This window comes from Aegilops tauschii, chromosome 5 (assembly GCF_002575655.3).
Source record: "Aegilops tauschii subsp. strangulata cultivar AL8/78 chromosome 5, Aet v6.0, whole genome shotgun sequence".
Classification (NCBI taxonomy): Eukaryota; Viridiplantae; Streptophyta; class Magnoliopsida; order Poales; family Poaceae; genus Aegilops; species Aegilops tauschii.
In genome coordinates, this window is record NC_053039.3 from 69,246,016 (window position 1) to 69,317,529 (window position 71,514).

The 71,514-nt window shown below is 50.2% G+C and overlaps 2 protein-coding genes across 3 annotated transcripts; one reads left to right on the top strand and one right to left on the bottom strand.

The window, feature by feature from the left end:
- The first annotated feature begins 34,014 nt into the window (after nucleotides 1–34,014).
- LOC109768882 (CBL-interacting protein kinase 4) lies at nucleotides 34,015–35,533 on the top strand. The gene has a single exon (XM_020327620.4). It carries the CDS (start codon nucleotides 34,128–34,130, stop codon nucleotides 35,427–35,429), a length of 1,302 nt encoding a protein of 433 aa, XP_020183209.1. The 5' UTR covers nucleotides 34,015–34,127; the 3' UTR covers nucleotides 35,430–35,533.
- A 3,942-nt stretch (nucleotides 35,534–39,475) lies between these two features.
- On the bottom strand, nucleotides 39,476–44,434 carry LOC109768881 (light-inducible protein CPRF2). 2 transcript variants are annotated; one of them, XR_005756259.3, is made up of 7 exons: nucleotides 44,080–44,434; nucleotides 43,013–43,100; nucleotides 42,253–42,373; nucleotides 41,608–41,683; nucleotides 41,404–41,529; nucleotides 39,871–40,334; nucleotides 39,476–39,794 (listed from the first exon to the last, which is right to left on the bottom strand). XR_005756259.3 is itself a non-coding variant. In XM_020327618.4 (6 exons), the coding sequence occupies exons 1-6, from the start codon at nucleotides 44,203–44,205 to the stop codon at nucleotides 39,975–39,977; spliced, it is 897 nt and encodes a 298-aa protein (XP_020183207.1). In that variant the 5' UTR covers nucleotides 44,206–44,434; the 3' UTR covers nucleotides 39,845–39,974. The 2 variants fall into 2 exon arrangements, 1 of the variants encoding a protein (XP_020183207.1); XM_020327618.4 differs by lacking the exon at nucleotides 39,476–39,794 and having other exon boundaries at nucleotides 39,845–40,334.
- Between the last annotated feature and the right edge of the window lie 27,080 nt (nucleotides 44,435–71,514).

The window sequence follows — 71,514 nt, forward strand, 5'->3', positions numbered from 1 at the left end:
TTGTATAGTCTAGGTTTATTCTTTGGTCGGTATGTTGTAATTTGGGCAGGAAGGTTCAGTGGATCTCAGTGTTGTCGGTCTTCAGGCCGGCGCATTACTCATATGGGCCAAAACGTGGGCCTATAATAATCTTGGGCCATTAGCAGGTCTAAACCTATAGTAGTTTCCCGCCTTTAACAGGCCGAGTAAAGTTCTAGCCAGCTGGGCCAGAGAATACCATGGGCTTTTAACAGGCTAAAACCTAGATTGGGCCAGCGTTGGGCTGAAAAATTCACGGGCCAATACAGGCCGAAGCTTCCTAAGGCCCATGTTTGGCCCAAATAGGACGAGCTCAGGCCAAAATATATCTCGGGCCAGTTTGGCCCAACAAAATTATGGGCTTTAAGCAGGCCGGTATCCACGCGGGCCATAGGCCCAAAAGAGTCATGGGCCATTATCAGATGGGTTGTAAGCAGGCCTGATTCAACACGGGTTGTAATTAGGCCCAACTGTTCCACGGGCCATTAACAGGCTGATAGGCCTGTTGGGCTGAAATTTATCCACGAAGACTACGGGCCATTAAGAGGCCTAAAGTTACTTTGGGCAAGAAATAGCCTAGTTTCTGCATGGGTCGTTAAAGGGTCTAAAGTTAAACTGGGCCGACAGCGTCCTAGATGCACCACGGGCCGCTAACAGGCCGAAACTATTATCGGGCCGAACTGGTTAACGGGCATTTAACAGGCTGAAATACAAACCTGTCTTAGAATGGGCCCAAAAGAACAGTGACCTGTTAACGGGCCTGATCCGATATGGGCCGTAATTTGGCCCAAAACACGACAGGATGTGAACGGGCTTGATCTGCTATGGGCCTCAATTTGGCCCAAAAGATGGCAGGCTGTTAACGGGCCAGCCCACTAGTGTCTGAAAAAACATGGTGGGCCTTTAGCTGGGCCGGCCTTTTCACCGGAATGGGCCTCTGTTGGGCCGTGCCACGTGTCGATGTATCATAGGCGCCTCCTGTCCAATGAGTGGATGACATCTGTCCGAACGTTGAGCCAACACGTGTTTCCTCCAGCCAATGAGAATTTTACACGTGGAAAATCCCCGTTGGTCCGGGCTGTTAACGGGTTATCGAATCCAAAACCGGACCCAATAGCTTAACGGCGACCCGTTACGGTCGATGCCACGTGTCGGTCACCCTTGACGAAAGCACTTCTATGACGCGCGATTTATCGTCATGGAAGTGGACACTTCCGTGATGATAATTTTGGTAATGTCATGGAACACTTCTACGACAGCACAGGTATGAATATCTTGATTCTGTCATAAAATTGTCATGGATGTACATGCATGACAGAAAACGTGACCTACTGTGACAAACACGTATCATCACAGAAGTGACTTTTTTTTGTAGTGAGAATTTGAACGCGTTGCTAAAATGTTAAGGCCAGTCTTTCTGCGTACTCGCTTGACTGATATCTTGAAAATGCCTCCTTATGCAAAGTACATGAAAGACATCATCACTAATAAGATAAAAATACCGGAAGTTGAAATCTCCACTATGCTTGCTAATTATACTTTTAAAGACGGAGTACCTAAAAAACATGGAGATACGGGAATACCAACTATACCTTGCTCCATCAAAAGAAACTATGTGAAAACTGCTTTATGTGATTTAGGAGTTGATGTTAGTGTTATGCCTTTCCCTTTATATAAAAGACTTGATTTGAATAAACTCACACCTACTGAAATATCTTTGCAAATGTGTCAGTGTACAAAAGTAGGGGCCTTTCTATACCCCTTTACTTGTGCACGGGCGGTCGTAGCCTCACCTGCGACCATGCTTGGCGGGGCAGAGGAAGGAAAGGTACGAGACTGCCAAGGTAGCACTCAAGCCAGAGGCATGGAAAGCGAAGGGGAAAGATGGGCATCCCCTGGCAAGACCCTTGCCGGGGCGGCCTACAAAGCCCCAGCAAGAGCCTTGCCGTGGTGACTTGCCCCACACCAGCAAGGCCGCCACCCTTGAGCCTGAGAACTCTGACACCATCGACAACGCCAAGACCAAGACTCAGGGACGCCCACGTGGTGGCATGCAGATCTTTGTGAAGACCAAAGGCCTGCGAATCTAAATAAGAACCAGAAGACGAAGACCCCCGGCAAGATCCTTGCCGGGGACAGCTGAAGACCCCCGGCAGGATCCTTGCCAGGGACGCCTTCAAGACCCCGGCAAGACCCTTGCCGGGTCCATCTGCGGGGCCACGGCTAGCCCCGCACCCACCAACGTTTCGCTGCCCCATGACCATTCCGACACGGCAACCAGCCCGCCAACTAGGCAAGCGCCTGCATGGCAGCATGCAGCTTCTAGGCCAACTAGTCAAGCACCTGCGTGGTGGCATGCAGATCTTCGTGAAGACCCTGTCACCGCAACAGCACAGCAACCAGCCAGCCAGCATGGTGTTGCATGCCTTGGCAGCTTGGACGCGCGTCGAAGCAAGGCGAGGCGGCGACGGATGGGACGAGCTCTGTTGCCGCCCCCGATAAAGCAAGAGGGCACGTAGGCAGCGCATTTGTCCTACGGTGTCAGGCGATAAACTTGTACTCTGTAGATACTTTCCACCTCCTGTGTGCCACTGTGGCGACCCCTTTGACATATAAAAGGAGGCTCGAGGTGTACTGTGGAAGGATTCGGACTTTTTTGGACTGGGCATGCACCGCAGCTAGTTCAAGAGCTCAAGAACACCAAATATACACAAAAGCAGGACTAGGGTTTTACGCATCATTTGCGGCTCGAACCTGTGTAATAATCCCCTCGCGCTGCTCGATAGACTTGCTCTTTGCACACCCCCACACCCTGCCAACCGTAGAAGGGATCCCGTGGGATCCCATAGGTGTCGTTTCCCCGACATCTTCGGTGCGCCAGGTAGGGGCAGAGCTGAGGCTGTGAAAATATGGTCTCAAAGTCAGCGCATCGACTCCTTCATCGTGATGGCTCCAAAGAAGAGGGCAACATCAACCAGCCACACTCCGGTGCCATCAGCCAGGCGAGCGGTGTCGTCTGCGGTCACAACAACCATCCGCGTGGTGACGGAAAAGCTAAGTCACGCAAACCCTTGAGCAATTTCCCTGTCTTTTATATAGGGTTATTTTCCTCGAAGGATTTTGCTCCTTGTATGGAAAACCTGCACGCAAGGGAACCCTTCCGCTATTTGCAACGCCCTTGTTCTGTTTTGAGTCCGCTCAATAGTTCAAGAGGCTGCGCCGAGAATGGCAAGGTGGCTTGCCCGGCAGCAAGCGCCCCCGACAGGCTGCTAAGGATCCGTTCCTCAAAGCTCCACAGCACGGGTTTACGTGCCGGCAAACCTATCCAACTAAGCGTAGGGTGTGTACATACAAAGAAAGATCAAACAGGGAGATAGCATGTGCCATTTCAAAATACTGCAAAGTTATATTACATCAGCGGTTGCCGCAGTTCTAACTTAAGATAAAATTGTCTTGGTCATGAACTTGCAACAGCAATGAGAAACGGGGTGGCTAGTCCCGGCGCTGGCCCTCCAACCTCTTGACCCCGTCAATACTACTGATGATGGGCTCGATACGCTCTTCGAGTGCCTCGAGGTCTGCATCCTCCGGCAAACTCTCAAGCGCGTTGGCGAAGTCGACACTGGGGTTCCAGAACGCCACCTTGGTGAGCACCTTGGTCAGGGCGCCCCGACAAAGCTTCCGAGCTTCATTGGCCAGATAAGTCGCTCGACTGGAGCGGAGCTGTTCCAGGGCCTCGAGGTCGCCCTAGAAAAACAGGGTCAGCCTGGCGCTGGGGCTTATGTTCGCCTCCTGGGAGTACCTGAAGTTCGGCATGTCCATGACGGCTAGCTGCGTGGTGAGCCTCTCTGCAACATCAATGAGGCGGCTGGTCCAGAGATTTATGCTGTCCACATAGCCCTTGTGGGTGGCGGCTTCATCCTGCCGCAGCAGCCTCTCCCCCTCAAGGGCCTTGTTCAGGGTCTCCTCACGGGCCCTGACCTCCGAAAGTGTCCCTTCCAAGGTGTCCAGTTTCAGCTTCAGATCGTCGATGGAGTTGTTGGCCTCGGAGAGCAGCTTGGTCTTGTCGGAGATGGCAACCCACAAATCCGCCAGAGTGCGGTTAGCCGTGTCCCTGTCCTCTGTCTGCTTTGAGATCTCCTTCTTTAGCTCCTCCTGCTCCAGCTCCAGCTTCTCCACCTTGCCGGCTTGGTCCAGGGCCAGAGCATCAAGTGCATCCTTGTGCTTCTGCTCTAGCTCCTGGGTCTGCTGGGTGACGATCTTCTTGATTTCCCCGTCCTTGCCACGGAGCGTGGCGGCAAGCGCCTGTTCACGAGCAACGAGGTCTTCCTCCTGGGTGTCCAGCAAAGCTTGCTGCTGCCGCCGGTCAGCTTCGTCCTTGGCGGCCTATTCCTTCACCGCCTCTTGGGCCTTCTCGATGTCGGACTGCTTCAGGAGGAGCTCCCGCTTGTGCTCATCCAGCTGATCCTGGGCGGTCCTCAGTTCCTGCCGGGCCTCGCCGAACCAGACTTGCGTCTGATCGACGCGCTCCTGAAAATCTGCTTCCGCCTTGTCCACAGCCGCCATCCTATAGTTCACCTTATCTTGGCGGGCACGATGGAGCGCCTGAAGCTTCTGGAAATTGGCGCTCATGGCCCGGAGGAGCTGCTCCTCTTGGGAACCGCCGCCGCTCGCGCTCAGTTCATCGACAACCTGGAGCCCAGCGGTGGCGAGCACCTCATCGTCGAGAACCTCCCCTTCGGCTGGCGCTCTGGTGCTTGCCGTCCCTGGGAGGCAGATGAACAGATCATCGGCCACCCTCAAGTACTTACCTGGGGTGGGGGCTGCAGGGGAGGAAGGTTGGTCGTCGGCCACCCCCTCCCCGGTAGGCCCCTTGGCAGCCTCCTCGGCAGCAGCCTTGGCGGCCTCCTCGGCAGCAGCCCTACCGACCTCCCCGGCAGCAGCCCCGCCGGTCTCCCAGGTAGGCCCCTTCCCCCCCCCCCGGCAGCAGCCTCGCCGGTCTCCCCAGCAGGCCCTTTGGCGGCCTCCCCGGCGGCGGACTTGGCGGCTTCCCCAGCCGTGATCCTGGTGGCCTCAGCTTCGGCATCCTTGGCGACCTCCTCGATGACAGTGTCGATGTCTACCTGGTTCGTCGAGGGAGGGTCTGGAAACCAGAAAGGAGAATGAAGCGAGGCCAAAATCAAAGTTCAGAACAAAGAAAAGAAAGAACATCGCATGGCAGAGATAGCAAGGGACGGGAGGCAGGCGACTTACCCGTGCCGAATTGAGAAGAAGTGGTTCCCTCCCCGCCAACGTTCGTTGCCGGGACGGAGCCACCAGTGCCCTAGCTTGCCCCCTCCTCCTTCATGCGCGTGGGCTCGGTGGTAGATGCCATTGCCGGTGACACCCCTCTGGGTGGCGTGGTTGACGAGGGCGGCGTGTCAGGGGCGGCCCTTAGCGGCTCCTCCTGTTGCCGCTCTCCTGCGAACCCGGCAAGGTCAGCACCAAGGATACACACCCCAACGCCCGTCGATGGGGAGTGAATAATGAACTCACGTTGGGGGCTGAAGCAGAGGCTACATCGAGGGCTGCTGTCCGGGCTGATCACCACCAACGCCGGCGTCCGTGGAGCGTTCGCCGGGGGCTCGTCGCCTGTCGAAGCTTTGGCCCTCTTCGCCGCCCTCTCGGCCAGCGTCTCCGTGTCACTGTGAAGATAAGATCAAGTCAGGGAAAGATGGCACGGGCGGAGGGTCAGGAAACGATGAGAGGCAAGGTGCTTACTCGTCCTCCTCCGCTGGCCTCCTCTTCCTCTTCGTGCTAAAGGAACCAAGGTCGAAATCGGCCTTTGGGGCGTCGTCCGCAAGGAGAGAAGGGGATGGAGTCCTGGGCCGCTTGGACGAGGAGGCGGCGGCGGCCGCGGCCTTCTTCACTACCGCAGCCCTCGTCTGGCACGCGGACTGCACCTGGGCCCGTTCCCGTTGCGCGGTCCTGCCAAGCCAAACCGGCTCGCCGGAACCAGCCAGCCGCAGGGCGCGTTTCCTCCATGGGGCCGAGGAGTCACCCGCATCGGTCTCCTCTTGGGCTGACTCCTTGATCGCTTCTTCAACAAGGGGAACCCTAGCACCGGCGCCGCTGGGTTCCCCGGCAGACCCCATCCACTCGGCAAACTCCCTCTCTTCTACGGCCACGTCGGCCTCATCCTCCACGGTGCCGAGGTTGTCGGCCTCCTCGGCAAGTGCTGCCTCCTCTGCCCTGGCGGCAATGTACGCCAGGTCTTCCTCAGTGGTGTCGCGGATGAGCTGCGACTCGTCACGAATGTACCTCTCTGACAAGTTGTCGAGAATGCCTGCACCAGCTCTGCCTTTGGTTCAGCCCAGGTCGAATCGAGGCCATGCGCGTTGAAAACTGGCATCATGGCGATGATGGCGGTCAGGCAAGAGTTGTTGCTCAACGGGACTACCCCCGCTGGCAACCCGAACAGGCTATCAGACTTGCCGGTCTTCTCGGCCTTGCCGGTCCTCTCGACCCTGCCGACCTCGTCAACCTTGAGATGGAAAAGCCTCTGACAAAGATGGGCATACTGCAGCACCGTGAAGTTGTGGTTCGGGCCGGTGCGGAGCCTCATGATATCGTCCGCATTCCTGAAGTCCCAAGCCGGCCTCCCCTTATTGTGCAGTGGGGCAATCCGGCGGCGGATGAAGTCAGCCCCGGTCATCTCGAGAGTGAGCCCGGTCAAGGTGAGGCGATGGATCCTGGTGGTGGCAACCGTGAGCTTCTTGTCATCGGCATCGAGCTCGCCCCAGTCCTTGCTGCGGACCGTCGGCCTCCGACTGACCCGGCAAAACTCCTGTGGATCTGCCTCCTCGATCCAGCACCACCGGCCCCGCCACTCGTCCCACCTCTCCTTCTGGGCACCCTCCGGGTACGTGCCCCTGCTCTGGGTCCTCGGAATCCAAGTGATGTAGCCAGAGATGGCTCCCCCTGGCTGGATGCGAGGGGTGAAGTAATGGTGGAAGAGCGCCGTGCTGGGGAGCACTGCGGCGAATCCCTCGCAAAGATGGGCAAAGAAGGCCATACACGCCACAGCGTTCAGCGTAAGGTCCAGAAGGTGGAAGCCGTAGGTGTGCATGATGTCATTGAAGAAATCTGAGAAAGGGGGGCAGAGCCCGCAGGAGAAGTAATCGACAAAGAAAGGATATTGATTCAGACCGGCCTTGGCGAAGGAGGCGGGGACGATGCGCGTGGCGGGATGCCCCGACATCTCCCTTCCTCACAGGGGCCTAAACTTCTCCTTGAGGGTGAGCGCATCGACCGTCGAGGTGAAGAGGGCGTACTGCATCCGCAGCTCCACCAACTCGCTCTCCGGCGCCTCCTTCCCCCCGGCGTCCTTGGCCGCTCCCTTGCTCTGCTTGCCTTGGGCTCCATGGAAGCTGAGAGGGGTGAGGGATCAAGAGCAATGGGGGCGCGGCGGTGGCGAGCAGAGGCGAAAGCTTCGATTTGTGCTTGGAGAAGAAGAGGGGAACGGCGGTTCCAAGATTGGAAAAGGCACAAAGGGTAAATGAGCAGCGCCCCGGCGGTTTCCTCTTTCTTATGGGGAAGACGCGGGCCGCCTCTTTACTATTCATCACAAGGTGACGCAAGCGTGCAGTGACCGTTCCATGCACGAGCCCCACGCCACGCACCCAACGCGGGTCGTGGGGAAGCGCAACTGGCGAGGAAGTTACTGCGGATAAAACTCTGCCACGCGTACCCGCGCACCGTTCTGGGCCTGGCCAACAACGCCTCGCGCTTATGTGTGGCCCAGGCCCGGGGGCTCCTGTCGGTGTACAAAAGTAGGGGCCTTTCTGTACCCCTTTACTTGTGCACAGGCAGTCGTAGCCTCACCTAAGACCATTCTTGGCGGGGCAGAGGAAGGAAAGGTACGAGACTGCCAAGGTAGCACTCAAGCCAGAGGCATGGAGAGCGAAGAGGCAAGATGGGCTTCCCCCGGCAAGACCCTTGCCGGGGTGGCCTACATAGCCCCGGCAAGAGCCTTGCCGGGGCGACTTGCCCCACACCAGCAAGGCCGCCACCCTTGAGCCTGAGAACTCTGACACCATCGACAACGTCAAGACCAAGACTCAGGGACGCCCGTGTGGTGGCATGCAGATCTTTGTGAAGACCAAAGGCCTGCGAATCTAAATAAGAACCAGAAGATGAAGACCCCTGGCAAGATCCTTGTTGGGGACAGCCAAAGACCCCCGGCAGGATCCTTGCCGGGGATGCCCGCGAAACCCCGGCAAGACCCTTGCCGGGGGCATCTGCGGGGCCACGGCTAGGCCCGCACCCACCAACGTTTCGCGACCCCGCAGCCGTTCCGACGCGGCAACCAGCCTGCTAACTAGGCAAGCACCTGCGTGGCAGCATGCAGCTTCTAGGCCAACTAGTCAAGCACCTGCGTGGTGGCATGCAGATCTTCGTGAAGACCCTGTCAACGCACCAGCACAACAACCAGCTAGCCATCATGGTGCTGCATGCCTCGGCAGCTTGGACGTGCGTCGAAGCAAGGCGAGGCGGTGACGGACGGGACGAGCTCTGTTGCCGCACCCGATAAAGCAAGAGGGCACGTAGGCATCGCATTAAATGTGTTTGTCCTACGGTGTCAGGCGATAAACTTGTACACTGTAGATACTTTCCACCTCCTGTGTGCCACTGTGGCGACCCCTTTGACATATAAAAGGAGGCCCGAGGCGTACTTTGGAAGGATTCGGACTTTTTTGCACTGGGCATGCACCGCAGCTAGTTCAAGAGCTCAAGAACACCAAATATACACAAAAGCAGGACTAGGGTTTTACGCATCGTTTGCGGCCCGAACCTGGGTAAAAATCCCCTCGCGCTGATCGGTAGACCTGCTCTTTGTGCAGCCCCATGCCCCACCAACCGTAGAAGGGATCCCCTGGGATCCCATAGGTGTCATTTCCCCTACAAAATGGCTGACAAATTAACTGCCATACCTATCGGTATCTGTAAGGATGTGCCCGTTGTTGTTGCTAATGTTACTATTTTGACTGACTTTGTCATACTTGAGATGCCCGAGGATGACAACATGTCGACTATCCTTGGTAGACCCTTCTTGAATACTGCAGGGGCTGTTATTGATTGCAATAAAAGCAAGGTCACTTTTCATATCAATGGTAATGAGCATACGGTGCACTTTCCGAAGAAACAATTCCAAGTGAATGGTAGTAATATTATTGAAAAATCTTCGACACTCACTTTTGGAAGTTTTCAACTACCTCTACCTACTGTTAAAAAGAAATCTGAAATGCTTATTGTTGGGGACATTCATATCCCCGTTGAAGTAACTTAGTGATTTACGAAAGTTCTTCGGTTTCATGCTAATCGAAAGTGGTCGTTAATAAGACTTGATCGACCTTATTAATGGATCATTTTTTAGAGGTATGAAGTCGATGAATTCAGTAAGGACTACCTTTTGTTCTTACCTTTTGTTTTCTGTTTTTGTTAGTTAAATAAAATAAAATGCCATCTTTTGTCTATTTTCTGAATTTCCCGTGCAATAAAAAATGACCCAAAAATAAAACTTCTCAGAATGCTCTGAAAATTTAATACGATTTTTTCTGAATGTTTAAGAATTTTTGGTGCAAATAACATCAGAGGGAGGTGCGCCAGGTGGGCACAACCCACCTAGGTGCACCAGTACCCCCAGGCGCGCCCTGGTGGGTTGTGGTCCCCATGTCAGCCCCCTCACTTATATCTTTACACCACATCATCACCTACCTCCAAAAAAAATTCACCATTGCTCTCTCTCTCTCTCTCGTGTTCTTGCTCTCAAACCCGCGGATTTCGATCTCTTTGCTCGAAGCTCCATTTCCGAAACTGTTTCGGGTGATTGTTGCTTGTATGTGACTCCACAGTTCATCCAATTAGTTTTTGCTTTAGCGGTTTATATTTTGAATAATTAGCTACTCTTGGTGCTACTGTAGATGAGCTTGCATGTTGAATTCTTAGAGTTCTAAGTAGTTTGAATGCTTGATATGGCCTCTATGTAACCCTATGAGTAGTTGCTATCAATTTTGTAAAGTTTTGTTGATAATTTTTTGTCACTCAAAAATTTTCAGAAAATTGTACGTGAACATGATGAACCTTTTTGGAAGGAGTTCTTCGAGGAGGAGATCCTCGGGGGCATCTTCTAGTGACAGCTTTGCTCGCCGGAATTATGTTGAACCAAGTGAAAGTTCCATACGAGATGCCGCCACCAAAATATGCTTATGGCCTTGCAATGAATATATGGTGTGTGTGTGGGCATTAAGGAGGAATTTGAGCAATATGTTCACAATGCCGGTCTCGGTCCCTATAGTTCAGATAAGTGCGATCAACACCACACTCTCACTGAATCATTTGTCAAAGGATTTAAATTCCATCCCCGTGAGTCTAGGGTGTCATTTACGCTCTATGAAAATCCATTTACATATCACTAGAGAGATTTACTCACCACTGCAAACTCCCATTCTGGGGTTCGCTTGACGAACCGCCAAGGGCTAAGTACCAATCATTCCTGACTAGTCTTTGCTACACTGAGATGAGGGGAGTGGCACAAGGTAGAATAAAGAGCATTCATTTTCCCGCAATTCAATACTTTGCATTATTCAATAGGAAATGCATCATAGGCAAGCAATATTGTAGTACACTTTGTGCTCCAGACTTGAGCCTCGTACGCACCGCTCTCACCGGTGATAGAAGTTATAACCTTGGGGCGATTGTTGAACGCAGGCTGCAACATAACGCTAATAGTGGCTATTTCTATGGTGGAATTTATGCCACGCGTTTAGCAAGAGAGCTAGGTGTTTCACCTTTGCCCTTTGATCCTATTCTACCTACGCAGTATTTAGACTTTGACGCTGTTTTCAGCAGAACTACCATGGTGTTGTTTTTGTGCAGAAATAAAAGTTCTTGGAATGGAACGAAACTTTGCGAGGATTTTTTATATAAATAAAGAGAATTTCTGGAGCCAAGAGTCACCTGAGGGGGGCACCTGGGTGGGCACAACTGAGGGAGTCCTGGACTAAGGGGTCCTCGGGCGTCCGACCTGTTAGCCATGGGCCGGACCGATGGGCTGTGAAGATACGAAGAAGACTGCACCCGTGTCCGGATGGGACTCTCCTTGGCGTGGAAGGCAAGCTTGGCGACCGAATATGTAGATTATTTTCCTTTGTAACCGACCTTGTGTAACCCTAGATCCTCCCGGTGTCTATATAAACCGGAGGACTTAGTCCGGAAGGGGAGACTCATTACCTTAGTCATACAGGCTAGACTTCTAGGGTTTAGCCATTACGATCTAGTGGTAGATCAACTCTTGTAATACTCATATTCATCAAGATCAATCAAGCAGGAAGTAGGGTATTACCTCCATAGAGAGGGCCCGAACCTGGGTAAACATCGTGTCCCTGTCTCCTGTTACCATCGACCTTAGACGCACAGTTCGGGACCCCCTACCCGAGATCCGCCGGTTTTGACACCGACATTGGTGCTTTCATTGAGAGTTCCACTGTGCCGTCCCCAAAAGGTTTGATGGCCCCTTCAATCGTTAACAATGAAGCTGTCCAAGGAGAAGCCTTCCTCCCCGGACAGATCTTCGTGTTCGGCGGCTTCGCACTGCGGGCCAACTCGTTTGGCCAACTAGAGCAGATCGATAGCTACGCCCCTGGCCATCAAGTCAGATTTGGGAGCTTGAATTACGTTGCGGACATCCGTGGAGATTTGATCTTCGCAGGATTCGAGACCGCGGCGACCACTCCTGGTCACCTTGACGGACATGACCTAAATCTGTTGTCAGACCGCCTCCAGGAGATAGCTCATGTAACCCCTCTGGCTTTAGATCCAGAGCACACTGTGGCATCCAAGGATCGGAGGCCCGACCCCACCATGGAGGCCACAGACTCCCCGGCGTTGGAGCCGCACATGGACTTAACCTCACACAATATCTGTGTCAACGGAATTCCGGACTAGTCTCTGGTTATAAGTTCCGAACCAGGTGAGCCCGCGGACGCCGAACTTGATCGTTTATCGATCTTCGAATTCAGCGCCGCAGACATCTTCCAACACTCGCCCTTGGGCGATGCGTTAAATTCGTTGAGAAATCTGTCCTTGGCGGGGGACTCACAGCCGAATTATGTCCAGTTCAAACTGGAGGCTGATGATGAATGAGAATTTCGCTTCCCACCCGCCACCCACTCTATAGCCACTGTCAAGGACTTAACCGGCATGCTTGATTACGGCTCCGAAGACATCGTCGGTATGGACGACGAGGCCGACGAGGAGCAGGGCCAAAACCCGCCATTCATTGGGCAATGGACGGCCACTTCTTCCTACGACGTATACATGGTGGATACGCCTAAAGAAACTAACAACGATGGCAAAGAGGATCCAGTTGAAGACAAACCTCCTGAGACAAAGCCCAGTCGCCGGCGTCAGCGGCGCCGCTCTAAGTCAGATCATACAAAAGACAACAACACCAGCACCGGAGAAAACAATACTCCGGACGATGCCGAAGACAATGAAGACCCTGTTGGAGCAACCTCCGAACAGGATGAACAGGCCATACACGAAGACTCGGAGGACAGTAACTATCTTCCGCTCTCCGAGGAAGAGGAAAGCATCAGCAATGAGGATTTTATCATGCCCGAGGAACCTCTCGAGCAGGAGCGCTTCAAACGCCGGCTAATAACAACTGCAAGAAGCCTGAAAAAGAAGCAGCTGCAGCTTCAAGCGGACCAAGATCTGCTCAATGTTAGATGGACCGAAGTCCTGGCCGCCGAAGAATATGGCCTTGGTGGCCCAGCCAAAAGCTACCCGAAGCATAGATTGCTACCTCAGTTCGATGACGAGGCGCTGGAGCCCGTACCATCATCGCACAATGCGGCAGGCCGACCACAACTTGCTCCGGATAAAGCGGCAACTCAAGCCGAACACCAGACCGCCCCACCCCGCTGTAAAGGCAAGAATAAAGCAGCTCGGGGTTGTACATACAACCTTCGACAGGACTCGGACAGTAGAGCAGGACACGCAAGATCGGTCTACGGATCGCGAGGACGTGCCGCGACACACGACAGCGGCTACCTATTCGGATGTAACAAACTTAGCCACACCCGGGCAGAAAACCGCAAATGGACTCCATCGGAGGTACGCCGCAGTGTGGCCCAGCATAGAGGCGCCGCACACCATCTTTGCTTCACAGACGAAGTAATGGAGCATGAATTCCCAGACGGGTTCAAACCCATGAATATCGAATCATACGACGGAACAAAGGATCCCGCGGTATGGATCGAGGACTTCCTCCTCCATATCCACATGGCCCGCGGAGATGACCTTCATGCCATCAAATACTTACCACTAAAACTCAAAGGACCAGCTCGGTACTGGTTAAACAGTCTGCCCGAGAATTCTATTGGCAGCTGGGAAGATTTGGAAGATGCCTTTCGCGACAACTTCCAAGGAACGTGTGTCCGGCCACCGGACGCCGATGACTTAAGTCACATTGTCCAGCAGCCCGGAGAGTCAGCCAGAAAGCTCTGGACTAGGTTCTTAGTAAAAAAGAACCAAATCGCCGACTGTCCGGACGCGGAAGCCCTCGCGGCCTTCAAACACAGTGTCCGGGATGAATGGCTTGCACGCCACCTCGGTCAAGAGGGAACTTAATCCATGACAGCCCTTACCGCTCTAATGACTCGCTTTTGCGCGGGAGAAGACAGTTGGCTAGCTCGTAGAAGCAACAGTGCCAGCGACCCGGGCACTTCCGAAATCCGAGACGGCAATGGCAAACCATGACAAAGCAAACACAACAGTCGCGATGTTAATGAAAGATCACGTGACACAGTGGTCAACGCCGGATTCAGAAATCCCAAACCCGGTCAACGGAAAAAGCCACTCAAGGCGAACCGAGACGGACCATCCAACCTAGACCAGATCTTGGACCGACCCTGCTAGATTCACGGCCACCTCAATAAACCAGCTAATCATACCAACAGAAATTCTTGGGTCTTCAAGCAGGCCAGCAAGCTCAACGCCGAACACAAGGGGAGGAGGCCACCAGGCGATAGGGACGACGAAGAGGTTCACCAACCAAACACCGGGGGTCAGAACCACCCGAGGATCGATCAACCCTGGAGCGGAAGTAGCAGTTCGGCTTCCGCCGCCCACCTCATATACATGCAAAATTCGTACCGCGCATACATCACTATGCACTCAAGATACCATGGGCATTGGCGGAAGCACAATACGGACAAGCCTGCAAGCATTCCAGTAACATTTTTTATCTACTTTCTTTTTACTTCTTTCTTCATTATCTCTTAAAAATAGGTGACGCAAAGGACAAGCATCTAAACCGACTCCATCGGAGTTCGGATCCGTACACTCACCTAAGGGGTTACCTCCATCAAGGATTCCCCTCGCCGAGGACAGGCAACGCAGACGTGCGACAGGAGGTCCAAAATAACCTTTTGTAGACCGCACTCTTTATTTCGAGCCTGTAATATGCCTTTTTCCTCCGCCTTCGACCCCAGGCATGTCAAATAGCCGGGGTTGTGGTTTTTATATATATAAAGTAATCATTGGCATATCGCTCAGGTCCTAGTAAACATTATCCGAATTAATCATTCGTGTCTTTTCGCTAATGAATATGGCTCCTATGGTTGTTTCACAGATATACCTCGGCATAACCTGCCAGGGGCTCGGTATGGGAACAAATGAGTTGCCAACAAAGTCCGAACAGCTTTACAGCGTACTTCGGCGTCGCGAGTTTGGCCTTATATGCATCAGCTCCGAATCATGTCTTGGGTCAATGGTTGGGTTGCCCGGCTCCTGTGCTTGCTACCTTACGTTCCGCTCTATCGGCTAGGGTAGTAAAGGGAGAACTGCTGCGATTGTGCTTCCGGTTCATCTGGTCAAGCACCTCAGTAGAGAAAGCCGAAAACCGACTGTCATGATGCTGCGAGAGCTGGTCAACCACTCGATGACTTATCAGAATCTGTCGTGATTCCCTCCGTGTCACACGAAGGACCTTTTTTTTCAGGTCATATATGTAACGCACCATATTGGAATAAGTCGTACGCATGCCAGGGGCTATATCGTAGTCCCCCGTATAAAACTCCTATGGCTAAGTGAAAGTGTTAACGCCCTATAGTCTGATTGCCTGGTTCGCCGCATTATCACCTCCTTCACGGACCAAGACGTTGGGTCAAGAGTGATTAAATGCTTTTCCGAACACCCCTGTACTCCCTACGAGGGGGCTGAAGCCGACAACTGGAAAACTTTCAGATTATATTAAAACGGCCGCACAGGAGGAACACAAGCTTTCGAACAAAATATAAAAATAGATTAACTATAAAATTGTCTTTTACAATTCTCATACACCTCACTCGAACATTATGTCTTTCGAGCATTGACCCTCTATCAAGCGGGCGGCCTCTAGGACGTCTTCAAAATAATGCTCCGGTTCGTAATGGTCCTTGCCCTTGGGTTGACTCTTCGCCGCAACATCGATGGCCTTCATCCTCCCCCAGAATGTCTTGACACGGGCAAAGGTCATCCGTGCACCCTCAATGCACGCAGACCGCTTCACAGCGTCGATACGTGGCACCGCATCAACGAGCCGCTGCACCAAGCCAAAGTAGCTATTCGGAACAGGCTCAGTCGGCCACAGCCGGATTATGACGTTCTTCATAGTAGTGCCGGATATCCTATGAAGCTCGGCCCATTGAGACATTTGTTCATTCAGCAGCAGAGGGCGCGTCGACACACCAAATTGCGACCAGAAAAGCTTCTCCGTTGCATACCCCTCTCGCGCTTGATAAAACTGCGCCGCATTGGAAGAACTCTTCGGCAAGTCTAAAAGCTCGTCCGGAGAACTCCACACTTGGTTAAGGTGAGCATAGTTCGGATCACCGAACTTAGCCTGTAGCAAAAAGGGCTTACCGGTTGCAATCTCCCCAGCTTGCCGGATCTCCTCACGGGTTGCTCTGGATTCAGACTGCGCTTCTCTCGCCTCTCGTAAGGCCTTGTCAAGTTCATCCGTTTTGGCTTCATTTTCCTTCTCAAGAAGTTCACAGCGGCTAGCAACATTTTTTAATTCGAGCGCCATCGTGGATATCTTCTCCTCGTCTTGGCGCCGAGCAGCTTGTTCGGCTTTTAACTCAGCCGATGCCTTCTCGGCGGCCGCATTACTAAACCGGGCCTGCTCCTTGGCCCGGGCCAGCTCTGCCCGAAGAATTTCAATGGCGGCAGCACCATCTGCAGTCATGCATATTCTAGTATATAACCTTCAGCGTCATGCTTATATAGCAAAAATGTATGTGAAGGGACTGCCCCAAATACATACCTTGCGACTCGTCCAAGCGCATATTGATTAACGCAATGTCATCCCCTGCCACATCAAGCTTCTGCTGCAGCTCGGCAATATCCATAGTCTGGGAAGTAGCCAGGGGGAAGCAGCCTGTGTTTCAGTTAATCAGATTAGTCCTTGAGTATTTTTCTTGATCCTCCGTTCGCCTCCCATGTGGAGCCAACCCGAGTCTCAGGGGCTACTACCTATACACAGGTGCATCTTTGCAAATAAAATATAGTTGAAAACATTATATTACAAACCTCGAAGCCTCTTAGCAGGCTCATGAAGGCTTCATTCAATCCGCTCTTGGCGGATAGAATCTTCTCAACCACCGTACCCATCAAGGTACGCTGTTCCTCCGAGACAGATGCTTTTCGCAGCATATCCCACAATGTATCCGGTGTCGCCGGGTCTCAGGAAGCCGCTCTGGGAGCACGACCATCCTTTGAAGGAACCCGTTCACCCGTCTCCAGGATCATCGTTGGCTGAAAACCGGACAGTTCGGGGCCTTCATTATTGGCCCTCGAATCCCGAACGATTGGAGGTCCACCTTCGGGTACTGCCTCCTTCATCCCCTGCACCACCTATTGATCAAGAATAACCCTCCGAGATGACACTTCAGAGTCGTCCGCCTTATTGGGCGAGGAGGTCGGGGGAGGCGTCTCGCTTTCCATCATCTTTGGGAGGAGATCTCCCAAAGAAGAGGAGTGCCCAGAAGAACTCTGTGCCGGACTGTAAAAATACACAGGCACGTTAGGTATCTCTTCGATAACAGGAAAGAAGTGAGACGCTATCAAAGTACCCCGGATTCACTTACAGTTTGGTTGAGGGCTTGTCCTCATGACGGAGCTGCTCACTGGCATCGCCTTCCAATCCCGAGCTGCTCGACGGTGGCATCTTGCCTCTCTTAGGAGACCGCCCCTCCCAACCTTCGGAGGCGGTCCTTTTCCTCCTGAATGGAGAAGGGATACTGGCTTCTGTTTCACCTTCGTCTTCGGGCGAGGAAATATCGATTTCTCCGGACTCAGTATCTGATTTACCTCCGGAAGAAAGGTCATCCCGGGTCTTCTCACCCTCCACCTTGCCCTCCCCTGCCGGTATCTGGTACGGTGCCGGTGCCAGCATCCGTGTTAACACGGAGTCTGCTGAGTCTTCGAGAAGAGGGGCCGAACACCTAATCCGTTCTGCTTTCTTTATCCAGCCCTGGAAAAGGATGGTTTGCTCAGTATCTTATCACGGGATATCTTATTATGAGGTGTTCGGCGGATGAGTACTTACCGGGGTGTCCGGATGGTTACAGTCTAGGCCAGTATCTTCGGTGGTGTCCAGCCATTGTTTTCGTCTCCCGAAGAATAATTCCCACATTCCTTCGTGCGTAATGCCGAATAAGTTCTGAAGAGTCCGTGGCCCTTCTGGGTTAAACTCCCAGAGGCGGAGAGGCCGTCGCTGGCACGGCAGGGTTCGGCGGACTAACATTACCTGAATAACATTGGCGATGTTGATATCCTTTTCAATGAGGCTTCGGATGCGACTTTGCAGAGTCCGCACCTCGTCAACTGATCCCCAGTCTAACCCCTTATTAATCCGCGATGCAAGCTGAATTGGGGGGTTGGATCGAAACGCAGGCGCAACTGCCCACTTGGAACCACAGGGCTCGGTGATATAGAACCACTCCTGCTGCCATAAGTCGGAAGATTCTTTGAAGGATCCTTTTAGCCAAATCGCGCTGGTAAGCTTGCTCACTGAGGCACCACCGCACTCCTCCTGCTCCCCCTCTATCACTTGCAGTTTCACATTGAAGGTCTTGAGCCACAAGCCGAAGTGTGGAGGAGTTCGGAGGAAGGCTTCGCATGTGACGATAAACGCCGAGATGAGGAGAACAGAGTTCGGGGCGAGATCGTGAAAATCAAGTCCATAATAGAACATGAGCCCCCGGACGAAGGGATTGAGGGCGAACCCTAACCCTCGGAGGAAGTGGGAAACGAACACGACCCTCTCGCCGGATCTAGGGGTAGGAATAACCTGCCCTTCCGCAGGAAGCCGATGGAGGATTTCTGCGGTCAGATATCTTGCCGCCCGAAGCTTCACGATATCCTCCTCTGTGACAGAAGAAGCCACCCACCGGCCTTGACGACTGGGTTCGGACATGACTGAGGCTCGCGGAGATTGAAACCTGGGTGTTAGAACTCGAGGTAGTAAGGGTTGAGGAAGAGTCAAGCGTGGAGAAGAAAGACGGGTTTGTACCCCTTTATAAAGGCTGTGAATATCGAACGCCTCCTCCCGGGCCTTAAACCTTGCCTATTCCCAAGGAGTTGTACCCTAAGGACGGTTGGGTTACCCACGTCCGTGTCGATAAAAGATTCCCTTAATAAGGGGACACGATCTCTGCTTGGATAAGACGTGCCAATGACAACCACATTTCGAAACGCGGGGCCACAGGCGAAACAACGGCCCGAAATTATGACCGGGCAGGCGTGATGTCACGTCGTAAAAATTCGTCGATGGATTGGACTCGTGGAATATTATGTTCTCTCTGCGGTTGTGTGCGGTGAGTGTTACAGGTCCGGATACAATCATCACGTCCGGAGACTATCTTGGAGTTCGGAAAGAAGGGAACCCGCCTTGCAATGCCGAAGACAAATCTGCGCGCTAGACTCCTCGTCATTGAAGCCAGGTTCAGGGGCTACTGAGGGAGTCCTGGACTAAGGGGTCCTCCGGCGTCCGGCCTGTTAGCCATGGGCCCGACCGATGGGCTGTGAAGATACGTAGAAGACTGCACCTGTGTCCGGATGGGACACTCCTTGGCGTGGAAGGCAAGCTTGGCGACCGAATATGTAGATTCTTTTCCTTTGTAACCGACCTTGTGTGACCCTAGATCCTCCCGGTGTCTATATAAACCGGAGGACTTAGTCCGGAAGGGGAGACTCATTACCTTAGTCATACAGGCTAGACTTCTAGGGTTTAGCCATTACGATCTCGTGGTAGATCAACTCTTGTAATACTCATATTCATCAAGATCAAGCAAGCAGGAAGTAGGGTATTACCTCCATAGAGAGGGCCCAAACCTGGGTAAACATCGTGTCCCCTATCTCCTGTTACCATCGACCTTAGACTCACAGTTCGGGACCCCCTACCTGAGATCCGCCGGTTTTGACACCGACAACAACCCACCAGGGCGCGCCTGCCCCCCCCCCCAGGCGCACCCAGGTGGGTTGTTCCCACCTGGTGGCCCCACAGACCATGAAACCGACGCTATAAAATCATATTTTTCAAGAAAAAAAACCAGGAGGAAGAATTATCGCGATCCACGAGACGGAGCCGCCGTCACCTCCTGTTCTTCATCGGGAGGCCAGATCTGGAGTCCGTTTGGGGCTCCGGAGAGGGGGATCTTCGTTCTTTGTCATCACCAACCCTTCTCCATTGCCAATTCCATGATGCTCCCCACCGGGAGTGAGTAATTCCTTCGTAGGCTCGCTGGTCGGTGAGGAGTTGGATGAGATTCATCATGTAATCTAGTTAGTTTTGTTAGGGCTTGATCCCTAGTATCGACTATGTTCTGAGATTGATGTTGCTATGACTTTGCCATGCTTAATGCTTGTCACTTTGGGCCCGGGTGCCATGATTTCAGATCTGAACCGTTTATGTTATCACCATTATATCCATGTTCTAGATCCGATCTTGTAAGCTATAGTCACCTACTACGTGTTATGATCCGGCAACCCCGGAGTGACAATAGTCGGGACCACTCCCGGTGATGACCGTAGTTTGAGGAGTTCATGCATTCACCGTGTGTTAATGCTTTGTTCCAGTACTCTATTAAAAGGAGGCCTTAATATCCCTTAGTTTCCAATTGGACCCCGCTGCCACGGGAGGGTAGGACAAAAGATGTCATGCAAGTTCTTTCCATAAGCACGTATGACTATTTACGGAATACATGCCTACATTATATTTATGAACTGGAGCTATTGCCGTATCGCCCTAGGTTATGACTGTCACATGATGAATATCATCCAATAAATTACCAATCCAATGCCTATGAATTTATCTTATATTGTTCTTGCTAAGTTACTACTGTTGTCGTTACTGTTGCACTGGCTACAAAACTACTGCTATCACTGTTACCGTTACTATTGCTGTCGTCACTATTATCAAAACTATCATATTACTTTGCTACTGATCACTTTGCTATAGATAATTAATCGCCAGGTGTGGTTGAATTGACAACTCAACTGCTAATACATACAAATATTCTTTGGCTCCCCTCGTGTCGAATCTATAAATTTGGGTTGAATACTCTACCCTCGAAAACTGTTGCGATCCCCTATACTTGTGGGTTATCACCCCCCCCCCTAGGGCGCGCCCCTGTGGCTTGTGGCCACCTCGGGACTCCTCTGACTTCATCTCCAAGTCCTACAGGTGTCTTCTGGCCCCAAAAAAATCATCGCGAAAGTTTTATTCCGTTTGGACTCCGTTTGATATTCCTTTTTGTAAAACTCAAAAACAAGGAAAAACAGAAACTGGCACAGGGCTCTAGGTTAATAACTTAGTCCCAAAAATAATATAAAATAGCATATTAATGCATATAAAACATCCAAAACATATAATATAATAGCATGGAACAATCAAAAATTATAGATATGTTGGAGACGTATCACGTAGCTATGCATCTTCATGGATAGATCTTGCGTGTGCGAAGAAATGTTTTGTTTTGCATGCGACGTTACCCAACAGAGACGAAGGCCCGCCGGTTCCGGAGGCTCAACGCCAAGCAGCTCCGGCTCGGCATTGAGCAATCTAAGCGGGAGGCGGCAAGGGTGGCGGCAAGCGTGGCCAAGCTCAAGCGCCAACAAGACTTGCCATAGGTAGGTGTACACTTATTTTCTTTCCTTTGCTTTTTCTGTTTGTACCAGTAATTTTTTTGGAACCTCATGTTCCCTGTTTGTTATCTTTTTATAAAAGATTATGGGACCATTTCCTCATAGTACATATTCAAAGAAAACTACTGCGTATTAAGAGCATCTCCAATAGACGGTTCATATGTAAAAATAACCAACTTTTGGAGCTTCGAGAGTAAAAACGCTGCTCCAAGAGATGGTCCATATGTAAAAAAAAATACATCACCGCCTCCCGGAGATGTAAAATACAACACTTCATGATGCAAATTTGCATCACGAGATACATCTGATGTAAAACCACGGCCGCCCTCAAAACCACCAACCCCCCCCCCCCCCGCCGCCATGGCCGAATCCGACGACCTCGCCGCCACCGTAGCCGGTGGGCCAGCTCACGTCGCCGCCGCCACTGTCGCCGCGGCTGAAAGTGCAACTATCCCTGGGTGGTTTTGGTAATTCCTAACAACATATAGCTCATTGAGCTAATACTATTTCAAGATAAATATTTCAGGAAAGCTCAATGATTGGCATGGCATGGATTAGAAATGTGGACCCCTCAAAATGCTAAGGACAAAAGATTGGCTCAAGCTCTAAAGCTCAAGACTCTACATTTTACTTTTAGTGATCCAAGATCACATTGAGTCCATAGGAAAAGCCAATACTATTAAAAGGGGATGAGGTGTTGCTTAATGGGTTACTTGCTCGAAATGCTTAGTGATATGCTCCAAAAACCCTCAACCACTTTCTCATATCCACATTTGTCCCAAACCAAAAGTCAAACTCGGCCCCACCAAAACATTCTATCCGGCGCCACCGAGTTTAGTCGACATAGCCACTGCCACAAAACCCTAGTCATTTCGGTCTCACCGATAGGGATCTCGGTCTCACCGAGATGGGATTGCAAACTCTCTGTTTCCCTTCGTAACATTTCGGTCCAACCGAAATGAGCGATCCGTCCCACCGAGTTCGCAATGCAAACTCTCTGTTTCCCCTTCGTAATGTTTCGGTCTCACCGAGATGAGCGAATCGGTCCCACCGAGTTTGCCTGACTAACTCTCTGGTTAGCTTATTACCAAAATCAGTCTCACCGAGTTTGTGTAAGAGGTCTCACCGAGTTTGTGTAATCGGTCTCACCGAGATTATGTTATGCCCTAACCCTAATGAAATCGGTCTCACCGAGTTGACATGTCGGTCCCACCAAAAAACCTAACGTTCACATTTTGAACTAAATCGGTCTGACCGAGTTTCATTATTCGGTCCCATCGAGTTTGGTGATTTGTGTGTAACGGTTAGATTTTGTGTGGAGGCTATAAATACCCCTCCACCCACTCTTCATTCATGGAGAGAGCCATCAGAACATGCCTACACTTCCATCATACATTTTCTGAGAGAGAACCACCTACTCATGTGTTGAGTTCAAGATATCCCATTCCAACCATATGAATCTTGATCTCTAGCCTTCTCCAAGTTGCTTTCCACTCAAATCATCTTTCCACCAAATCCAAATCTGTGAGAGAGAGTTGAGTGTTGGGGAGACTATCATTTGAAGCACAAGAGCAAGGAGTTCATCATCAACACACCATCTATTACCTTTTGGAGAGTGGTGTCTCCTAGATTGGTTAGGTGTCACTTGGGAGCCTCCGTCAAGATTGTTGAACCAAGGAGTTTGTACGGGCAAGGAGATCGCCTACTTCGTGAAGATCTACCCTAGTGAGGCAAGTCCTTCATGGGCAATGGCCATGGTGGGATAGACAATGTTGCTTCTTCGTGGACCCTTCGTGGGTGGAGCCCTCCGTGGACTCGCGCAACCATTACCCTTCGTGGGTTGGAGTCTCCATCAACGTGGATGTACGATAGCACCACCTATCGGAACCACGCCAAAAATCTCCGTGTCTACATTGTGTTTGCTCCCTCCAAACTCCTCCCTTTACCTTCATGTGCAATGTTTTACATTCCGCTGCTATACTCTTAGACTTGCATGTGTAGGTTGTTTACTTGACAAGTGCTAAGTTGCTAAAATCTGCCAAGACTTAAAATTGGGAAAAGGCTAGATTTTTATTTGGTCAAGTAGTCTAATCACCCCCCCCCCTCTAGACATACTTTCGATCCTACAAGTGGTATCATAGCTTTGGTCTTCATTTGCCTTGATTTCCATAGCTTTTGGTGATCATAGCCTTGGTTTCACAACCTAGGAGAGTATGGCGTCTAGCGAGGGAAATTACCACCGTAGAGGTCCTTACTTTGATGGTACTAATTTTGCTAGTTGGAAGGATAAGATGAAAATGCATATTCTTGGACATAACCCCGCCGTTTGGGCTATTGTGTGTATTGGCTTGCAAGGTGAATTCTTTAATGGGAGAGAACCGAACCGTGAAGCTACCGCGGAAGAGTTGAAGATGCTGCAATACAATGCTCAAGCTTGTGATATTCTCTTCAACGGATTGTGCCCCGAAGAATTCAACAAAATTAGCCGTCTTGAGAATGCAAAGGAAATTTGGGATACTTTGATTGATATGCACGACGGTACCGACTCTGTCAAGGAATCCAAATTGGATGTGCTTCAAAGTCAACCTGACAAGTTCAAAATGAAGGATGGTGAAGGTGTCGCTGAAATGTACTCTAGGCTTGCTCTCATCACAAATGAGATTGCCGGCTTAGGAAGTGAAGAGATGACCGATAGATTCATCATCAAGAAGATCCTAAGAGCCTTGGATGGAAAATATGATACCGTGTGCACATTGATCCAAATGATGCCCAATTACAAAGATCTCAAGCCAACGGAAGTCATTGGAAGAATTGTTGCTCATGAGATGTCACTTAAGGATAAGGAAGAGCTCCACGACAAGTCAAGTGGTGCTTACAAAGCCTCATGTGATGCTCCCACGTCATCAAGTGAGAAACAAGCCTTCAATGAAGAATTGAGCCTAATGGTGAAGAACTTCAACAAGTTCTACAAGAGTAGAAGCAAGGAGAGAAGTTCCAAGTCAAGGTCCTACAATGACAAAAGATCTTCAAGTCGTGAATGAAATTGCTACAATTGTGGAAGACCCGGACACTACTCCAATGAGTGTACGGCTCCCTACAAAAGAAGAGAAAATTCTCCCAAAAGAAGTAGAAGAGAAGAATCACCACCAAGAGAGAGAAGGAGTAGAGATGATCGCTATGAACGTAGATCCTATCGGAGAAGCAAGGATTCGGAAAGGAAGGACAAATCATCAAAGAGCTACACAAAACAAAGACATCAAGCTCATGTTGGTGAATGGGTATCCGGCTCCGACTCCGACCATCACTCCGAAAGAAGTTATCACTCCGACTCCGAATATACTCAAGATGAAGGTGTTGCCGGCCTAGAACTTGTGTCAACCAACTCCTATGGCATATTTGACTCACCAAATGAAGGAATTGGAAGATGCTTCATGGTTAAAGGTCCAAAGAGAAGGTGTTTACAAGAGCCTTGCCGGAAGTAAGCAATTTGAGGAAATTGTACGCAAGCAAGGAAGGCACTGGAAGAATCAAGGAATTGGTTTTGAATGAAAGTTCAATGGCAATGGAGTTGAGTGGGAAGAAGATCAATACCCCAAGACGAAGTTTGTTCCTCAACAAGAGAAGTATGATCCCACATCCTTCCAAGGAACACAAGCTCAAGATGATCTTCCACCACAAGACCACAAGCAAAAAGGCAAGGACAAGCTTCAAGAGGAGATTGATGCATTTGAAGAAGCTCCCAAGGCCTTGGTCAAGTGGGTTCCCAAGACTACAACAAGTTCCACTTCATCAAGTACGACTACAACTCCAAGGATTCCCATCAAGATGGTGTGGATCCCGAAGAAAAAGAACTAGAGAGCTTGAGGGTGACTCCGCCAACATACTTCACTCATATCTTTTGGCAAGGACATGTACAAACAACTTCCATATCTTGCACTAGTTCAAGGAGTCACAAACCCTCTTGTTGGTAAGACAAGGGACAAGGTAACCTAATGCTTTCATGGACATCATTTCATGTGAACATCACTCTATGTCTATGGATATCCTTGTTTGTTCCTTGTGGGACTAACCCGTGTAGGTATTGAAAGTGCAACTCACTCCAATGGATTGCTCCAAATGATCTACATCAACATTGAGCATCTACATCTTCAACACCTACATGAAGTCATCATCGACAAAACCCAAGGTTAGTTCATCCCTCTAAGTGGGGATATCACATCTAGGGGAGCTTTACTCTTACCAATTGAGCTAAAGCAACTCTAATGATGTGAACACAACAATGCTTTATGTAAAAGTGGTAACCCCACTTGTGCTTAAACGATGAGTATGACCTATGATCAAATGTTCTCATTTGACTCCTAAGTCAATATACTCATATATAGATGACCTAGTCATCGCCAAATTGCTTGATAGATGCTAGAGTGATTGTGCATGCTTTGTCACATATTTCATTTGCCATTTTATTGTGTGAGCATGTTGATTGCATATTTTACTCATTCGAGGACATCCATTTGTTGCTTTGAATGTTTGGCTTTTTCACTTTTTCCAAATGGATGGACAAAAATGCCTAAGAACTCCCTCTAGATATCTATGCTTTTCTCGTCTCAAACTATATTCATGCTACATCACAAAGTTTGATCAAGTCAGATTCGAACCACTCTGTGTGAGGAGCACTTGGAGTCCCCGATTCGTCATAGACTTAAACTTCCAAAACCTCTTTGTGCATTTCGATATGACCGAGTCATCCACTTCGGTCACACCGAGTTCACTAAGTTGATCTAGGTTTTCCATCTCGGTGCAACTGATTTGAACTTTTCGGTCACACACCGAGTTGCAGTAACTGCTTGCGATTCTGCATCTCGGTGCCACCGAGTTGTTCCGCTCGGTCACACCGACAGGGTCGGGATATATAAACCCACGGGTGAGATTTTGGAAATTTCTTCAAACTCCTCAGCCCGCGCGTGTGTCCTACTCTGCCTCCTCGGGTCTCCGGATCATCTCCTCTCCGCCAGCGACCTCCTGCCGCTAGTTTCCGTCGCCGTCAACGGATTTCTTCTCCGCCGTTGCCGCCGTAGCGAACTCCCGCCGAACTAGGGTATGGGTTCGACTCTATGTGCTATTCCTTTAACTCTGATTCATGGCACATGCTTTGCCATAATCATGACCACGTATGCAAACAATCCATCCACTGAAAACTTCCTTTAGGTTAGATTGGATTTGAAAATTTAGGGTTAGGTCTCCGCCGAACTCATCTCAGACCGATCGAGCTGTAGAAATCGGTCCCACCGATTTGGCTTAGGCCATAGCACATGCATTTTCGGTCTGACCGAAAACTGCACACCGGTGCGACCGAGTTCGACTCTCTGTGAAACCCTAGCAGTCTCGGTGCCACCGAACTATGACTCGGTCTGACCGAGTTCACTAGTTTAGGCTCCAAAATTGCTTCGGTATCACCGAGTTTAACAGATCGGTAGCTCCGAAATGCTTTCTGTGGAGAACTGAAACGAAGTTTTTAAATCATCTGTTTTGCAAAAACTCTGCACTTTGTGATGCTCATCCACTCTACCTCATCTACATCTATTCACAGGGTTTGCTGTCAGTAAGATTGTCAAGATGTCTGACCAGAGTGACAGTCAGAACAGATCTGAAGAACATGTGCAATTGAGTGAGGGTTCAGATCCCTCAAGCAGCTATGATGAGGGCAGTAGAAGCACACCTAGCAACTTGCCCAAGGCAGCCACCAGAACCAGGAAGAAGAGAACCTCAGACTCTGAGGATGAGGATTATGTGGCTGTTGAGGATGAGGCCACCTCAAGGAAGAAAGTGTCGAAGAAGGAGTATGGCACAGCTATTGCAACTAAGCCAGGCTTGAATAAGAAGGCACCAGCAAAGAGAATCCCAATGTCAAAGCCAAGGAAAGTTCCAACGGGAGAAACCATGAAATTCACCATAGAATCAGATGATGGTGAAGCAGCTGGAGATGGCAAGAAAAAGAAGAGGGCAAGAACCACAACTGCAAAAGTTCTTGGAAAATCAACTATGGTAAGAGATTCAGAAGAAGAAGAGGAAGAGGAAGAGGATGTTGCACCAGCTCCCATGCCTCAGAAGCTTATGGGAGATGCTATCAAGTCAGGGGCTGCAACATCAAAGCCCAAACCTGCTCCCAAAGCAACAGCTCAAGCTCAGAAACCCACTAAGCCTAAGAGAAACACTAGAAGCATTCCTGCAGAAGAGAAGAACAAGGCCCCAGTGCCTCAAGCTGAAGAAGAGGATGATGAGTCTCTTATTTTGAGGAAACTGAAACCCAAGAGTCCAGACCACAATGATGCTCATCCAGTGGCTGAAGACATGCACATCCGAAAAGATGCTGGACTGAGATTGTGGAGACAGTCTGATCCCTATGCTGTGAGGAGGAGGACTGCAGTTGATTACAGATTTCATACCAAAGAATAGCAAGACTTCTATGAGACAATTTTGCTTGACAAGAAGCCAATTGTATGTGACATGAGATGGGTTGATTGGGAATACATCAAGGAGAAGGAAGATCACTTCCCAGGAGTCTATGACAGCTTCAAAGCATGTGGAGTTGACAAATTTGTTGGGTAGAAGCTCACAAAATGGAATGATGAGCTGATCATGCAGTTTTACTCCACTGCTCACTTTTACCTAGATGGGAAGATCATATGGATGTCTGAAGGTACTAGGTACCAATCCACTGTTGAAGAATGGGCCAAGCTGATCAATGCCCCAGAGGAACATGAAGATGACTTGGATGTGTATGCCAAGAAGAAGAAAGACCACAACACTATGGAAAACATGTACAAAGAGATCCCAGATAAAGCTTTGGAGACTCACAAGCTTGGATCAGTACATTACTTGTTGTCTGGTTTGCCTACCATCAACACCATCCTAAGGCACACTCTGCTACCCAAGTCAGGAGATCACAAGATGATCTGAGGACATTCCATCAACCTGCTACAACTTTTTGATGTCCCTCAAAAGCTCAAAGTCATGAGTATGATTGTAGAGACAATCAAGAGGACAGCTGCTGACCAAAAGAGAAGTTGTGGGTATGCTCCACACATTCAGGAGCTCATCAACTCCAAGATGGGCACGGGTACATATTTATTGGACAAGGAGCATCTACCCCTATATCCTGAATCTGAAGACAATACAGTTGTGATGAATGAGGAGGAACCATCATCAGCTCAAGTACAAGAGAAGAGAGCTAAAGCTAAGGCTGAGAAAGCTGCCAAGATGCCTAGTTTAGAGGAAGCATCTCAAGTTTTCCTGAAGAGCAAGAAAGATCAGCTTGCATACCTGATCCAATCTACCTTGAGGATTGAGAAGGGCTTGGCCACCCTGACTCAGAATCAGGAGAGCTTGGAGAGGATTGTTGAGACAAAATTTTATGATCTTGATGTGAAGGTTGCTGAGATCCAAACAACTGTTGAGCAGCTCCAGGAGGAAACAGAAGAGAGGAGAGGGAAGGCAACTACTGATGCTTTTCAGCGAGTACCAAGGAGTCAGAGGTCTGCTGCAGTGCATGTACCTGATTCTAGAGCTACATCATCTGCACCAGCAACTACAGCTTCAGTGCCACCTCTAGCAGCCACTCCACCAGCTCCAACTACATCAACAGATGCCTTCGTCCTTGGAGTTCTCTCTACACCACCTCCCGAAGACCAAACCTGAGAGACGCATAGCACTATGCATTTTCAAACTTTTTGGTAACTTGTTGCCAAAGGGGGAGAAATATGTATAGATCATAGGCTTCGAGAGAGAGTGTTTTGCCTTTTATCTCTCTTGCTTTTGGTTGAAACCTTTTTGTGTGCTTGGTTGATACACTATGTCTTTGTCTGTGTGAGATACTTGTTTGATCATGTGATTGATCATATGCTACCTTAATGATTGCTTGGATGATGTTATCTCTTATATTCCATATATGATCATTCACTTTGCTTGGTGATGAGTGCATGCTTTTAATTTTTATCATTTTGAGTGCTCCACCAAGATGTATGTGACATGGAAGAGTGACCCATGATCCTAATCGATTGTGCATTTGCATTCAAAAGCAAATTTTAAATGATGCACAAATTTAGGGGGAGCTCTTGCTTATCACATACTTCTCAAAGTGATGATGTATTTCAATCTTATGATCATTTGTCGAAGCTTTGATCTATATGTTGTCATCAATTACCAAAAAGGGGGAGATTGAAAGTGCAACTATCCCTGGGTGGTTTTGGTAATTCCTAACAACATATAGCTCATTGAGCTAATACTATTTCAAGATAAATATTTCAGGAAAGCTCAATGATTGGCATGGCATGGATTAGAAATGTGGACCCCTCAAAATGCTAAGGACAAAAGATTGGCTCAAGCTCTAAAGCTCAAGACTCTACATTTTACTTTTAGTGATCCAAGATCACATTGAGTCCATAGGAGAAGCCAATACTATTAAAAGGGGATGAGGTGTTGCTTAATGGGTTACTTGCTCGAAATGCTTAGTGATATGCTCCAAAAACCCTCAGCCACTTTCTCATATCCACATTTGTCCCAAACCAAAAGTCAAACTCGGCCCCACCGAAACTTTCTATCCGGCGCCACCGAGTTTAGTTGACATAGCCACTGCCACAAAACCCTAGTCATTGCAGTCTCACCGATAGGGATCTCGGTCTCACCGAGATGGTATTGCAAACTCTCTGTTTCCCTTCGCAACATTTCGGTCCAACCGAAATGAGCGATCGGTCCCACCGAGTTCGCAATGCAAACTCTCTGTTTCCCCTTCGTAACGTTTCGGTCTCACCCAGATGAGCGAATCGGTCCCATCGAGTTTGCCTGACTAACTCTCTGGTTAGCTTATTACCAAAATCGGTCTCACCGAGTTTGTGTAATCGGTCTCACCGAGTTTGTGTAATCGGTCTCACCGAGATTATGTTATGCCCTAACCCTAATGAAATCGGTCTCACCGAGTTGACATGTCGGTCCCACCAAAAAACCTAACGTTCACATTTTGAACTAAATCGGTCTGACCGAGTTTCATTATTCGGTCCCACCGAGTTTGGTGATTTGTGTGTAACGGTTAGATTTTGTGTGGAGGCTATAAATACCCCTCCACCCACTCTTCATTCATGGAGAGAGCCATCAGAACATGCCTACACTTCCATCATACATTTTCTGAGAGAGAACCACCTACTCATGTGTTGAGTTCAAGATATCCCATTCCAACCATATGAATCTTGATCTCTAGCCTTCTCCAAGTTGCTTTCCACTCAAATCATCTTTCCACCAAATCCAAATCTGTGAGAGAGAGTTGAGTGTTGGGGAGACTATCATTTGAAGCACAAGAGCAAGGAGTTCATCATCAACACACCATCTATTACCTTTTGGAGAGTGGTGTCTCCTAGATTGGTTAGGTGTCACTTGGGAGCCTCCGTCAAGATTGTGGAGTTGAACCAAGGAGTTTGTACGGGCAAGGAGATCGCCTACTTCGTGAAGATCTACCCTAGTGAGGCAAGTCCTTCGTGGGCGATGGCCATGGTGGGATAGACAAGTTTGCTTCTTCGTGGACCCTTCGTGGGTGGAGCCCTCCGTGGACTCGCGCAACCGTTACCCTTCGTGGGTTGAAGTCTCCATCAACGTGGATGTACGATAGCACCACCTATCGGAACCACGCCAAAAATCTCCGTGTCTACATTGCGTTTGCTCCCTCCAAACTCCTCCCTTTACCTTCATGTGCAATGTTTTACATTCTGCTGCTATACTCTTAGACTTGCATGTGTAGGTTGTTTACTTGACAAGTGCTAAGTTGCTAAAATCTGCCAAGACAGTAGTTTAATCATCCCCCCCTCTAGACATACTTTCGATCCTACAACGGCGAACTCGCCCTCCGCATCCACGTCCATGCCGGCGCCCCCGCCCGCCGGCACGGATTCACCCCCCCCCCCCCCCCCCCGCCCCCACCCACCCACCCTGCCGGTCGCCACCGTACCGGCGGTTCCTACGAAGGCGACGAAGGCATGAGGTGGAGGCAAACGACCGGCGAATCGTGACCGCAACCCGGCCGAAAAGTGTGGCTCGGCCGGCCAAAATCTTGAAGGCAGTCGCGGCGGCTCGGGCCGACGATTCGCAGCCACGGCCGACGGCTTCCTCCTACAGCCAAGGAGCCGTTCCTCAACCTCCACCGCCGGCCGTGGAGGAAGATGTGGCCACGCCGACGGCCACCGCCTCCAACATGTTCGATGATATGTCGCAAAGGTAAAAAAAATCTTTTGTGCTCTCATTTGTTGTTTCAAATTGAATGTGATGTTGAATGTTTGTACGTCCAATTGTAGTCTTGATGATGAAGCTTTGTAGTCTTCACCGCTCCCGGCAACGATACTTCACCGCTTGACAACGTTGACAAAAGAAGCCGGTGATGATGATGATCGTACCATGGTTCACAACGCCGATGGTGTTGATGACCCGCATGAATGATATTCATGTGCATTATAATTTGTGGAGAAAAACTTAGATTTGGATGATGCACTTTTGGTAGAGGGATTTGAAACTATGATGATGATGATCTACTTTTGTTAGGGATTTGAAACTATGATAATGATGCACTTTAATTTGAAACTTTAAGTGATATTTCAATGCAAAACCATGGCTGTACAGCGGCTGAACAGCAGCCGCGCGGCCGGCAACCGGTTTTACATCTTCGTTTTGGACCGCCTGTTGGAGTTGCTCTTTTACATCTCTGTTTTGGACCATCGGTTGGAGTTGAGCCTTTTTCGGAGATGTAAGAGCAACTCCAACACAGCGACCCAAAACGTCCGCATGCGTCCGTTTGGGTCGGCCCGAAAAAATTTGGACGCCCAACGCACCGACCCAAACCCAAAACGTGTCCGCTTCGCATCCGCGCTGACGCATTTGCGACCCAAGTTTGTGGCCGAAATGCGTCGGCGCGGACGCGAAGCGGACACGAAGCGAACGCCTCGCGCGGCTTCTCGTTGTCCGCCGCGTACCCACCTGGCGGCCCTCCAACTACCATGATCAGCTTAATTTATGACGACCGCCCACCTCGGGCCCACGCATCAGCAACGACGGTCGATCTTTTTTAATCCGGGCGTGCGGGGGGGCGTCCTCATCCGCTTCCAGAAGCCCCCCGTCCCCATCTCACCACCCCTCTGCTCCCCCGTAGGCGGCAACCCTAGCCACCTCTAGCCAAGCAAAGATGGGGTTCTTCTCCGGCTTTGGCCCCGGTAAAGCCAAGGGCAAGGCCCCAACCACCCCTCTCCCCCGGCTTCGCCGGCGCCTTCTCGCCGGCCGAGGCAGCGTGTCAGCGTGCCAGTGCACCAGGCGGAGTGGCACTGGCAGCACTGTGTCCCTCTCCCCTTCCCGGACATGACCCTGCCGCACGACTGGCATTTGAATCCGGAGAGGATCCCGGTGCCGGCGGCGCCACGGTCGGCCAGGACGCACCCAGAGGAGGTGCGGCGCCAGCGGGCGCTGCTGACGCTGGAGCAGCGCAGCGACACTGCGTACGCCTTCGACTCACCCAACTGGGCTCGTTGGTTCGCCTACGAGCATGAGGAGGCGAGGTGACGCGGCATCCGCGAAGTCGCCCGCAGCTTGCTGCCGCCCCCGCTCGTCCTCCGCGACGAGGAACAGAAGGCAGAGGCTGCCTACCGACGGCCATGGCGGCTGTCCTCTGGGAGAGCGAGGAGGACGAGTGGTGCAGGATGGCGGAGGAGGAGGAAGAGGAGGCGGCGTACCAGGCTGCCATGGCGGATGCCATGGTCCTCTCCGCGGCGGGCGACTGCGTCATGCCACCAGTGGCCCCGCCATCCCCGGTCAAGACCTTGCCGGAGCAGGCCCCCGTCGAGCGCTACTCCTGGATGGGAGTAGGGCACGAGTGGGCCAGCACGCCGCCGGTCTGGATGGGGGCGACACCGGCGCAGGAGGCGACATACCTCGAACAATGGCGCCAGCGACGGCTGGCCGAGTAGTGTCTCGACGGCGAATACCTCGAGATGCTCGAGCGCGACGCCAAGGAGGAGCAGCGCGAGGCCGAGGAGGAGGTGCGCCAGGCCCAAACAGCGGCGGCACAGCCCGCGGCCACACAGCCCGCACCCGACATCAACGTTGTCTGGAACACGGAGTTCCCCTAGGCCTGGCCTGCGCCGACGCCCATCGACCTCACCGGCCCCGACGACGACGACGAGGATGCCTAGGGCAGCGCACCGCCTCGTAGTTAACTTTTTTTAATGTTAATTAATGTAGATGTGGATGTGTGGACTATCGCCGGCCTTCATGGCCGGTTTATTGTTTAATTATTGTTTGTTTTTATTTTCAAAATGTTTGTATTCTTTTTTATCGTGCGCTGTCAAAATGGGTCAGGCCGGCGTTGGGCGCATGCACCGACCCAAACGTGGAAGCGGACCTTGGTGTCCGCCGGGCCAACCCAAAGAGACAAAAAACGGACAAATTTGCCGTCCGTTTGGGTCGGCGCGTTGAAGTTGCTCTAAAAAGCACTTTTTGGTGCTCTAAATTTTTACATCACCGGTTTGGAACACCAAAATATACATAATCTATTGGAGATGCTCTAATGATGGTGTAGAAGACCATATATACAAAAGAAAAGATAATATACCAACCCACGTTGTTGAAGTTAGCACTAACCATGGCTAACGAAAGCCCTAAACCCTAGTTAACAACTAAACGATTGCACAATTGCACAGCCAGCCAACTCAGCCCTATAAAAAGCCAGCACCACCACCTAATGCTACGTACACGGTGGCGTCTCTAACCTTCCTTGAGGAGCTGAGGTGTTTATGGATTTCTAGCTAGCTGCACGTAGGCCCGAACGTCATCAGTGGTCGTACGCAGTCGCCATGAACGGCAAGAGCAAGAAGAGCAAGGACACGCCACTGCTGGGCAAGTACGAGCTCGGGCGACTGCTCGGCCGCGGCACGTTCGCCAAGGTCTACCTCGCGCATCCGGTCACTGGCGGTGAGCCAGTGGCAGTGAAGGTGATCGACAAGGCGGAGGTGATGGGCATGGAGGGCATGGCGCCTCGCGTGCTCCGGGAGGTGGTGGCCATGCGCCGGCTTCGCCACCCGGGCGTGCTCCGCCTCCACGAGGTGCTCGCCACCCGCTCCAGAATCTACCTCGTCATGGAGCTAGCCCCCCGTGGCGACCTCCAGTCCATGCTCGCCGCTCTGCCAAACCGCCGCTTTTCGGAGAAGGCCGCGCGGCGCGTGTTCGTGCAGCTCACGGCGGCGCTCGCCCACTGCCACGCGCGCGGCGTGACGCACCGCGACGTCAAGCCGCAGAACGTCCTCCTCGACAGCGCCGGCAACCTTAAGGTGTCCGACTTCGGCCTATCGGCGCTCCCAGACACGCTTCGGGACGACGGCCGCCTCCACACCGCCTGCGGCACGCCGGCCTATGCCGCGCCGGAGGTGCTCCGCCACATATCATACGACGGCGCCAAGGCCGACGCGTGGTCCTGCGGCGTCATGCTCTTCGTCCTCCTCGCCGGACGCCTGCCCTTCGACGACGCGAACATCCCCGATATGTGCCGGAAGGCGCACCGCCGTGAGTACGAGGTACCGCCGTGGGTGTCGCCGCCGGCGCGCCGCCTGGTGCACCGCCTGCTCGACCCGAACCCGGCGACCCGCGTCTCCGTGGAGGCTCTGGCGGCGACGCACCCATGGTTCGTCAAGCGCTCCCTCAGCCTCGACTCGCAGCTCGACGGCCTCCTCGACGGCCAGCCAGAGCGCGCGCTGGCGTTCCGGGCGCCGGCGGTGAACGCATTCGACATCATATCCATGTCGCAAGGGCTCGACCTGTCCGGGCTGTTCGGCGGGAGCAAGAGCAGGGAGAAGCGGTTCATGACGACGGCGTCGCCGGAGCAGACGCTGGAGCAGCTCAGCCGGGCGAGCGGGAAGCTCGGGTACGTCGTGGTGGGGACGAAAGGAGTGGGGTGCCAGCGCCGTCCTCCAGCAGGGAGGCCGGCAATATCAGTGGGGATTTCGGAGCTGGTGCCGCCACTAATGCTCGTCGAGATGCGGCTGGAGATGGACGACGGCGACGGCGAGGTTCAAGTGTTTGGTTGGGATCAGTTGAGGGTGGAGCTAGGGGATGTAGTAAGGGCTTGGCATAGCTGTGAAGATTTGGAACAAGTTCAGTAAACTTTCTTATTCAGAAGAAGTTATTTTGCAGCTTAGCTAGTTAATGGAGGTGTAAAAAGGTACTCTAAAATGTCAATATATGTGAATCTAGCTTGTTTGTTTTACTTGTTTTCTGTATTGAATATTACACTGTACACTATATGTAAGCTCCATTTGTATACAAGAAAAGATAGGGTAAGCTTTTTGGCAACAATCTGAATGTGTTGAGCAAGTAAAGACGGTACAAAAGATCGAAGAGATTGAAACGAAGTTCTATGTATGTTCAGCTCTGTTAGCAGCACAATGTAGACCAATGAGAAATTAGCCCATAATAACCGACGAGTAATCAGAATTTAGCCCAGACTTGTGTGCTCTTGATATACTACTATGCCTTTTGCATATCAGTTAACTGGAAAGCAACTGATCAAGTTTAAAAAAATGAAAGGCATGATGTTCACCAAAATTCTGGTAAATAGTAACTCCAAAAAAAAAAGCTATTATACAGTTTATACCTCATGTATATGCAATACCTCATTTTTGTTTATTAAAAGGCACAATATTATAAACTACTAAAAAACTTGTAAAAATAAGTTTCTACTGCAATTAACAAGACCACAGTCAAAATCAGGCATTTCTAATTACTCTGATTAGACAGCCTCTTAATCATTTGACAACATTGACAGCACTCGCGCGACGGTTTAGCCGCTGCCCCTAAATAATCAGCACACTCGAGCATTTTTCACCACACCAAGAGACATCTATTTATGGTATCTGAATTGTTATGTTATCATTATAGAATTTGACAAATGAGTGAATGTACAATGATACACGCACCTTTTGCTTTGATTAGTGCTATCAAGATAGCAAAACTGTAGTAACAGACAGACACAGAAGCAGTGACATGTTTGGCTCACCTGTGGCTGGCCTGCTAGCACAGAAATGATAGCTCATGTTTCAGCTCAGATCCGTCGAACCAGGGCTCCTGTCTGCTCCGTTATGTTCATAGCATAGCAGACTAGTTGCCATTTTTTAGCCCAACAACTCAACCTCTATGTCTCTATCCTATTAATTTCCAAGAAAAAAAATCTTGAATTTGAATGAGATAAGTGCGCGGAGAAAAAAACAAATACATGCTGAGAAGTAGAGTGTCCCTATCAATGTCTCTGGGAGCTTCATTTCTGGTGAATTAACTTTCTGAAGGATATGTTATCCTGAATAAAGTGAGAGGGAGGCCTGCATCCATGGCGACCGTTGGTTGTTTCCCAGGACTATGAACAGTTGCCAGGGCTCTCGGCATCGTCGATTCGCCATGATATGTTCGGAGCGAATGCGACCATAGATAGATAGATATAGGTACGGAGTAGATGTCAGTAGCATCAACTCTCAATCAAGTGAAGGTATAAGATAGCTAGAAACAACCTGCCGCATCAACTGATAAAGAGGCCTTGTTGGAAGATATTTGTGCACACTCTGTAAAGCAACAGGTGATTGATTGGTTCCTTAGTTTGCAGCCAGCTATCAGTGGGAGCTATTTTCTTCAGAGCAGCAATGCAGTTTTCTCTTGTAAGAGCATAGACACCACAGGAAATTATCTCAGGGTTTTCCCCCTTTTTTGACATAATGGAAAGATTATCCTCCCGGTCTCTGCATCATGTGATATGATGCAACAATGTCAGAGCTAATTCACCGATGAAGAAAAGATAACCATGTTTGGTGTCACTAGTCATGTCAGAGTGCAGATCACCTGATCACCTGCTCCCCTGAATGAAGTTCAACCCACTGAACTCTGCTTCTCACTGAAACTTCTGCGTTGTTCCGCGGCTAGCTTGCCTGCTACTTCTCTAGGAAGCACTCTGCTTTCCTTCGCTTTTGTATCAGACACTAAGTTGCTTTGCTTTGTTCAATGGGGCAGGGGAACCTCTTTACATCTAAAAAATGGTGTTGCAACCTGCAAATTGCCAAAGCTGTTACTCTCAGGAGATGCAATTTGCCAGTTCTTTGTGCAAAACTAATGTGACCTGACCTGGACATCAGGGAATGGAACAACCAGTACTGACAAACGAGGTAGCTCAGAAATTCAGCTCACCTCGTCATTGGTTCGAGAATCAAGACACTCACACATTCATACAAGATGCTTACTTTTTGCGTGAACTAAGTTGGCTATCCATTGTAACCTCGCACCCGTAAAGCGGTGAAAAGGAAATCAGTATTTGACTGCACCTGTCTGGTCACAATACAGGAGGAGGAGAGCTGTAAGCAAAGTAAACAACGTGCGAGAAGTATGCAAGACAAGAAGTGCTGGTCTGAATCAGCACAATCTTTTTGGGCAAGATATATAGCACACTGGAATCAGGTGATCGTGAGACACAATCAAAGCTTTAAACAAACCAAGTGCTTACCCTTAATCTGCAGATAAGTTAGGTGCTTACCTTTTGGGTGTATATCTTCTCAGCGTGTCACCAGTGATGAATGTTGAACCCTCTCTTTCTCTAAGCAGATGACAATTAGATACGGACATGGTCTTCACCATGAAACTCTGACAATTCATTTTTGTATGAATGTGTATGTTAGTACAAAACATGAAAGCAAATACAGTGTTAGCAATTTGATCCAATCAGGGGCCTCTTTCAGTAAGATCTGTGATGCAAAGGACTATGGATGGATAAGCATGTAAATATATATATATCAAATCCCTAGACATAGCAACAAGGAGTTCTGCCCAAGATCAAGGCAACATGTTTTATCCAAAATACGGTGCGCTCTGCTACCATTATCTCTTCAATTAACTAGTCTATCCACTTGGTCATCCTCCTAGCTTTCCATTGGAAGTACAGAAGAATAAGTTATCCCCCATATGCTCCAAAAAGTGCAAAGACAACTTGTCAAAATCACAGAAGAACAGTCCCACACATCATGGTTCTCATGGGCAATTTAGCAAAACAAGCTTTATGTGAATGTTAAAAAGAGATATTATTTTACGCCATCTTCTGTATCCTGCCTAGATCAGTTTGCCATCTGTTTAGGATAGCTGTACAAGAGAATGGACTCATCGACGCAGGCTATGACCATTAGCCATTCAACCCCGTTTTCAGAGAAGAATTTCAGGGAAGAACATTGAAAAAGGGAAACAAAATTCTCTTCTCCATGCGCCGCGGTGTTTCTCACTTCTTAAGGCCCATGGGCCAACTTGGACTAAAATTACACAAAACTTTGAGCATTTTGGTAATTGAAACACAGTACTGTATGCCATAATACTAATCCACTTTCCTTGCAACCAAAATTTACTGGGCTCTCACTGGACTTCAACATGTATACTCCCTCCATTCCACAATGTAGTGCTTCCTCTATCTCCGTGCTTCAACTTTGACCGTAAATTTAACTACCAAGACCGATTGCGGCGGGAACAAAAATTATATCAGTGAATTCGTATTCGAAAGAAGTTTTTAATTATGTAATTTTTTCACCCGCCGCAGTCGGTCTCGTTCGTTAAATTTATGGTCAAAGTTCGACCTCGGGAAGCGCGGGCGCACTATATTTTGGAATGGAGGGAGTACTATTTAGAAGGTAATTGACATATAGTGTTGTATGCCATAATACAAATAGACTTTCAGTTTCTGATTTGTTTTTGTTATGTTGGTTTGGTGTGCAAACTGAAATTATGGCACAAAAAATCATTGTATTTGTCGTAAAATTATGGCACGGTCTGATTAAATAGTTCCCTATATATAATGAGAGTCCAGTGAGAGTTGAACAGCCCTTTCAAAATTTAGGCACAATTCCTCAGTACCATCACAAAGACAACCGAATGGAAAACACAGTTTTGCTAATCATTGACATGTCCAATACAGTTATCTGCTTATGCGTGATATTCACAAGGCTGAGAAGCAGGATCATACATCTGATGTAGTGGAGAACAACAAGGTGTTTCTCACTTCTTAAGGCCCATGGGCCAACTTGGAGTAAAATTACACAAAACTTGGAGCATTTTGGTAACTGAAATACAGTGCTGTATGCCATAATACAAATCGACTTTCAGTTTGCACACCAAAATTTACTGGGCTCTCGCTGGACTTCAACATGTATACTATTTTGAAGGTAATTGAAATACAGTGCTGTATGCCATAATACAAATCGACTTTCAGTTTCTGCTTTGTTTTTGTTAGGTTTGTTTGGTGCGCAAACTGAAATTATGGCACAAAAAATCACTGTATTTGTCATAAAATTATGGGATGATCTGATCAAATAGTTCCCCATATATAATGAGTTCAGTGAGAGAGTTCAATAGCCCTTTCAAAATTTAGGCATAATTCCTCAGTACCATCGCAAAGTTCACCACCAAATGGAAAACACAGTTCTGCTCATCACTGACATGTGCAGTACAGTTACCTGCTTGTGCACAATATTCACAAGGCTGAGAAGCGCAAAGAAGCAGGATAAGAAGACTGAAGTGCAGGTTATTTACCTTCAAAATAGTATACACAAAGTTCAGCATCCAGATATACACGGACGCCACAGCCTCCATACTTTACGACAAAACTTAGCCCACTGGAGAATTACACAATCCAGTTACTGAGCATTGGCAGGGACTTCATGGTCCGGGAAAATCGACGTGTCCTCAGAGTGCACTGAATCTCTATGGATCCTCTTCTGCAGGTTCTCCAGGCTCGCGACGCGTCGCAAAGAGGCTGGCCTTGAGGCCATCTCTTCCCCATTGGGCAAAGGGGTTGCTACCTCTGAGACGTCATGTTTGATCAGATCGTCTTCAAGTAAACCCTGGAGGAAATGGCTCATGTTTTCCTCACTGGGAACAGCATCAGCAGAAGCTGCAACAGATACACATGAAGCCAAGGGCACGTTGTTTGATGTAGTGGAGAACATCAAGCTTGCTCCAGTTACTCTCCTGACAGCTTCTTCAGCTATATTCACCTGAACACAAGTACTTTGTTAGCGTAGAAAAGCAAAGAATAATATGGCACTAGTTACATTTTGTTTATAGACCCTGTTTCAGATAATATGAAGCAAGTTGTATCTCACTAGCACCTCATCTAGACTATTTTTGTAGAATCCAAGTATTAGCTACTGCCAATGTTTTGGAAAGAAAAAAACATTTTATACACATAGCACCTCATCTAGACTATTTTTGTAGAATCTAAGTATTAGCTACTGCCAACGTTTTGGAACAAAAAAATACAGTTTATACACATAAGTGTAACATATGTCTGTTTTAAAAAACATAAGTTCTATATATACATGTCTGTGAATACAATATTGAAATATGCCTGGTGTTTGCAGAGAAAAGACAACAAGTAATGGCTGTAAAATGGATGTTCTAGAAACACCTTTACCAAGACATAAATACAGAGTTCGGCATGTACTCACACACAAGCATTAACAAATGTATGTATGATTGTGCCTGTTTGGACTCCTCAGGTGCGGTATGAGATAGAACACCCTCCCATAAGGACCAAAACCACAGGCTTAATGAGACACACTCTCTGAGCATTGCAACATGGTATGAGCACTTTTTTATATTTTGTTTCGTTTTTACAACACCCACACCTGTAAGAAAACATTGTTATTCTTGCCACCAAAAAATTAAAAAGAATAGAAGAGAGAGTGAAACATAGAACTAAACTACTCCTTGTTCACTAATGGAAGAGGATAGTACCTGCCTGCCTCCTTATGAGAATGGCAAACTCAAACCCAGAATGGCAATGTAATCTTTAATAGTACAGTTAGGAATAGGAAGTTACAAATGATGCTAAACAAGGAATGTCAAATCCCAGATCGCTTTAATTGCCATGCATGGGTTCTCCAAAGAAAAGAAAGCACATCAACCATGGTATGTGCAGAGCCTAAAAAAGTAACTAGTAATGGCACATATGATGCACAATATTATGCCATGGCTATAATCAACAGATTCACTAGCACGGCCCTTCAAATAGTTACAGCAGGTTGCAGGATACAGTTAAGAGTTATCAAGAAAAGGATATACCTTTCTTCTCATAGTCTCAATATCAACTGTAAGATTCCTGTTGCCAAGGGAAGCTTCCTTGTATTTCTGAGTCATGTCAGTCAGGCGCTTTAGCAAAGATGCATTCTCAGCTCTTAACTGGGTAACCTAGATGATAGTGCAGTAATTAGCATGGCCGGCTTAACTTCAGTTGAGTTTCAAACATCGTTAGTCACAATTTCAAACCTGTGATTCTATATCATTTTGGTGGGCTTGCTTCCTTTTCCTTGACCTCCTGGCAGATTCTCGATTTGACAGCATCCTGATCATAGAATTAAAACAGAGAAAATTCAGCATGGCAAACATTGTACTAGTTTTCCAACATGGCACATTGGTAAGGAATTTACTTGAAAATAACCAAGTACGAAACTACAGCCTCCTGCTATTTAGGACTTTGGTGGGATTGGTTTAAATTTAGAAAACAAGGCCATTTCTAGTTTTTATTGTGAAATATGTTGGGTGTTTAAAAAATAATCTGGTACCAATATGAAAAGACACAAGCATATATGTTTGGAGGGATTGGATCCTCTATGGTACCCTCTGCTTTTTCACCTGTCCTGAACCATTCGACTGGCAGGGCAAGGAAAGAGATTGAGATATATTATATCCTTGCAAGATAAACTAATTTCTTGCCCCATTACTATCAAGTATTTGTTTCCAACTAGATAACTGAATATTGCTAAAAGGTGAAAGCCGATATTTTTGGATGACAAGTTCTGGTGACAGCAGAACATAATGTTCACATGATACCATTAGAATCTTATAATGATTAAAGTTGATGCTTTGTACTGCATGTTGAAGATAATGGTGATGAGAAAAAGTCTGCAGTACCTCTTCACGCGCTTGGCACTGGCAGGGTCTGTATTTTCCTCGAGATCCCCATCGTCATCATCTGACTGCTCCTTTGATGTACAACTATTAGCTGGCTTTCCTTGAACAACAGTACCGTCACCTATGGATAGAAGTAAAGAACAAAAAGGCTTAATGAGGATAGCACACAAGAGTTAGAAGTTCTAATGCTACAAAAAATGCCTAGTTCCGTATCACGCTTGTAGGTGCTCTTCTAAAACAGATACTATGATGTGAAAATATGTCTAGACTCTAGACATGGTCAGAATGCAAACTGGTGTCAACAAGAATGCTTCTCTGATGCAATTGCCAGTATTCAGCATCGATGAAACAGGATCAAAATATCCATTTATCATCTTTTACGTATTTGATCTCAACAATATTATATGTGTTTTAGCTCTTTTCTCCAGACATGTCAACATAGCACCATATTGCCAAAGCCAGAGTTAAAATTTCTCCCCATTTTGCTGGATTCTCTGGACAACAGTTAACCTATTCTACAGAAACTGCTGGCAACATTTGCCTCTTCTGCTGATTCAGGAGTGCTAGAAGCCAGAGAGTACCAAATAAAAAGACAGCTAATGTTCAGAGGTGGATTTGATATATAACACTCACTCTAGCAGAACTGAATAATACTGTCAACCTAAACTGTACTTTGTCAATTACTGCCTTTTGGTTACTTCCTGTTGCGAAGTTACTTGGACTTAAATGAATGTGAATATCGAAGTTCGTTCATACATACAATCAAAAGAAGCTTGAGAAACCAATGGCGAAGTGTCCGAAGCTTGTGAACTGAGGCAGTTCAACGAAGATTCTTGAGGTTTACCTTCCTGAAATCAAATTACAGGAAAAATTAGCTCATGTACATCACACTTAGATGGCATTTGCCAGAGCACACTGCAAAATCTAGTTTGATTGATGAGCAATGCAAAATCACACATATCACCCGAACGGTTACCGATTATAATAAATCGTAAGCTTCAATTGAATCAATGGGTAAATGTGGATAAGAGAAATACTGATGTCAGATATGAAATGGTAGAAACTAGGGACGATTGATTCAGCCACTCATATACACTCTGCTACTAACAGGCACAAAGTGTGAATTGAATGGTGTAGGACGATTAAAGCAAACAATTATGTCGTTACATGCTTGCGTGTCACTCTCAGGAAAAATATCAGAACAAACTTTTTCATATCAGATATGAAAAAGATTGGAGAACCCAATTGTTCCGGACTCTCCGACAACATCAAATCATTTAGTTATATAGTCATATGTGGTCGACCATATTCCATCAGAATATACTCATCATCTGTATATGTGGTTGAAACAAGCCAGCTACCCTCCTAGAAACATGTTACATGTCGCATGTCAGTATGTCACACTAAACCATCTGTGATCCTATCCTATGCACCAAGATTCCCCTGAGAATCCAGGAAACCAGGATTCTTCTCCCATCGCCTTCATTCAGGAATAAAAGGCACATCATTACCATTTTTGTTTCGTGCGGGTTCCTGGCCAGAAAATAATACTCAACTGGTACCATTTTCATGTAAATCATAATAGTAACAAATCTAGCGCATTAGGATGGCAGCAATTCGGCCAGTAAGACTACTTAGAAAACTGAAACTGGTCGGGTTGTTCATCAGAACTCAAAAGACTGAAGCAGATCCGTGCGGTGTTTTCTTGTAAACAAAAAATTGCTGGACAACTCCTCTAAGAGGGATCTGCGGTGGAATCAGTAGAGCTTTATCAAACGCTCCAGATCGACCTAAAACTCAGTCAGACCAGAGAGGAATTGAGCATACCATGGTCTTGGCCACGGCGGCGCAGTACAGTTGCAGCTTCCTCTTCAGCACGGCGGCGTACTCTCCGGGGTCTCCGCCGGCGCGGGCACAGTTCAGCTCCACCACCTCGTCGCCGCTGCACTCCATTCTCTAAGTAGCTGCTCTGTTTCCCACCCTTGATAATAGTAGTTCTACTCACAGGGGCAAAGAATTACTACACCGGGAACTGGGAGCAAGTGAATCGCAAAACTAAGGATTTGGAGCAAGAGCGATGGTGGAGATGGAGGCGGCGAGGGGGGAGGGTTTATAGCGGCGGTGGAGGGGACGGGGAGTCGCTGTCTCGGCGGCGCTGTCCATGTGTTTCACTTCTCCGCGCAAAAAAAGATCTCAGCAGCCTACTTGCAAGCCAAGTGGCCAGAATCCGCTCCGGCGTGCTCCTGTCCACAAAATTTAGATCTTTCGTGTGGGGACCACCGTGTGTTTTCCATGGAAATTTACTGGCTCTCGATTTATTGACCCCCTCTAGTTTTGACCCTAAATTGACCTAAAAAAATAATACCAAATTGTGAGTTATATACCACAAAAAGTATATCATTTGATTTGTATTTGAAAGAAATTTCTAATGATGCACTTTGGGATGCATACTTAACTTGCAATTTAACAATCAAGTTTCAGATGAGAATCGAGGAGGTCTTGTAAACCGAGACAGATGAAGTATGTTCTAGGAAATTGTAGTCGGACTTCTCTATCTTTTAACAACCATTGGTAAAGCTGTTAGAAAATGTTTGATAACTAGATTTTTTTTATGAAAAATGATTCTAGAATGTATTTTCCATACTTATTACTTAAATGTTTTATACAAATTTAGCGGTAAAGTTTTCTCATTGGTAAATTCAAAATGTAAACTATTTTTAATTAGTCGGAGTAACTTGCCGGTACGGAGAAAATTATATAAACCATCTACGCGCCTAGAGAGTGCAGAGCCAAGTGAATCTCATAAAGTTTCTACCAAGGCTCCCCCCGGCGTGGCACTAGAAGCATACACCCACTTCAGGGCACACATGAAATAAATATGTGACCAATATTTCTGCATAAAGATTGGCAACAGATTTGAGTTTGTAAAGTGTGGAACCGCACATATAACTTCACACCCACCAAAGTTGATTTTCAAATCAAATGCCCCGGGCCAGTCTGTGTTCGCCCTGCCTGTGCTCGCCTTGGTCTCTAAGCGTCGGTAGCAGGCCAGATCAGTCACGCAAGGCCTCCACAACAGGGCTTGGATCCAGGACATCCAGGGTGCCATGGGGCCGCGGCGATGGTGGAGTACGTCTAGCTATGGCGAGCGCTGCAACAGATCGCTCTTTCCCTCCGCCATGACTCGCTCAGATGGGTTGGACTAAATCGGAAACTTACACCGCAAGATCTTGTTATCATGCCCTGTTCACCAGATCGACAATCACGCCCCACTAGAGACTCGCCTGGAGGACATGAGCGCCCCTACGTATCCATTTCTTCACGTGGTTGGCCGCCCAAGATCGTTGTTGGACCGCCACTAGTCTGGCGCGGCACGGCTTGCCACATGATGACTATTGTGCGTTTTTGCGACCAAGTGCTGAAAACCATGGATCACCTCCTCCTTCACTCCTCGTTCTCCAAGACCATCTGGCATGAAGTTCTTGCTTTGTGTCGTGCACTTATCACCCCACCAGATGTTAATGACTGCTTCTTAAGTTGGTGTGCGTCCACCATGAGTAACGCGCCTGCTGCCATGCGCAAGGGCCTTGCCTCCCTTATGCCGCTCACTGCCTAGTCCATCTGGCGGCATCGGAATGCATGTATCTTTGACAACGCCCGACCCTCCACCACGCAATTGCTTCAAGTTATCAAGGACGATGCAAACTCCTGGGCCATGGCCAGAGTAAAGGACATTGCTAGTTTCATCCCGTGGTGATAGCTTAGTTCTCGGGGCCGAGCATCCCCTCTTTGATCTGCTCATGTAACCCCTCTCTACGCCCAGTCGTGTGTATGTCGAGAGGTATTACCCTTGTAGCTCAAACACTATATGTTCTCTTCTACCTATCAATGGAATGATACGCACTTTCCGTATTCACAAAAGAAATCAAATGGCCCAAAAAGAGTATATTTATTGTTCAATATCCATTTATACATCTATTTTCCTTCAGATAACACCAAGTACAACCTACAAGTGTGTCCTTGCTGCTGAGAGATGAAAGTTTCAAACTAGTGTCTAAGTTCAAAGAAAAAGGGCTCTTTTCCAACATTGTATGCATCTTATCAACATTTCAGACTAAAAGACAAGTAGACCAAACGTCCTTGTCAATTTCATTCATCTCTCCATGTTGAAGAAGATCTCATGATCTTGGTTGCAACCTGTGATCAGAATCTCTCCATTTGTGGGTGCCCTTGTCCATGGAATGTAGTTTTTTTTGTGGTGGGCTAGCACCATATCTTTCTCATGGCTACCAAGCATGCCAAGTCAGCAAGACATGTAAAATTGGTTGGAATGAATTTGGGGCCGATTTTTGCTGATGAAAAGACATTGGATTCGCAACTAGAAAGCCCCGCCACACCCGATAACTGACGCGACACAAACATGGGTGGTGGCGAAGAACAAATCCATGACACGTGCAATCTTGACGTACTAATGGACATAGGCACACTTGTTTTGGTATTATATATTGTATGTATGCTACTGATATTCTAGAACGAAGTGGGAATCGAGCACGACATGCAAACCTTGATATTGTTTTCGTATTATACACGACTTGTATGTCAATGGCTAAATGTTCACGCGCGTGCCTCCAATTCTGGGGGGGGGGGGGGGGTGGTTTCAGGAATGGACTTGGCGCACTTGTGTCCTCTACCCCTAATTCATTGTTCATAAATTGAAAAAAGATATAACATGCATCTATCGATGGTACCGCCAATTTAATTTCACAACCTTTCGATTTTATTTTCTATTGTGTATAGAGCACGTTTCATTAGTGTGATTAATGCAAGTGAATGTCATCAAAACTATGTTGAGCTTTCGATATATATTTTCTATGTGCGAACTAGGGAAGTTGAGTGAATCCGGGCCACTCTGGTTTAGGCCAAGTCATCTTTCTTTTTTCTTTTTACCTCGGGCATGTACCAGCATAAAAATCAAGAAGACACGTATATTACTGTCAATACTAACAACAACAAAAAAGGCGTAATCTTAGGGGCAACGTCTTATTTGCACCAAGGGGTTAGGGTGTGCCCTCTTGCACTAATTAATGTTCAAAAAGCTTATCAAAGATCCGAAAAAGGACACCATCCAAACCCCAACTGCTTGCTAAGTGTATTCTGTGAAAAAAAAAATCTGCATGGAATCTAGACAAGTTACTCCACTTGTTAAGCAATATTGTCAAAAAAATCTTGATCTTTGTATGCTCTATCCGAATGGTGGAGCATGGGGCCAGGACATGTATATTTTATATGACTATCAAACAACCGAAACCTAAATATCAAGGAGAGACAACTGTCATTGTCAAATTATTTTGCCTCCCCAAGTTGCAAAAAATATCTGAGGCCAAGTTGCAGACACTGCTGGCCAAGTGGGCAGAATCTATGCACGTTCCTGGTTGTGGACCTTTCTCCTCCGGGACCCACAGGCCACGGCGTATCTTTAACTTGGCTGGGAGGCTAGCCAGCTCAGCGGGCAGTGCGATCCACCGAACATGGTCTGCGGCTGATATTTTCCTGGGTTTTTTCGATATTTTTCTGGTTTGAGTACACGTCGGACACTCCCGAGTGCGCCGCTCGTTCCTATCCACACGATGACACGAACCAGATATTATTTTAATTATATCAGCATCACGCTAGACGTCAGAATTTTAGTTGATGCTGATAGCTTGGGCACCGCGAAGCTTCAAGGCGGTTCGATGCGCAAAGTAGGCAAACAGAAAGATGGAACGAGTTTCCTAAAAAGAAAGACCGAAATATTGCGATTTATTGTTTTGCTGCTTTTGTTGCATTGCAGCTGGGAAGCTTGGGGCATTTCTAACTCTTTCCCTATTTTTTAACTCTTTATAAAACTCTCCTAAAATTGAGAAGTTAAAAAATGTGGAGCTAATCTTTTCTTTTATTCTTTAAAAACACATAAAACATTTGTCAAAGTTAATCCCAAAAAAATTCTGAGTTTTTACTAGTATTTTTTTATTTTACTGATCATCGGAGAGCATTTGAGCTCGGGTGCAGATACTACACGTCGCAATTTTGGTGATGTCGTGATGGGCGCACGGCAGATGCCAAGGGATGGCTAAAGATAGGAGGAGGCTCGAGGGCACTAGTGGACTCCAGAGGCGGGGTCGGCATGAGCGAGCGCGGGACGCAAGACATACCCAGGTTCGGAGCTCTCCGGAGAGATAACACCCCTAGTCCTGTCAAGTGTAGTTGACGTGTATCAGTACAGAGTTGCTCCTAGAGCTGTATGGAGGAAGAAGGAAGGCGAGCCGAGGCTTAGGCTGCTCCCTCTCCTTGGGTGTTGCTTGCTACGTGCGTATGGGTGAGTGATCGCCTGTGCGAGTGAAAGAGTTGCCCTATGCATGAGGGCTCCTGGGGGGTTTTATAGGTCAACCCCCTAGGGGTACGATGGTAATGTTACAAGGCCGTGGGGCCGGGTTGTCATTGTCCGGGAAGCCGGCGCTGGGACCCGCCGGGTTCTCCGGGCATGGGGACCGCCGGGTACGGGGGCACTGTTGGCCGTCTTGTCGATCGTCAGGGAGTGGCCGGGTTGAGTCGGCTACAGTGGCGCTCCGTCAGGTCACCGCTTGCTGGCGCCATGGGTGACGATGGTTGCACTGTGGCCACGCCAGCCCTGGTCAGCGGGGCATTGTTGCCATGCCCCGGCTGACCAGAGGCATGGGCGGGGCACTATTGTCTTCGTCATCGGTAGGTGGTGACTCGTCCCATCGTACGACTGGGATGGGACGGGAGCTGACCCGTGGCCGGGTTGGAGAACACGCCAAGGGTGAAGCTGGCTTGTTGGGGAAGTCTTGGTGCGCCGGGCTCGGCTGTCTTGAGATGGTTGTTGGGGCCGGGTTGAGGAGTCCGGCCGGGTCGAGGATTAAGCCGGGTCGAGGGGCTTGGCCGGGTCAAGCGACCCGGCCAAGCGCGAGTCGGCTTGAGGGGCGATGCTGGCCTCGTTGTTTTTGAAAAGGATCCGGGTTCCGTTGCCTGCCCGGGGTTCATCCCCCCGACAGTAGTCTCCGAAGCTGTGAAGGTCCGTCGTCTTCGGATGGGAGGGCCTTCGCAGTTTCCCCCTTTGAAGGAGGCGGATTTTGTGACCGTCGAGTCTGGCAACACCCACTGTGTGCCGGCTTCCGGAAGCTGGATCGCGGCATCCCGGCAGCGGCGGGAAACCGAGGAGTCCACCGAATCTTTGAGGCAATCTTTTGGGCTTCGCGCGGGCGCCACGTGGCGCCTGGAAGCCGGAAGGGCCTGACAGGCCACGCGCGACAGGACAGGGCGACGCGCTGGGGCCCGCGGCCGCGCGCCCTCGGCCCACGCGTGCAGATTTATTGCGGCGTCCGCAAGTCAGTTGCCTTTCTCGAGGCAGTTATTGCGCACGTACATGCGCAATTATTGCGGGGAAGTGGGAGAGGCGGGCGCAAACGATCCCACTCCCCCACGTTTCAAACCGCGGCTTATAAATTGGGGCGAGGAGGGGCGGTGGAAATCATTCTCGCTCGCGCCCCTGCCTTCGTCTTCTTTCCTCTGCTTCTTGCGACCGCCGCGCACCGCGACGCCCATCGCTTTGAGCAGAGCTTCGTAGCCACCTTCTTCTTTCTTCTCTCGTATCTTTGTCGATGGCGCTGTTGTCGGGCTCTTGGATGGGCTCGACCGTCACCCACGATGACATCGCCTATCTTCGCACCACCAGGCGCCTGCCGAGGGAGACGGAGGTCGCCGTGCGCCTGCCGCGGGGAGAGCGGGAGCCGCGGCCCGAGGGCACGGAGCGCGTGGTCTTCTTCCCGCACTTCAAGCGCGGGTTCGGGCTTCCCGCGAGCGGCTTCTTCCGTGACTTCCTGGAGTTCTTCAGGCTCCAGCCCCATCATCTTGGTGTCGGCGGCATCGTGCAGCTGTCGGGCTTCGTCACCCTCTGCGAGGGGTACCTGGGGGTCGAGCCTTCGATCGACCTCTGGGTACGCTTCTTCTCCTTGAAGCAGCAGGGGCCGAGGCCGGAGAGATGTCCGTGTGTGGGGCCACCGTCAACTCCAAGCGGTCAGGCGCTGACTGCCCGAAGATGCCGCTGGAGGATTCTGCCAAGAAGTGGCAGAATTCTTTCTTCTACGTCCGCAACCTTGGTGCGGACCGCATCAACTTGCCGCCCTTCGTCAACTCGCCGCCGAGGGGGAAATAGAACTGGGGGTACTACCCCAAGCACCCGTCGCAGGAGGTGCTCAACCTGTGCGAGCGGGTGTCGGTGATGAAGGAGCGGGAGGGGCTCACCGGCACCGACCTCATCACCGCCTTCATCGTCCGCCGGGTGCTGCCGCTGCAGCAGCGCAGCCACCTCATCGGCCAGATGACCGGCCTTCAGGACCCCAACCGCATGGCGAACTTACGGCTGGGGGCGGACTAGGTCGCGCGCCGGGTTAACGACATCTCCGTGGCCAACCTGTGGGATGACTGGCAGTTCGGGAAACCCCCGTACAGCCGCGTGAACCCGGCACCGATGGTGAGTCCTTGGTCTCCATATTTCACTGCTGCTCATCTTCTTTTTCGCCCTGACGCGTGATGTCTACTACGCAACCTTCTTCTTGTAGACGTTGTTGGGCCTCCAAGTGCAGAGGTTTGTAGGACAGGAGCAAATTTCCCTCAAATGGATGACCTAAGGTTTATCAATCCGTGGGAGGCATAGGTTGAACATGGTCTCTCTCAAACAACCCTGCAACCAAATAACAAAGAGTCTCTTGTGTCCCCAACACACCCAATACAATCGTAAATTGTATAGGTGCACTAGTTCGGCGAAGAGATGGTGATACAAGTGCAATATGGATGGTAAATAAAGGTTTTTGTAATCTGAAGTTATAAAAACAGCAAGGTAGCAAGCAATAAAAGTGAGCGTAAACGATATTGCAATGCTAGGAAACAAGGCCTAGGGTTCATACTTTCACTAGTGCAAGTTCTCTCAACAATAATAACATAATTGGATCATATAACTATCCCTCAACATGCAACAAAGAGTCACTCCAAAGTCACTAATAGTGGAGAACAAGCGAAGAGATTATTGTAGGGTATGAAACCACCTCAAAGTTATCCTTTCTGATCGATCTATTCAAGAGTCCGTAGTAAAATAACACGAAGCTATTCTTTCCGTTCGATCTATCATAGAGTTCGTACTAGAATAACACCTCAAGACACAAATCAACCAAACCCTAATGTCACCTAGATACTCCAATGTCACCTCAAGTATCTGTGGTTATGATTATACGATATGCATCACACAATCTCAGATTCATCTATTCAACCAACACAAAGAACTTCAAAGAGTGCCCCAAAGTTTCTACCGAAGAGTCAAGACGAAAACGTGTGCCAACCCCTATGCATAAGTTCACGCGGTCACGGAACCCGCAAGTTGATCACCAAAACATACATCAAGTAGATCACGTGATATCCCATTGTCACCACAGATAAGCACATGCAAGACATACATCAAGTGTTCTCAAATCCTTAAAGACTCAATCCGATAAGATAACTTCAAAGGGAAAACTCAATCCATTACAAGAGAGTAGAGGGGGAGAAACATCATAAGATCCAACTATAATAGCAAAGCTCGCGATACATCAAGATCGTGCCAAATCAAGAACACGAGAGAGAGAGATCAAACACATAGCTACTGGTACATACCCTCAGCCCCGAGGGTGAACTACTCCCTCCTCGTCATGGAGAGCGCCGGGATGATGAAGATGGCCACCGGAGAGGAATTCCCCCTCCGGCAGGGTGCCGGAACGGGTCTAGATTGATTTTTGATGGCTACAGAGGCTTGCGGCGGCGGAACTCCCGATCTAGGTTTCTTTCTGGAAGTTTGGGGTTATATAAGAGGTGTTGGAGTCGGGAACAAGTCAGGGGGGTCCCCGAGGCGGGCACGAGGTAGGGGGGCGCGCCCAGGGGGGTAGGGCGCGCCCCCACCCTCGTGGTGGCCTCGGGACTCTTCTGGCCCACCTCCGGTACTCCGTGGGCTTCTTCTGGTCCAAAAATGATCTCCGTCAAATTTCAGCTCAATTGGACTCCGTTTGGTTTTCCTTTTCTGCAAGACTCAAAAACAAGGGAAAAACAGAAACTGGTACTGGGCTCTAGGTTAATAGGTTAGTCCCAAAAATCATATAAAATAGCATATAAATGCGTATAAAACATCCAAGATCGATAATATAATAGCATGGAACAATAAAAAATTATAGATACGTTGGAGACGTATCAATGCTATGCGGGAGGTGCTCCTGAACGCCATCCGGCATCCTTACGACCAGGCGCGGACGCAGGTGGTGCGCGTCGCCTCGGAGGAGCCCGAGGCCAACGGCAGAGAGGAGGAGGCGACCGCTGACGCGGGTGCAGGACGCCGAGCCGGTAAGTCTTGTGTTTACTTCTTGAGTCGCCGGTCGCGGGACGGTCTTGAGAGGCTGACGCAAGTTGTTGTCGCAGCGGTGCCAGGTGGGGGAGGCGGCGGCGTGGCCGGAGCCGGGTCGTCTCGAGGGGCGCCGGCGGCGAGCCGTCCGCACGGGAAGGACAACGTCGCGTCGCGGGCCCCGGCCGTGAGGCGCGCCGCGGACCCGATCGGGGGCGCAAAGCCGGCTGCTAAGAGGAGGCACGGCGCTCCGCAGGAGAGGGCGGCGAGGCCCGTCGTTCCGGTGGTGCCGGGGTGAGTTTCTTTTTGCTTGAACCGAGTGGCCGAGCGGCTCTGCTTGGCTTATATTTAGTTTGTCTTGGGTTTCAGGTCGCCGATCTCTCTGGCGCTGGCGGCGGCGGATGCTGCGTCTGTCGAGGGCGCCACGTTCTGGAGGAGCCGGTCCGGTACCGTCGACCAGGATGAGGAGGAGGAGGAGTGGGCGGATCCAGACCTCGGTCTGGACCTGGCCAACGCCGAAGGCTTGGCCTGGCGGGACCGGAATCGGGCCGAGGCGGAGCTGGAGGCGGCGTCGACCCAGGCCTGGGTTAGCACCGCGACGACGTGGGCGCGAGCCGGCGAGGAGCCGGCATGGCCGGAGATGCCGGCGAGGACGGTGGCGGCGGCGACGGTCTTCGTGCTGTCGTTAGAGGGGGAACACAACCAAGGCGGCCGTGCGGATGTGATGGACCTCGACTGGGAGGTCGTGGTCATCGGGGACGACACCCCGCCGCGGACTGACGTGGTCGAGCGGGCGGGGGCCGACGGAGGCGGCGGCGACGCCGTCTTGGAGGAGGCGCCGCGGATGGCACCGGAGGGAACGCCCCAAGTGCAAATGAGCGAAGCGCCATTGGTGGTGGGGCCGCAGGCTACTCCGGTCGCCGAACCGGTGATGGTGCCGGCGAGGGCGCCGGAGAGGGCGCCGACCGCAGGGGCGAGGCCAGCGGGGAGCACGCCCTGGTGCTCAGGTCGGGGGGTCGTCAGGTCGCCGGGTCGCAGCCGACGCGAAGCGGGACCGGCGAGGTCTTCTTCGGGCCTCCAACTCAGGAGGAGGCGGCAATGGCCGCTGTGACCCGGCGCCTGCGAGGGCGGACGGACTGGATCCAGGCCTTCGCCCAGGCCGAGGTGGAGGCGACGCAGGAGCTGGAGTGCGCCGTGTTTGTAAGTTTTCCGTTGCATTCTCCTTTTCTTTTTTTTTTTCATTGCTTCTTCTTTGTGGGGGCGCGCTAGCGCACCCACTGGGTGTAGCCCCCGAGATTCGGGCCAACTGCATAGCAGTTGGGTCGAATCTTAAAACTTATGTCTTGTATTGATTGTTGCTTTCTGCAGCAACTGGACTTCTACCGGGTCAGCGTCTTCAACCGGCTCCTGGAGACGCATCGGCGGCTCAAGGAGCAGCTTGTTGCCAAGAAGGAGGAGCTCCGCGCCGCGGCAGGTACTTTTCTTGCATTCTCTTTTTTAGTGGGGGCGCGCTAGCGCACCCACTGGGTGTAGCCCTCGAGATTCAGGCCAACTGCGTAGCAGTTGGGTCGAATCTTAAAATAGTACTTTGTTTCCGAGTCTTTCTTCTGCAGCCGAGGTGCTGTCTTGGAGGACCCGGCTGATTCGGGCCGGTTTCCACTACGACCGGCTCGTTGTTGACACCGGTCGGCTTGGAACCGAGGTGGAGAGGGTGAGGGCGGAGGCGACGGGAGCCCCGCGGGCGCTCGACGAAGCCAGCCAGCTGCGGGAGCAGCTGGCGGGCGACAAGGGCCGTCTTGAGGCCGAGGTGGAGCGCCTCAAGGCGGAGGCCGCCAAGGTTGTGGAGGCTGTAACGCCCACGATGCGGCTATATCTCCCACGTGTCGAGGCACGACTTAGAGGCATAACCGCATTGTGGTTTTGTCGCAAGAAGGGTCATCTTCACACTATCCCATGTAATGAACAAGAATGGGATAAAGAGTTGGCTTACAATCGCCACTTCACACAATACATAAATATAATTCATAAATCATCCAAAATCCACACATAGACTGACTACGGTCAAGATCCAAATGAAAAATAAGATAACCCCAAATGCTAGATCCCCGATCATCCCAACTGGGCTTCACTACTGATCATCAGGAAAAGACACATAGTAACGACCACGTTCCTCATCGAACTCCCACTTGAGGTCGATCCCATCATCTGCACTGACATCGTCGGCACCTGCAACTGTTTTTGGGTAGAAATCTGTGAGTCATGAGGACTCAACAATCTCACACCCGCGAGATCAAGACTATTTAAGCTTATAGGAAAGGATGGTGTAATGAGGTGGAGCTGCAGCAGGCACTAAGCATATATGGTGGCTAACATACGCAAAAGAGAGCGAGAAGAGAAACAACGGAACGATCGTCATCTAGCAATGACCAAGAAGTGATCCTGAACTCCTACTTACGTCATTCATAACTCAAACCGTGTTCACTTCCCGGACTCCCCCGAGAAGAGACCATCACGGCTACACACACGGTTGATGTAATTTAATTAAGTCGAGTGACAAGTTCTCTACAACCGGACATTAACAAATTCCCATCTGCCTCATAACCGCGGGCACGGCTTTCGAAAGATAATACCCTGCAGGGGTGTCCCAACTTAGCCCATCATAAGCTCTCATGGTCAACGAAGGATAAACCTTCTCCCGGAAAGACTCGATCAGTCTCGGAATCCCGGTTTACAAGACATTTCGACAATGGTAAAACAAGACCAGCAAAGCCGCCCGAATGTGCCGACAAATCCTGATAGGAGCTGCACATATCTCGTTCTCAGGGCACACCGGATAAGCGAAGCGTACAGGTACCAACATAACCCAAGTTGCCAAGGGACGGTCCCGCACGGTGCTCTAGTTTGGACCAGCACTCAGAGGAACACTGGCCCGGGGGTTAAAATAAGATGACCCTCGGGCTCGCGAAAACCCGGGGGAAAAGGCTTAGGTGGCAAATGGTAAAACCAAAGTTGGGCCTTGCTGGAGGAGTTTTATTCAAGGCGAACTGTCAACGGGGTCCCATAAATCACCCAACCGCGTAAGGAACGCAAACTCAAGGAACATAATACCGGTATGACGGAAACTAGGGCGGCAAGAGTGGAACAAAACACCAGGCATAAGGCCGAGCCTTCCACCCTTTACCAAATATATATAGATGCATTAATTAAATAAGAGATATTGTGATATCCCAACATATCCATGTTCCAACATGGAACCAACTTCAACTTCACCTGCAACTAGCAAGGCTATAAGAAGGGCTGAGCAAAAGCGGTAACTTAGCCAAACAACGGTTTGCTAGGAAAGGATGGTTAGAGGCTGACATGGGAATATGGGAGGCATGATATAGCAAGTGGTAGGTATCGCAGCATGGCAATAGAGCGAACAATTAGCAAAGCAAAGATAGAAGTGATTTCGAGGGTATGGTCATCTTGCCTGCAAGGTTCTCAGAGTTGTCGAAAGCTTGATCCTCGTAAGCGTACTCAACAGGTTCCTCGTTCACGAACTCGTCTCCCGGCTCTACCCAAGATAAGAACACAAGCAATGGAACCACAATCAACCACGAGAAATGCACAAGCGACATGATGCAATACATGAATGATATGCAAGATATGATATGCGATGCATATGCGTGCTCCGGAAGGAAAATGATGAACATGGCAGTAACTTGGCAAACCAAGCATGCCACTGGAAAGATGAGATGATTTCGGTCGAAATCGATATAAAGATCACCGGAAACGGATGCACGGTTTGCAAATGGCAAGCAAAACAAGAATGACACGAATCTGCGATTAACAGTATGATAGCACTTAGAATGCAACAAGTAACAATGCTACAGCACTCCAACATAGCAACAAAGCATATGGCAGTAACCTACAGGAGATGCTTGACAAAAGATGAACACTGAGCTACGGCTAGATCACAACATAACTAGCTCAAACAAGCATGGCAAAAGTGCAAAAGATAACAGGTTCACAGACTTGGTGAAATTACTGGACATGCCTGAAACAGCATGAGGTAGCAATGTTCAGAGCACGAAAACAACATGCTACAGGAACTTAACATAGCAAAACAAGGCATGGCAGTATTCTAATAAATGCATGTGACAAAAGTCCCTTACTGACCATAAGCCAAAAAGGACTAGAAGATATGATGGCAGCCATGTGAACATAGCAAGTTTCGTTAACAGGTTTCAGGCTTAGCAGAAAACAGAGCATGGCAGAAACAATAATATGAAGGCATCTTGGTGAGCTTGATTCACTCAACACAAAGCAATGCATGACAAAACAAGTATACCTACAGCAAGATGGCATGTTTATGAAGCTATCCATGCCAAGATCAAGAACATAGCAAGAATGGAACAACTACAACAAGCTTGACAAAATTGAATAACACGTAAACAATCTGCCAGAAATATTTTATAGCAAAAGTAGAGCAATATTGAGTCATGCTATGGCACTCCATAATTGCAAACAAGGGCAGGAATGGATCCATTACAACAATATCTACAAAACATCCTTACTGAATATCTCCAAAATATGCATGGATCTCTCTGTAGCATCAAGTTTACATGGCAACAAAATAACAGCATAAATCATTAAGTCCCTGAAATCAGAAACATTACGGAGCCTAGTTTGCATGCTTGTGCTAGTCACCACAGAGATCACAAAAATACATGGTATACACCTCTGTAAAGGTGGCATGGCATACAACAAAACACATGTAGAGATCATACTCATAAGATGCACAGATTAAATGCAACAAAAATAACAAATCCCCAAGTTCTGCTAAGTAACAGCAGATAACAGCAAGTAGCACTCTTGCGCCAGAGATTTGGGCATCAAGATGGACTCTAATGAACATGGTGCAATGGAACAAAATGTAGATCATCACGAGGCGAACATTTTGCTATATTACACGTGCAAAACAGAGCTATATGAAGAGAGTTATAATGCATAGAACAGGTGCACATATTGTAAAAATAACACGACTTGGAAATATTTCGGGGAATCTCGGGGTCAACCTGAGGGTTGACTGGATCGGGATCTCGGCTCAGGCTCGTCGCCGGTGCTGGAGCTGCGGGAGGACACGACGGCGGCCGGGCGGCGGAGGAAGAAGAGGACGGCGAGGCGCGGGTTGGAGGGAGTGGAGGAGGCGACGGCGCGGCGGGGTCTGCGCGGCGGAGGGCGGCGGCGGCGCCGGTCCGGCGGCGACCGGCAGTGGCGGCGAGGCGGCGGCGCGGCGGAGGCGGCGAGGGCGCGAGGGCAGCGGGTTCGCTCGGGCGCGGTCGGGCTCCGGCTCGGGCCACGGCGCAGGGGGAGCGGGCCGGGAGGGCCCCGCACGGGCTCTCCGGGCCGGCGGCGCGGTGAGGGCGGCGGCGACACGTGGCGGCCCCTGGTTGGTCGCGGGCGGCGGCGGAGAAACGTCCGGCGCCGGGCGGACGTGTCCGGCGCACGGAGGGAGAGGCTAGGGTTTCGGGGACTGCGAGATTTCGGGGGGAGGTGCAAATATATAGGTAGAGGGAGCTAGGAGAGTCCAAATGAGGTGCGGTTTTCGCCCACACGATCGTGATCGAACGACCTTGAGCATGGAAGTGACTTAGAGGAGTTTTGGGCTGGTTTTGAGGGGGGTTTTGCTGCAGCACACAAATGGACTTTGCGGTTGCCCGGTTAACCGTTGGAGTACCAAACGGCCTCCAAATGGAACGAAACTTGACCGGTGGTCTACCGGTGGTATACCAAGGCCACTTGACAAGCCTCGGTCCATTTCGAGAACATTCAACACCCGCTCACGAAAAGAAAACAAGAGGGATGCGCCGGAGGAGGTGGGAGCGCCGGATTGCAAAACGGACAACGGGGAAAATGCTCGGATGCATGAGACGAACACGTATGCAAATGCAATGCACATGATGACATGATATGAGATGCATGACATGAACAAAATGCAAACGTAAAACAAAAACCCGACCACGGAGGGAATATCATAACACATTGCCGAAAATGGCAAGAGTTGGAGTTACAAATATGAAAAGTTACATCCGGGGTGTTACAACACTCCACCACTACGAGAGGATCTCGTCCCGAGATCTAGGACTGAAAGAACTCCTGATATTCGGAACGGAGATGGTCCTCGCGTTCCCAGGTGGCTTCTCGGTCGGAATGGTGCGACCACTTCACTTTCAGGAATTTGATTGACTTGTTGCGAGTCTTGCGCTCAGTTTCTTCAAGAATAGCAACGGGTGCTCATGATAAGATAGATCTTCTTGGAGGTCAATCTCTTCGAAGTTGATGGTGCGCTCAGGCGTCTTGAAGCACTTGCGAAGCTGTGACACGTGGAACACATCATGCACGTTCGCGAAGTTGGAAGGAAGCTCAAGTTGATAGGCGAGGTCGCCTCTTTTGCCAATGATCTTGAAAGGACCCACGTATCTAGGGGCAAGCTTCCCTTTGATACCGAAGCGACGAGTGCCTTTCATTGGAGAGACGCGGAGGTAGACATGGTCTCCGATCTCGAAAGCCACATCACGGTGCTTACTATCATAGTAACTCTTCTGACGCGATTGCGCGGCTTTGAGATTTTCACGAATGACTTTACACATTTCTTCAGCTTCAGTGATTAAGTCATTGCCAAGAAGTTGGCGTTCACCAGTAAGTGATTTCCTTGGGTTTTTTGCCGGGCTGGGGCCCCGGCTTCTCTTCCTTAGTGACTTTCTTCTGACTTGCTTTTCTTTTCGACAGGGGCCTTCTCGGAGAGCGCCAGCTGGCGGAGGAGGCGGTCCGCTTTCAGCGCGACCCGCAGGGGATCGTCGGCTCCGGGACTGACCCGCGGGTGGCCTGGACCTTCTCGGAGATCGTGACCGCCGCCGAGGCCCATCTGCGAGTCTTGAGCGAGCAGATGGGGCGGCTCTCTGAGGCCGGCGCAGCGATGACGGCGGCCCTCTGGCTGGGTTCTGTCACGCCGAACAGCTTCACGCGGATGGCGCGGTGGTTGGAGGTGGGCCCGGACCATCTTCATGAGTAGTGGGTTTCCGCCGCTCGTGCCGACACCGAGATGGCGCTCAGGTTCACGATGTCTTGGAATCCGGACCTGGCGCTGGATGCGTTGATGGGCCAGCGAGCCGACTTGGAGAACCAGCTGCAGGCGGAGGCCGGGCGGATCGCCGCCCGGGCCAGCTACATCGCCGGGTTCGCCTTCCATGACGAGTTCCAGCCGGAGCGGGCGGAGGATGGCGGAGTTGTGCCTGCCGACGACTACGGCCTGCTTCTGGACGACCCAAAGGGCAGCTCCGAGGAGACGGACGTCTACCGCGACGCGGACGCCGGGGAGGAGGATACCGGCACCTCAGCAGACCCGGGAGCTGTGCGGTCCGGCGGCGGGAATGCCTGATTTTTAACTTAGTAAAAATTTATGTTAGGTAGCAGGTCCACCCACCCACTGGGGGTTAACTGGGTGTAATGAACTCTGACCTTGGGCCTGTTTCTGAACTTATGATGTATGAGCTTTGTGAATGTTTGCGTCTTTGCTTTTCGTTTTTTCGAGCCGTTTTCCTGCACTTTCCCCTCCTGGGCTTCTCCCCCGCGAGTCTGACGGTCGAGGCTCTGGTCCGTGACAAGGGGCTCGGCCTTTGAGAAGAGTGTGCAGTACTTAGGTTTTCAAAACGTTGAGCGCGAGCGAAACACCCACTGAGCCGGCTGGCGGCAATCCGGCGGGGCTGGGTTGGCGAGCAGCCGGTCGTGCGGCAACTTAAAGCGGCGAGGCCGGGTTGAGCGACCCGGCGGTATGCAAAAACTTCGTGGATGCCTGCGCTCTTGCTTTTCGTCTTTGGAGTCGTTTTCTCGCAACTTTCCCCCTTTGGGTTCCCCCCTCCCCCCGCGAGTCTGATGGCCGAGGCTTCGGTCCGTGACAAGGGGTTCGTTCTTTGAGAGGAGCGTGCGATACTTAGGACTTTGAAATGTTGAGCGCGAGTGAAACACCCACTAGGCCGGCTGACAGTAATCCGGCGGGGCCGGGTTGGCGAGCAGCCGGTCGTGCAGCAACTTAAAGTGGCGGGGCCGGGTTGGGCGACGCGGCGGTTCTTGACTTAGTGTTCGTGGCGTGCTGGTGCTTTGGTTTCATGTGCTTGCCAGCCAATAGTTGAAGCCGGTTCTGCGTCTTAGGGCGAAGTGAGAGGCCATGGCGATCCAACGCATTAGGAGCCGCTAAGGAAAACGGCAGGTGGCCGAGCCGGCCAGCTCCCGAGCCCCCTGGTCGAGCGAGCCGACCCAGTGGTCGGGTTGGTTTAAGAGGAAAGTAATGCACAAATGTAGGAGACACAATAGCTTGGTCGGAAAGGGCAGCCCCGAGCGTCATTCGGGGATCCGATAGTTTTCAAATGATTACAAAAGGTAGCGATACATACGTGCACACGGCTAACTGTAAAATGGGCGGAGGAGCTCTGCGTTCCACGGCCGGATTGTTTCTTCGCCAGCGGTGTCTCTCTTGCGCTTGTTTGACTTGCGGGCGTCGATGAGGTTGTAGGTGTTGCGATCGCACAGGGCCTTGCTGACGATGAAGGGGCCCTCCCATGGGGAGGACAGCTTGTGTTGGCCGGTCTACTCTTGGACGAGTCAGAGGACGAGGTCTCCTTCCCGAAAAGCGAGGGGCTTGATCTTCTTGTTGTGGTAGTGCCTCAGGCCTTGCTGGTAGATGGCTGAGCGGCTGAGCGCTAGGAGACGTGCTTCTTCGAGCAGGTCGACACCGTCTTCGCGGGCCTCTTTGGCCTCGGCTTCGGTGTACATCGTGACGCGCGGCGAGTCGAACTCGATGTCGGTCGGGATGATGGCTTCTGCTCCATAGACGAGGAAGAACGGGGTGAACTCGGTCGACCGGTTCGGTGTTGTTTGGAGACTCTAGAGGACGGCCGACAACTCGTCAAGCCAGCTGCCGGGCGAATGGAGGAGCGGCTCGACGAGTCGCGGCTTGATGCCGGATAGGATGAGGCCGTTGGCCCGCTCGACCTGGCCGTTGGACTGCGGATGTGCAATGGAAGCCAGGTCGAGGCGGATGCCAGAGACGGAGCAGTACTGCGCGAGCGCGCCCTTGGCGAAGTTGGTGCCGTTGTCCGTGATGATGCTGTTCGGCATGCCGTAGCGCACCGCGATGTCCTTGACGAACCGGACGGCCGTTGGCCCGTCCAGCTTCTTGATTGGCCTTGCTTCGATCCATTTGGTGAACTTGTCCACCACCACCAGCAGATGCGTCATGCCACCTCGAGCGGTCTTGAAGGGCCCCATGATGTCGAGTCCCCAAACCGTGAAGGGCCAGGCGATCGGGATGGTCCGGAGTGCCGACGCCGGCTGGTGGCTGCGCTTGCTGAAGCGATGGCATCCTTCGCACTTGAGGATGAGCGACTCTATGTCTTCGAGGGCCGTGGGCCAGTAGAAACCATGGCGGAAAGCCTTGGCCACCAGGGACCGCGAGGCGGTTTGGTGCCCGCACTCGCCCTGGTGTATGTCGAGGAGGATCTCAATGCCCTTGTCTTGCTCGACGCAGCGCTGGAATACGCCGGTGGAGCTGCGCTTGACGAGCTCGTTGTTGATGATGCTGTAGGCGGACGCTCGGCACTGCACTTGCCGAGCTTCGGTCTCGTCCATGGGGAGGACCCCGTTCTCCAGGAACTCTGAGATGGGCAGCGCCCATGATGGTGTCGTCACCATGGCGAAGACGGTCACCATGGCGGGTTATGGGGCGGCAGCCCCCGAGCCGGGTTCAGCAGCCCCCCGGGTCGGGTTCGGCAGTCCCCGGGCCGGGTTAGACAGTCCCCGGGCCGTGTTGAGGCGCGGCCGGGTCGGGTGGAGCAGTCCCCGGGCCGGGTTGAGGCGCGGCCGGGTCGGGTGGAGCAGTCCTGATACGTCTCCAATGTATCTATAGTTTTTGATTGTTCCATGCTATTATATTATCTGTTTTGGATGTTTAATGGGCTTTATTATACACTTTTATATTATTTTTGGGACTAACCTACTAACCAAAGGCCCAGTGCAAATTGCTGTTTGTTTGCCTATTTCAGTGTTTCGCAGAAAAGGAATATCAAACGGAATGAAACCTTCGGGAGAGTGATTGAATTTTGCTTCTAGAAATCTTTTAGATTCGACCGCGGGAGGCACTTTTATGGAAATCACTTTAGGAGAAGCTACTAAACTCCTAGATAATATTATGGTTAATTATTCTCAATGGCACACCGAAAGATCTACTAGTAAAAAGGTTCATGCGATAGAAGAGATTAATGTTTTGAGTGGAAAGATGGATGAACCTATGAAGTTGTTTGCTAATAAGAGTGTTTCTTCTGATCCTAATGATATGCCTTTGTCTACTTTGATTGAGAATAATAATGAATCTATGGATGTGAATTTTGTTGGTAGGAACAATTTTGGTAACAACGCGTACGGAGGAAACTTTAATCCTAGGCCGTATCCTAGTAATTCCTCTAATAATTATGGTAATTCCTACAACAACTCTTATGGAAATTTTAATAAGTTGCCCTCTGATTTTGAGACTAGTGTTAAAGAATTTATGATTTCTTAAAAGAATTTCAATGCTTTGCTTGAAGAAAAATTGCCTAAGATTGATGAATTGACCAGGAACATGGATAGAATTTCTCTTGATGTTGATTCTTTGAAACTTAGATATATTCCACCTAAGCATGATATCAATGAGTCTCTCAAATCTATGAGAATTTCCATTGATGAGTATAAGGAAAGAACCGCTAGGATGCGTGCTAAGCAAGATTGCTTTGTAAAAGCGTGTTCTTCTAATTTTCACGATAATAGGGATGAAGATCTAAAAGTGATTGATGTGTCTCCTATTGAATCTTTGTTCTGCAATATGAATCTTGATAATGATGGGACTAGAGATGAGTCAACTTTAGTTAAAAGGCGTCCCAATGATTCGAAGTTTCTAGATCTTGATGCAGAAATTGGTAAAAGTGGGATTGAAGAGGTCACTTTACATAGCAATGAACCCACTATTTTGGATTTCAAGGAATTTAATTATGATAATTGTTTTTTGATAGATTGTATTTCCTTGTTGCAATCCATGTTAAATTCTCCTCATGCTTATAGTCAAAATAAAGCTTTTACCCAACATATCGTTGATGCTTTAATGCAATCTTATGAAGAAAAACTTGAATTAGAAGTTTCTGTCCCTAGAAAACTTTATGATGAATGGGAACCTCCTATTAAAATTAAAATTAAAGATCATGAATGCTATGCTTTGTGTGATTTGGGTGCTAGTGTTTCCACGATTCCAAAAACTTTGTGTGATGTGTTAGGTTTCCCTGAATTTGATGATTGTTCTTTAAACTTGCATCTTGCAGATTCCATCATTAAGAAACCTATGGGAAGGATTAATGATGTTCTTATTGTTGCAAATAGGAATTATGTGCCGGTAGATTTCATTGTTCTTGGTAGACCTTTCCTTAGAACGATTGGTGCAATTATTGATATGAAAGAAGGGAATATTAGATTCCAATTTCCGTTAAGGAAGGGCATGGAACACTTTCCTAGAAAGAAAATTAAATTGCCTTATGAATCTATTATGAGAGCCACTTACGGATTGCATACCAAAGATTACAATACCTAGATCTATTCTCGTTTTTATGCCTAGCTAGGGGCGTTAAACGATAGCGCTTGTTGGGAGGCAACCCAATTTTATTTTTGTTCCTTGCTTTTTGTTCCTGTTTAGTAATAAATAATTCATCTAGCCTCTGTTTAGATGTGTTTTTATGTATTAATTAGTGTTTGTGCCAAGTAGAACCAATAGGATCTTCTTGGGTGATAGTTGTTTGATCTTGCTGAAAAAGACAGAAACTTTGCGCTCACGAAAATAATTGTTAAAATTCAACAGAACATGATAAAATACCAATTCTTTTTGAAGTAGATCAATATACAAATTGTCCAGGTTGTTCTAGTTTTTCAGAATATTGGAGTTCCAGAAGTATTCGAACAAATCTGATTACTACAGACTGTTCCGTTTTTGACAGATTCTGTTTTTAGTGTGTTGTTTGCTTATTTTGATGAATCTATGGCTAGTATCGGGGGGTATGAACCATAGAGAAGTTGGAATACAGTAGGTTTAACACCAATATAAATAAAGAATGAGTTCATTACAGTACCTTAAAGTGGTGGTTTGTTTTCTTGCACTAACGGAGCTCATGAGATTTTTTGTTGAGTTTTGTGTTGTGAAGTTTTCAAGTTTTGGGTAAAGATTTGATGGATTATGGAATAAGGAGTGGCAAGAGCCTAAGCTTGGGGATTCTCAAGGCACCCCAAGGTAAAATTCAAGGACAACCAAAAGCCTAAGCTTGGGGATGCCCCGGAAGCCATCCCCTCTTTCGTCTTCGTCTATCGGTAACTTTACTTGAGCCTATATTTTTATTCACCACATGGTATGTGTTTTGCTTGGAGCGTCTTGTATGATTTGAGTATTTGCTTTTTAGCTTACCACAATCATCCTTGCTGTACACACCTTGTAAAGAGACACACATGAATTGGAATTTATTAGAATACTCTATGTGCTTCACTTATATCTTTTGAGCTAGATAAATTTTGCTCTAGTACTTCACTTATATCTTTTTAGAGCACGGTGGTGGTTTTATTTTATAGAAATTATTGATCTCTCATGCTTCACTTATATTATTTTGAGAGTCCTTTAGAACAGCATGGTAATTTGCTTTGGCTATAAAATTAGTCCTAATATGATAGGCATCCAAGATTGGTATAATAAAAACTTTTGGATAAAGTGCGTTGAATTCTATGAGAAGTTTGATACTTGATGATTGTTTTGAGATATTAAGATGGTAATATTAGAGTCGTGCTAGTGGAGTAGTTGTGAATTTGAGAAATACTTGTGTTGAATTTTGCAAGTCCCGTAGCATGCACGTATGGTAAACATTGTGTGACAAATTTGAAACATGAGGTGTTCTTTGATTGTCATCCTTATGAGTGGCGGTCGGGGACGAGCGATGGTCTTTTCCTACCAATCTATCCCCCTAGAAGCATGCGCGTAGTGCTTGGTTTTTGATGACTTGTAGATTTTTGCAATAAGTATGTGAGTTCTTTATGACTAATGTTGAGTCCATGGATTATACGCACTATCACCTTTCCATCATTGCTAGCCTCTTCGGTGCCGTGCATTGCCCTTTCTCACCTTGAGAGTTGGTGTAACATCCCAAATTTTCAATTTGGAATGTTATACAATAGATCATCATTGCATATCATATTTTTATTTGCATCTTGGCTAGATCCTAGAAATTCTACGCAACTCAAGGACCCACGGAGAGAGTTGGGGATTTCGTTATTTTCATATTTGGGTTTTCTCAAATTTTGAAAATAGGATGATTTGATTTTATTTATTTTATCTTCAATTATTTCAATAATAAGAATAAGAGAGAGGGAATAAAATGACTTTCCCAAAATAAAGAAATATTGAGGATTTAATAATAAAATCAAATAAGATTTTATTTCGGATTTTATCACTATTTTATTTGAATTTAGGAAAATGTGCGTTTTTAATATTTCATTTAGGCCCCAAATAAATGTTCATCTTGTCCGGCATGATTTTAGAGGACGGAGAAATTTTATTTCAGGATTTTTGGAGTCCGTTTAGTATTTCTTTTAATTGTTTTTCTGCGCGAAACTATTTTAAAAAAAGAATCGACCTAACCGGGCCGTGTCCGCCTGGGACACCGACCCGGCTGGGCCTTTAAATCCCGAGGCGCCCCAGCCCCGCCAAACCCTTGCGCCGCTGCCGGATCGCGCCGCCGCCGCGCCCCGCCGAAACCGCCCGTCCCGACCGCCGCCACCGCCGCCTCATCCCGCTTCGTCGACCGCCGCCGCCCCGCCCGCCGGAGCCCGACGCCGGACCTCGCCGGAGGTAGCCGCCCCGTCGCCGGTGGTTTTCTTCGGAAAAACAGCCCGGTTTTTTTAAAAACAGCGGTTTTTTTATTAGATCGGTTTTTTTCGGTTTAGTTTATTTAGCGAACGCCCGTTCGTACGTTCATTTTGACGAAAGGTTTTCGTCGTTTAGCCGCAGACAGCGGACGTTCGTTCGTTAGCCTGTTCGTCAGTTTTTCTTTTTCTCAGAATTTTTGCGATTATTTTCGATCGCGATTTCCGATCTGTTTTTCCTTTTAGTATAACTTTTTGCTCGTTTATCGGAATCAGGCGATTCAAGCGCCTAGAGTTTCATCTCAAAACCCTCTTTCCGTTTAACCAACTTAAACAAGTTTTTGCTACTGTAAAATTTGACTTAGGTCCAGATTAGTAAACGGAGATTGTTTCTTTCGCCGTTTGAGTTTCGTTGCTTCGTTCGATTTGATTTTTTTTGCAAACCGGAGTTCTTAAGTTGAACTTTCTGGTTAGATCTCTTATTTTGAGTTTTACCCGTGCACCCTTGCTTGATTGCTTATGTATGTATTGTTTGTTTGCGATAGAGTACCCGGAGTGCGAAGCGTGCTACTACGAGTCTCTAGGTTTCACGGAGCATCGGCAAGGCAAGTAACACTTTGATCATACCTCTTTACCACCCAGTTTTATTCCGTTAGATCAACCCTCAAACTATTGCATGGTTAGGAACTGTTTAATATGTGGGTTTTGGGAAGTAGATGAGGTAGTACCTATTGCCCTGTTTATTATCGAACCATTGGGAGTTACTTCTACGTTTGCTTATATTGCTATGCTATGCTCGTAGACGTGGATTGGGTTTGAGTGAATTTCCATGACAGATGTGAGGATGTTAATTAATGGTTCAACTTAAGGTGGTTACTTTAATTCACATCTTGTCGGGTGGTAGGTGCGACATATGCCAACGGGTGGCTTATCATTGTGAGAGCCAGTAAGACATCGCCGGTGCCTGGAAACGGGATAAGGCAAAGACATGCACGCCGGCGAATCTTACCCAGGTTCAGGGCTCTCCGTGAAGATAACACCCCTAGTCCTGCTCTGCGGGGTCTCCGCATGATCACTAGATCAACACAAGTAGCTACAAGTGCTCCTTGAGCTATTTGGCTAGAGGATGAAGAAACGCAAGGCTAGCTCTCCTCTTCCCTCTACGTGGTGGCTAAAACTATCTTAGAGATCAACCCTTTGCATGGGTGCCCCGGGGGGTTTATATAGGCCTACGCCCAGGGGTACAATGGTAATCCGGTTGGGTGCGGGTCCCAGTCGTCAGTGTCTGTGCTCGCCGGCTTCTCCGCCAGCCGTTGGGGCCCGCCGACTGGTGGGTCCCGCCGGCTGCCGGCCTCTTGGCCGACAGGCCAGCCCCACCGCCTGGGGGCCTTGTCGGCGGCTGGTTACTGTTGCCTCGCCCCTGATGATGAGGGATTTGTTGAGGTAAGCATGGCTACAGTGCCGCCGCCTGGCGGGCTCTCACTGTAGCCTCACCTCGTCTTGTCTCCTTAATGATGCACATATTTCGAGGGAGGGAGGTAGCCGGCTATCGGGAGCCGGCTACGCCCCAGGCCGACTAGGGGAGGCCAGGCCGCCTTCGAGCGTCTCTCTGGCTGAAGGGGCCCGCCGCCCGCGGGCCGTACTGGCGCCTGTCGTGGGCGACGTCGCAGTCAACATGGCTACAGTGCCGCGCCGGACGGGGGATGGCTGACCCGTACGGCGCACTGTGGCCATGCAGGCTCCGGGATTCGGGGGTGGCAGGCTGTACTGCGGCCACGCCCCGTCTTATCACCGTTATGTGGGTGCAGCCCTGGTGGGTGCAGTCTTGGCCGGCTTCTGGGAGTCGGCCTTCTTCATGGCCGGCTTCTGGGAGTCGGTCCTCTTGGGGCCGGCTTCCTAGAGTCGGCCGTCTCGTAGCTTTCTTCGGGAAGGTTTTTGAGGCCGGGTCGCCTTCTGGTAGTCGGCCTTGGGGATAGCCGGCCAGAGGAAGGCGGCCCCGTTCTCTGGATGCTTGAAGGCTCGATTGGCCTGGTAATTTTTCGAAGAGCCAGGGGGAGTCGGGTAGCCTACCCGTGGCCATTTACTCCGACAGTAGTCCCCGAAGTTGGTTGGGCTTCGAGGCTGAGAGGAGGTCGAGAAGTTCGGTCAGCTTCTTATCTTGACGAGCCAGCAGCTAGGAGCCGGCTTCGGTTGGGTGCGCCGTCTTGGCGAAATTTCTGAAGTCTGAAGGCGGGAGTCGGTTGGTGCGCACGCCGGGTCGCGGGCCGGCCGCTCGCCGCCCACGTACCACGTGACACCCTCCGGCTGAAAAAAGCCTGCCAACCCACGCGCGCGACAGGACGTCGCCGCAGGCTGGGGGCCCATCACTCCTACGCCTAGGCCCAGGCGCGGATTCTCTGTGGCCCAAAGCGGGCCGCGCGCCTTCCGGCGGCAGTTTCTGCACGTCGTTAGGGCGCAGTAATCGCAGGACGTGGGGGAGTGGGTGCAGTTAATCCCACGTTCCCTCCACGCCTCGCCTCCTCGGCTTCGCTGCACGAGGCTATAAGTAGGGGGAGGAGGGGGAGCGGCAGACGCTCGCACGCTCATCCTCTCTCCGCCATCTTCTTCCTCCTTCTTTCCATCGCAGCAGCATCTTGCCGCCGCGCCGTCCCACCAATCTTCGCACTACCCTGCAGCTTCGCCGCCGCGGGGCCGTGCTTTCTCCGCCGCCGCACCCTTTCTCGCCAGCTTCTCGCCATCATGCAGTACGGCAGAGACTGGGATGGCTCCAACGTCCAGACGGACCACATCGGCTTCCTCCGCAAGACGCGGCGGTTGCCCGGCAAGGACTAGGTGTAGGTCCGTCTCGCGCCGGAGAAGGAGATCACGCTGGCGCCGGAGGAAGGCGAGCGGGTAATCTTTCGCTCGCACTTCCTGCGCGGCCTCGGTCTGCCCACGAGCGCCTTCTTCCGCTCCTTCCTCGACCTTTATCAGCTCCAGCCGCACCACCTCACTCCAAACACGGTGGTGTTGCTGTCCGCCTTCGTCACTCTGTGCGAGGGCTTTCTTGGTGTTCTTCCCACCCTCGAGCTCTGGGGGGAATTCTTCCAATCCAAGCTCAGCACCCGCATGCAGGGCGTGCCGGCTCAGAGCGGCGCCTTCATCGCGATGCGGAGGCCGGCAGCCGAGAACCCCTTCCCTGTCATCACGCTAATCCAGTCGGTGAAGCGCTGGCAGAAATCGTACTTCTACGTGAAGAACGTCGCCCCACAAGGCGACTACGTCAACCTGCCGGCTTACATAGCCGGCCCGCCGGCTGGGAGGCGGCCCCAGTGGTCCTATCGGGCCAGGACGCTGTCGCCGGCTGGAGCCGCCGCCGTTGCCCGACTCCGGGTAATGATCCAGTCGGAGGGCCTGACTGGGTCCGACCTGCTGGCCACCTTCGTCGTGCGCCGGGTGCTCCCGCTTCAAAGCCGCCCTCATTTGATCAGTCAAATGAGCGGCCAACTCGGTCCGAGTCGGATGTGCACCAAGGAGATGCCTCATGACGAGGTGGCTCATATGGTGAACTATCTCGCGAACTGCAAGCTCTCCGCAGAGTGGTAGTTTGGCAAGGAGCCGTACTCCCGTGCTCATCCCCCGCCTACGGTATGCTTTCTTCATCTTCTCTTCTTTCAGTTTTGTCGCCAAGTTTTTCTTGGCCGACTCTGACCAGTCTGCACGTCTTTGCAGAGCCCTCTCCTTCGACCTGCGGCCGGGACAGCGGGGGCGGATCGCCGATTTCTCCCCGACCGGGCAGAGAATGACTTGGAGGACCCCAACTTGGGGGCGGCCGCCATGGACGACAACACCGAGGCGGGAGGCGGCGAAGCAGGCGCCTCCGGGCTTGGAGCCAGATTCGACGACTGGCCGGATGACGACGAGGCGGAAATCGTCCCACGCCGCCAGCCGGCGTCCGACCATGGCGCGGGTTCCTCCGCCGCGCTGCCTGCTCGGGGCGGCGCGCAGAAGTGCCGGGCCGCGTCGGGCTTGTTCGGCAGTCGGCCGAAGAAGCCCAAGGGCGGGGCGGCGGCGACCAGGCGGGATGAGGCGGCCGCAAGGGCGGCCCGCTTCCGCAAGGTGGTGAAGCAGCCGCAAACGGTTTCGGCGTAAGTGTAGATTCTCTTGCATATTCCTTCTTCTTTTCTTGTCGATTTCTGAATCCTTGTCTTGTCTCAAAAACCAGGGCTCCGCTTTCTCTTGAGCGGGTTGCTGCCGCCTCCGTGGTTGGATCGCCGGGAGGATCCGGGAGCACCCGCCGCGTGGACCCCCGCGCCAAGCTTCAAGCGGCGATGGAGCGAAATGCGCGGGAGGCGCGGGAGGAGCGGGAGGCGGAAGAGCTGAGGGCGGTTGCCGCCAAGGCGGCGAAGGAGGAGGCGGAGGAGTCGGCGAAGGCACAAGCCGACGCGGCGGCCAAGGCCCAGGCGGAGGCTGCAGCCACAGCAGCAGCGGAGGGGGCCTTGCTTGTCACCCCCCTGCATGTCGCGGCGCCCGAGATCCCGGAGCCCCCGCCGGATGAAGCCGGTGGCGACCTGCCGGGGATGGAGAGGGAGGACGATGTGGTCGTCCAGGAGAGGGAGGCGGCACCGCCATCGCCGACTGGGGCGGCCCAAGGCGGCCGGCCTAACGCGCCGCCTGCGCAATCGGCTGGAGGCGAGCCGGCTGTGAGGACGGACCTGGTGGTCCGGTCGCCATCGCGCCAGTGCACGGGGAAGGCAACTTCGGCTCCAGACCCGCAGAAGGCTGCGGGCTCCAGCTCGTCGGCCCAGGACGTGGAGACGGCCAGCGCCAGCTCGGGGTGGACGCCGGGTGGTGGGACGGCCGTGGTGAATGTGGCGGCGCAAGAAGTCCGGAACCGGCTTCAGTCC

Bases quoted from the DNA above. Each gene is read 5' to 3' on its own strand.
- LOC109768882 (XM_020327620.4), top strand. From the start codon at position 34,128: ATGAACGGCAAGAGCAAGAAGAGCAAGGACACGCCACTGCTGGGCAAG.
- LOC109768881 (XM_020327618.4), bottom strand. From the start codon at position 44,205: ATGGAGTGCAGCGGCGACGAGGTGGTGGAGCTGAACTGTGCCCGCGCC. The intron at 43,101-44,079 runs GTATGCTCAATT...ATTTGATTTCAG, and splicing joins CCGCCGTGGCCAAGACCATG to GAAGGTAAACCTCAAGAATC. The intron at 41,530-41,607 runs GTTTGAAATTGT...ACTATCATCTAG, and splicing joins AAAATGATATAGAATCACAG to GTTACCCAGTTAAGAGCTGA.